We start from the raw sequence: 66,170 nt of genomic DNA on the forward strand, positions 1-66,170 counted from the left end.
AAGGCCAGTTTGGGTAATTTAGTGACCTACTGAAAGTCAAGTCTATCTAAAAAAAAGAAAAAAGGCATATAACTTAGTACATGGCCCTGAGTTTATTTTCTAATAATGCAAAAACAAAATCAAGAAAAGGCATAATATTTGCACTTATCCTATACATATTTTCCTTTATACTTTATTGATTTAGTTTTGATGCTTTATTTTGGTAGCATGCTAAGTGCTTGCTTTCCTACTGAATGCACCCCCAGCCTTTAAATAAGCTCTAGATTATTTAATAGCTGATGCATTGTAGTGTTTTAGGGAATAATAATAATAATAATAAGAAAAAGGTTTGTGCATGTTTAATACAGATTTTTTCCCAAATATTTTTAATCTATTGCTGGTTGAACCCATGGATATGGAACTCACAGATGTGGAGGCCCATCAGTACATCTGTATCCTTTCTGCTGATTTTATATACTTATCACCAAACACCATGGTTTTGCTTAACATGCTTTAGAGTATTGCTTTGATAGGGAGCAGCTGGCTATGAAAGGCCAGCATGGAACGTGGCACTGTATGTTTCATAGTTTTCTAGGCATTTCTGTGAATTTTCATTTTTGGTAAGCTTTGAAATCAACTCGTCAAATTCTATAAAAATTCTGTTGAATGCAATTACACTGAATAACTGGGTTATCTAATGGGGAACTTTAGAAAGTGCAGTCTTGTCAACCATGAATGTGATTCTCTCTATTCTTTTATGCCCTTTATCAAAACCCAACAATTAAAAAAAAGCTTTTTGCCAGGCATGTGGCACACACCTGTAATCCCAGCATTTGGGAGGCTGTCACATGGCAGTTTCAATACACTGTAGTCCTTGGCTTCCTGTTCCTGCACTCAATGGCTGCTGTTGTTTTTTATCACTGAAAACCAGATTCAAAATTAGCTATCGCTCAACACATTGATGATGCTACAAGTTAAACATATGATTTAAATCTGAAAACTTAAGGTAAGCATAACTGCTCTTAGTTATGATCAACAGTACTCTACTGTACATAGTCGTGCACATTTAACAGTTAATTACCACATATTTATGTTATTAGCAACACAAATTTTATGCTCCAGAAGAAATACAATAATCCAGAAAAATGTTTATATTTGATTTTCTCTTAAAGATAGGTGAATTAAGAACTGGCTTTTCTTGGTATTTTATTTTGAAACTACTGATACGAATTTACCTGAGAAGCTGGGCATGGTGGTGCATGCCTGTAATCCCAGCATGCGTGAGGCTGAGCGGGGCAAAGATCGCTGAGTTGGAGCCCAGCCTGAGGTACATAGTGAGTTCAAGGCCAGCCTGAACTACATAGTAAGATCCTGTCTTGAAAAATCAAAACCAAAAGAACAAAAAAATAAAAAAAACCCAAAATACAAATTCACCAAAGAAATAATACATTTTCCCAACAGCAAATAGTTTCTGAAAAAAGCTCTTAAGAGAGTAGCATTTTACTACAATTTCCAAAAATAACTGCTTGCTTTTTAACTGAAAGCATTTATGTTCCTAGCTCTCTAAAGTAAACATTAAAAAGAAAATACAGAAAATGATCTCTTGGATTCTGAAGAGCCCACTTAACTAAGAATTTCCTGTCCCAATACTTTTTCAGGGCCAAAACATATTTACTTCCTATCAATAGGACAAAAAGAATCTACATTTCAGACCAGCAGCCTGTTGCCATGCAGTATTGTGGAACTCCTTGACTACCATAAGTGGTCTCAGCTCTGACTGTGAAATTTCTGTTTTCTTATGTGAGTGTGGTCTGTTTATACACCAGGCAAGCTAAATCATGCATTACTCTAGTACACAAATTCCTGTCAGAATGCCTGTGTCTGAGAACCACGCATGCCTTTCCAGTGTCCAGTTAGAGCTTCTCAGCTGCGTGGCTTAACGTCTCTCAGGTCTGGTACCGCGGCATCGGGATCGACATTACCATCGCAGCTGAGATGTGGACGTGAGAATCACCCCATCCCCTGCCCACCTGCAGCACTTGCCTCATTTCTTTTCCTTATTGCTGTGGCTGGGACACGTTGAACAGATGCGGCAGAAGATCTATGTTCCCAGTCTTAGAGAACTTTTCAGTCTTTCATTTTTAATGACGATGGTATTATTCATGTATCTATCTAATCATAATTTATATGTATAGCTTTTCTTATGTGGAAGTAGTTCTCTATTTTACTAGTTTGTTGATTATTTGGGTATCTTTTTATTTTTATCATAAAAAGCATTGAATTCTGTCAAGATTTTTCTGTGTCAGTTGAGACAATCGTGTTTTCCTCTTTTATTTTATTAATATGCTGCATTATATTGATCCTATCTTGCATGACCTACACTTTTACTCCAGGAATAAATTTCCCTTGGTCATAATGTATGATCCTTCTCATATGTTTCTTTTTTTGGGTTTTTATTTTTTTTGGTACCAGGGATCAAACTCACCACCTTGTACTTGGGGAGGTGTTTTGCCCCGCAATATATCCCTGGCCCTCATATGCTTCTGAATTTTGTTTGTAAATATTCTAGTGAGGATTTTTACATCAATGTTCATAAAGGATATTGGTCAGTATTTTCTTGTTATGTTTTTTCTGGCTTTGGTATTGGGTTATTTTTGGCCTCATAGAATGAATTAGGGATTTTCCTTTCTCTTCAGTTGTTGGAAAAATTCTAAAATATTTGATGTTAATTCTTCTCTAAATGTTTGATAGAAATTATTGAGAAGATAACAGCAGCTATGGAGGCTCTCTGAGATATCCAGCTTAGATTCCAGGAATGGTACGGTGTGGGGAGTCCTAAGCAGGGGGAGATATACCCTGCCGACCCAGGAATGAACTAAGCTGAGAGAAACCAAGTGGAAATGCAATCCTGGTGCTACAACTGGAACAGCTAAAGTCTCAGTGCCGAAGCTGGAACCCATGCCTCTGGAAATCACAGCTTGAAGTTCCTACCGCTGCTGCTGCATCTGAATTGGCACAGCAGGGATAGTGACGCGAAAGCTCTGAGAGTGGGAATCAGCGAACTGAATTGAGAGCAGAGCTGGCGGGGAGCCCTGTTTTGACCCGCAGTGAGTGAGAGGAATGGGGACCCTTTCATAGATCGGGCAGACTAGCTGGAACAGGACGCTGCAGTGACTTCAGTCACATATTCCCCTCTCAAGCGGGATTGGTGGGGAGCACTTGACTTGGGTGATGCTGCAGACTAAGACCCAGTATGCTAGCCCAAACCAGGTCCCTGCACCTGGCAGTGCACCCTAATGCAGTGAAGTCTTCAGCAGGTTGGCTGACCTGGAGAGTCAGGCCCCCCATAGGCTGTCCAGGTCTGTGTCTCCCTAGTACACTGCAGTGGGTGGGAACACCTAGCCGGCACAATTCAAACAAACTGTAACTGACAAAGAAAGAAACTGGGCCTCCTATATACGCTTGTATGGAAGAAACAAAAAGTATGGGAAGAGGGAGCAACAAGAAAGGGTCCTTGGTCCCCAGTCCTGAGAACACTGATCCAGGAAAGGTAAATGCAAAGGAGAATGAGGACAGAAAACATGCAGTATCAGGCATGGCACCAATAGACATAAAGCAATATCTCTGGGACCTCATAGATGAGTTCAAAAGTGAAGTATTTAACCAAGTAAAGCAAGATATAAGTAGAATAGTTAAAGAAATGCTAAGCACCTCCCAAGAAAAAACAGATGGTGGAATGGAAGAAGAGAAAAAAAAGGAAGAATTGTTTGATGGAGAAAATAGAGAAAACATAGAATACATGAAGCAGGTTCAAAGAGATTACCAGAAAGCTAAAAACTCTATTGAAAGCTGGCATAACAGCTTGAAAGAAACTAAGGATAGATTATCTGAACTGGAGGGCAGATTTGTAATATGGGAGCATGAAAGGAAAAACTTCTTAAAAATAACAAGGAAACAAGCAGTAACAATACAAAGGCTAGAAGATGATAACCGGATCTATAACTTAAGAATTAAGAATGTAAAGGAAGAAGCAGGGTTACAAACAAATGAACTGTAAAGGCTATTCACAGAAATAATCAAGGAGAACTTCCCTAATATGGGAAAAGGTAAAGATACTCATATCTATGAGGCATACAGGACTCCAGCCAACTACAACCCAAACAGAGCTACACCCATGCATATAATAATCAAAATTCTAGAAATCCAATATAAGAACAGAATATTAAAAGCTGTCAGAGACAAGAAACAGATCACTTACAAGGGAACACCCATCAAAATTACAGCAGACTTCTTGGCACAAGCCATCAAGTCACGAAGAACATGGGGTGAAATAATTCAAGCTTTGAAAGACAATAATCTCCAGCCAAGATTGATATATCCTGCACAACTGTCCCTAGAAATTAATGGAGAAACAAGGTGCTTCCAGGATAAAGAGGAACTAAGGGAATTTGCAACCACCAATTCAACTCTACAGAGAATACTTCAGGACATTCTAAAAGAGAAAAATACCAAGATTCCAGAAACAGTGGCAGAGAGGCTACAATGAATGGAGCAGAAAGTGAAATGAAGAAGACAAACTGACAACTAATGACAGAAAAAGAGCTCAACAGAAATAAGGCAGAGAAGGTTGGATGGTAGGAACAGCTATTTTGGAGAAAACAAGACATCATAATAGCTAGTGCTGATTTAATATCATCTTGTTTTGAAGTCCCATAAAGCTTTTGTTCTTCTGTCTCCATCAGTCTTAACATGTTGTATTTTATTATATGTGATAATATAAACAAAAACTTTTATAGACAAGGAGATAATACAGAAACCATTGTTCATTTTCTGTTAGTTGGTTCTAAATACTCTGTAATACTGTCATTCTCTTGAATGGTTTTACATTGTCTTGATATGTTTGATGCTACAGTATACTAAGTTATACTCGAAGATTTCAAGGAAAGAGACACTATGGTAACTACTTTTTTTTTTATGGTAACTACTTTTATGTCAGGATATCTTTTGGTGAAACACTATTTTGCTTAAATTGTTATGTTTTGACCTGTGCTGTTGTGTTATGTCCTCTTTTATCTCAATCTCCTTTTTTATTATTTATTATTTATTTTTATCTTTTTAATGAAGGGAAATAATAAATAAAATAGCAGGATACATTATAGTAACCCACTTTGATTTCCTATTAACTTGATTTGAAACCCTGTATTGCTCTCACCATCTTGTCTTGACTGATTTTCCTCTATTCTGTTTTGCTTGATAGTACCAAGTTTGAGAGTATAGGCAACAACTGTGAAGACAATAAGATTTACTATGATGCCCATTCTGGTTTGACTATTATCTTCTTTTGAAGTCCTGTAATGTCTTCAATGTTTTGGTTTTGTTCTTTACTGTTTTGTTCAATTTTATTATAACTGATGATATAGGTAATTCTTTTTAAGATAGCAAGAGTAGGGTAACCATTGTTGATCACCTTGTATTCTGTTTTTACATTATGTACTATGCCATACTTTTGATTTGACTGACTCTGTTTTGTTCTGTAACATTTGGTTTTATTCTCTTAAAAAAAAGTAATAAGAACTGTGGGAATAATAAAACCCAAAATGTGTAATTCTCATTGTAAAAAAGAGAGGAAAAGAAAGTGCTCTAAAGGATATAACTGCATGTATATTTAAGCATATAAGATAGATAATCATATTACCGAGTTTTTGTTGGATCATTGAACAGAACTGTTTGCAGTCTCACTGAATGTCTATTTTATATGCTTTAATTTTGTAACTTGAGCAACCATTTCTAAGATGATAATATGTAATCTATTAACTAGTGATTTCCTACTGTTTATTTTTTTGAAATTCTATATAAATTGTACCCTTTTTCTGTTTTTTTCCTTTTTCTTCTTAAATAAAATTTAAAAAAAAGAAAAAAAGAGAAATTATCAGACATAGGATTTTTCTTTGCTGGGAGACTTTTAATGACTGCTTCAATCTCTTTACTAGTTATAGGTATATCCAGATTTTCTATTTCTTCATAGTTTAGTCCTTGGCAGAATTCCTAGGTTCTTAGGAATCTATCCGTTTTATGTAGGTTATCCAATTCATTGGTGTACAACCTTTCATAGTATTTTCTTTCTTTCTTTCTTTCTTCCTTCCTTTCTTTCTTTCTTTCTTTCTTTCTTTCTTTCTTTCTTTCTTTCTTTCTTTCTTTCTTTCTTTCTTTCTTCCTTCCTTCCTTCCTTCCTTCCTTCCTTCCTTCCTTCCTTCCTTCCCCTTTCCTTTGTCCAAGTCTAACCCTAACCCACTTCTTTAGACCAGGCCCCACCTTCTGGCAGTACATTTAGCTATGAACTCTCAATGGATCGAACCCCTGATGAATGTATTGTAAATCTTTGATTTACAAACAAGTTCCACTCTGGGAGAACATTCCTAAATCAGATGCATTTATAAGTCCAACAGAGTGACTCATACACTTTTGACAGTAAGGTACAATGTAAAGTGTAAAAAAGCCAAACACAACAATATTGTGAATAAACTATGTTTTCTTTTACAGTTACTTTAAAATACATTAATGCCTCGGTTTACTAACACTTCTGTTTTCAAATAATTTGATTCATGAACACTACAGTGCAACTGGCACGTAAGGGTCTGCATGAAGTGAGTGAACCAACAAGCAGAGAGTTATTCACTGGGGGAGGGAGGCTGGGGGAGGTAGTGGAGCCGAAGGGTCATCACCACAGAGATGGCGGGCCAGATGGAATCTGGCCCACACCTGATGCTGATGATATAGATCTTTTGATGGACTCAATTCTGTCTTCCCTCTTGAAAAATGATCCGATGATGTCTGAGTAGTAGCTCTTTTTTCTCATCATGGATGACTAACATGGCATTGCATTCTGAATGGCTGCTGCAACCTTTGTGTGTCATTCTTTGTTGGGGTTGTGTTCCTCAAAAACTAAGCGTCCTTTTTTATATCCCCTCCTTGAAGGACTGGTCTCAGAAAAGAATTGCAGGATGCATCAGTGAGAGGCATAGAAATATTTTATTAGGCAGAATTAAAGAAGTACAGACTCACAACTAAGAGAGAGAGGGTTCCTATGGTCTAGAGTTGAAGATTTTGAGTGTCTTTTAAGATGGGAACACTAAAATGTCTTGCCTAAAAACAGTCTTTGAATCTTTCAAATTTTTTTTTTATTTTAAAGCCAGGCTCCCGTCCTTTACTCTGCCAACTAAGATAATATATGCATTTACAGTATCTTTAAGGTACTTTGGGTATGATGGGCTGGAAAACAAGAAAACAAGGTCTAGAAGCATCTGCAGACCAGGAGTAAAGCCACGGAGTACAGACATGAAGAACCTGTGATGACCGAATGTAGCAGTTTTCTTAAAAGTATAATTATGAAATTATACTTTTCCTTCTCACCCATCCTTTTCCTTCTATTCTATCTCATTTTGGTGTTTTATATATATTGTGAAAATATTTTCTGAGCCTTTGAACGCAGAATTAGTTACTGAGCCAAATGAAATGTAAAGACTTATTATGGAGTAAGACATTTAACCATTCTGCTTAGATATTCAGATCTGTCTGGTCATCATTGAAAACAATGTTGCAATAAACATCTTGTATGTACATCTTTGACTGGCTCTCTTAATTATTTATTCTATTATTTTTGTTACTCTTATTCATTTTTGACCTGGGGCCTTTGCATGGAGCTATATACCCAGTCATTTTTACTTTTTATTTTGAGGCAAGGTCTTAGTACCTGGCTAAATTGCTTAGGTAGGGATTCAATTTGTGATCCTTCTGCTTCCTCTCTGGGACTGCTGGAATTACAGATATAGCCCACCATGCCCAGCTAGTTCACTTTTTGAAAAGAAGAGATGGGGTTTTCTCAGGTTGGTTGTGAAATCTGGGGGTCAGGTGATTCTCCTGTGCTAGCCTCCAGGGTAGTTGGGACTGTAAGAGTTACATTTCTTAAAATATGTCTTGGAGCTGAAAAATTCTTGGATAGTATGTTTGAGGCTTATGGAGGTTAGTGTGGAGTGTCAGCTTGTTTGGTGTCTTTGTTACTTTTCTTGTTGCTGAGACAAAATATCTGACACTCAAAGTTAAAGGAGGAAGGTTTATTTTGGCTCACAGCTTGTAGCAGTTTCAGCCCTAACTGGCTGGCTCCAGGGCAGGGTGGACGGCAGAGGGGCATCACAGAAGAGAAATAGCTTGTGGCAGGCGGAAGGCAGCAAAAGCAGCAAGCAGCAAATTGCAGTGGCAGCCCTCTTTCTTTCTCTTACTGTCTATCCAGGCTACACACCCTTAGAGTGGGTAGCACTCACCCAGGGGGCCGTCAATGGCCGGCATGCCCAGAATTATGCTAAACCAATCAGTAGACCAATTTATAATGAAACACCATAGATCCTAGCATCACACATTTGATTCCAGCATCATACATTCTAGACCCAGCTACCTCTAAAAACCCCACCTATGACTGCATGAGGTTTTAAGGGACGTCTAGACACAAGGTATAACAATTGGCTTGGGGAGCCATCCAGGGCATTGGTGGAGCACAATTCTCAGTGTATCTGGGTAGATCATGAAGGTCTTGGCTTTGGAGTCTATGTGGTCCCCAGTCTCTTGCTCCATCCTCACTGGAACTGTCCCTCTTCTCTGCTTCTTGTGGCTATAAACCAGGCAGGTTGGCTCTGCCATTCCCTTCTGCCATGATGTTTCTGCCTCGGAGCCAACCAACAATGGACTGAGTACTCTGCAATCATAAGCCAAATTAAACCTCTCCTGTTTTAAGTTATGGGTGTAGAGAATTGTGTCTCAGAGAGAGGAAAGCTGACTATTACAAGCCTTTTATTAAAAAGCAGAAAATTTAAGAAGTATTAGGTTCCTCTGTACTGAATTGTCTTTGCTGAGAACAACTCTGGCTGAAAGGTTCCCCAATCCTTACGGGCTGCAGGGGGAACATTTTGCAAAGCCTGCTTTTGGAGAGACATAAAGTTTGTTCTGCACTTGTGTTGTCTAGATTAATTTTCAGAACACAGATTCCAGAAGGCAGAACAAATGCTATTTAGCATGGTTTTCATATGTTTTGGCCAACTCCACAAGCAAATGGGTGACCAGCGGCACCTTTTGGATAGTGGCCTTGGTGATTTGATCCAGGAAAGCAGGGAAGGAGGAGAAGCAGGGTGTGGGGGCTCTGCAGGACAGTGCAGTAGGGCCGGGTGCTCGCAGAGTCTCCACCCTCTTCCTTTGAGTTGTAATAGCCCTCAGTCTCCTACTTCTCTTTTTTACCTTGCCTGGTTTTGGCAACTTCCTTGAAGTGGCTCATTGGTGTCTGTCACTCCACGGCTTATGCTTCTCCCAAGTTCCTGTTCTTCTCGGCCATGACCTGTAGAGCTCTTCTTGTGACAGGTACGCTGGGGACTTGGGCTCCTCTAAGTGGGGCAGAGGGGAACTTTTTGGTCTGTGAGCAAAGAGAAGGGACACAGACGGTGTAAGAGTTAGACTGGACAAGAACGAAGAGGGTACGGGAAAGGATAAATAATTGAAGAAGAGGCAGAGAGTAGAGCTAGACCAAGATGGGATGGGCAGGGTGGCTTGGATGCAGGACTGTTTGGCATTCCCTCACCTCATAGTTGGGGAAACTATGAGGCCTAGAGAAGTGACTGACATGGCCAAAGTATACAACAGTCGGACTGTCCTCTTAGATGGTTTCCTCTTGGAGTCTAGTTTACCTCCTTCACTTTGCTTCTAGTTCTGTTTAACAAAAATTAAGTGTAAATGTTTGTTGAGTGACTGATGAATCAATATGATATGAGTTAGGACTGGGGAGATAGCTCAGCAGCACAGCACCTGCCTGTCAAGCACAAAGTCCTTAGTTTGACTCCTGGTACCCAGAAAAAAAAAGATATAAGTTAGTTTGTTTTTGTGCTCATGTTTTGTGGAAAATGAACCAGAAAGGGAAGGAAATGCTTGAGAATTACGTAGGGAGGAAGTCTATGGAAACTTCATTGTTGGATAAATCATTGTGTGGCAACATTGAGTAAAAGACCAGTTTGTTTCTTCAGATGGAGGTTGGAGCTTAGACTGAGCCGGCTCAGCTGGTGACCACCGCCCTCGGGCTGAGTCAGCAGACTTGACCCACAGTCAGTGTGGCTTAGTGAGTCCTGGCTGTTCCGAAGTCATAGTTAAATATGAATATTTATAATCACTTTGGTGACTGGGAACTCTCACTTTGAATCCCAGTTAAGTGAAAAACCATCCCCCTAAAGAACTTTGGTTGTGTTTCATTAGTAATCTTGTATTACAAAAAATTATGTGCAATAATTGTATTGCGAATTATCACAATTGTATGGTGTATTTGATAAACGTCTTGTGGAAATGTATCTTCTCTCATTTAGGCACTCATGTAACACGCTTTGCCCTTTGGCCTGCAAAGCTGGAAATTTACTCCCTGGCCCTCGGTAGAGACAGTGTGGGGAGCTCCGCCCAGGCCATCGGAGTTGGGCTGGGAGGCAGACGTTCTGGTCTTGATGCTGGGCTGGGCATCTGGGCAGGCAGGCGTCTGGGCGGGAAGGCAGGCAGCTCCGTTCCCTGGCCTGACCCTCACCCTTTTGCTCTCCCTCTAGCCTTGGCCTTATGTCATGGCTTCAACCTGGACACTGAGAATCCAATCACCTTCCAAGAGAATGCACGGGGCTTCGGGCAGACCGTGGTCCAGCTGGAGGGATCCCGGTAAGAGCCTCAGAAGCCACTTATCTCAGTTCTTCCTTAAAACCTCTTCTTAAGGGCCATTTAAATTGTTTCCAAACTTTTACGTGAACAGTGCTATGATTTTATACATGTGCAAGTATGTTTGAAAGTAAATTCTGAGCACAGGGATTGCTAGGTCCTTCCTAAGAGTACACAGGTAGGTCTGACTTTCAGAGAGTTTTCTAGATTGCCCTCTGTAAGGGTAGTAACAATTTACTCTTGCCCCAGAAATTTGTAGAAACATCTGCTTTCCCATTCATTTGCCAATTCATTGTGTTATCAAATTTAACTAATTGTTATAAATCCAGTATCACAATTTAATTTTTCTTTTTTTATTTTATTCTTTTCTATCTATCTGTCTATCTATCTATCTATCTATCTATCTATCTATCTATCTATTTATTTGCTTAGGTTTTTCAAGACAGAGTCTCACTATGTAGGCCCGGCTGGCCTTGAACTCTCAGTGACCCTCCTGTCTCACCCTCTTGGGTGCTGCGATTACCAGCATGGGCCACTGTGCCTGGCTCACAATTTAATTTCAAATTGTTCTTCCTTTTATGAGGGATGTATTTCCTTTTCTGTAAACACTTCTCTTTTTTCTGGTGTTGCTCACCTTTTCTCCGCCCCTTAATGGTTTGTAGGAACTGGTGATGCTGCGGGAGGCAGCCTGAGGTGGGAGCTAAGTCTCCCTTTGGCCCCATTTCTCATGTTTCTTGACTTTGTTTACAATAGTTTATAATATACAGAAATCTATTTTATTTAATTTTCTTTTTAAATCAGATTTTGTTACATGTTAGATATACGTAATGATCGCATTCATCATAGAGAATTTGTACTTTGATAGGACGTGATTGTTTTCGCGCTCCTCTCCCCTCCCTTCAGCTCTTCCTCCCCTCCCCATTTACAAAAGCCTTGTTTCCATGTTTTCCTTCTTTTCTCACTTTTGTTTTACTTTTCCCTTCTTTCCTTTCTCCCTCCCCACTCCCTGGTTCCCCTCTCCATTTGAACATTTTCTTCCTATTTCACAGTACCCATTATACATTTTGGTCCATCTTTTTGCTTTTGGTTTCTCACACCAGAGAAACAATGTGGTATTTACACACATGTGCCTGGTTTATTTCACTTAAGATGTGGACTCAAAGCGCATCCGTTTTCCTAGAAATGTCTTGAGCTGATCTTTCTTCATGGCAGAGTAGTACTCCATTGAATAAAACAGCCCCATCTTTATCCATTCACCAGTTGATGGGCACGTGTGTTATTTCCAACATTTGGCTATTACTAGAAATTTATTTAAAATGACTATATGGTAGAATATTTACTCATTTATAATATGCGGAGTTAAACTGAGGGCCTTCACCCAGATGCCTCCCTATCCCTTTTTAATTTTTTAGGATTTTATTTTGAGGCGGGGTGTCATTTTCTTAATTGCCCAACTTAGGATCTTCCTGCCTTACTCTTCCAGAGTGTTGAGACTGTGAGCCTGTACCACCACGCCAGGCTCAATTTATCCATCTTAAACTGTCCTCCGAGTTCTGTGTCTTCCCTTCCCGTTTGGTAAAACATTTCCCACTTTTTTCTTTGTTGATTTGTTCTTCTCCTTACTGAAATCCAGGAGCTTTGTGAGAATCCCTCGTGTCTTCCGCCTGTGTCAGTGTTGTCTGGATTTCTACCTCTCCCTGCAGGATGGTGGTTGGAGCCCCCCAGGAGATCAGGACTGCCAACCAGACAGGTGGCCTCTACCAGTGCGACTACAGCACAAGCCGCTGTGAGCCTGTCCCCCTGCAGGGTGAGTCACTGCCCTGCTTGGAGCCAGAGCAAGGGATCCATCCCCATGCTTCTCTTCTGGGGCTCTGTGGTGGGGGTTCCCCAGTCTCTGCTCTCTCTGTAGGCTTTAGGTAACTTCTTGGCTTTTCCACGATCTCACGTTGCTAGGCCAAAGGTTCTCCGCCTGGCTCTTACACCTCCTCTTTAAGTCCCCTGAGGGTAACCATATGTGTCATATCTGTCTCCTCAGTGCCCGCAGAGGCTGTGAACATGTCCCTGGGCCTGTCCCTGTCAGCTGCCACCAAACCCACCCAGCTGCTGGTGAGTGGCCCTGGGATCCCAGGAGGGTCCAGAGGGGAGGAATGGGGCCTCGGGGCTGCCACTCTCTGAGGCAGGGGTGCTGGCCCAAGAGTTGGGCCAGCTCCTTGCACCGGAACCCTGCTCCTCAGGCCTGTGGCCCTACCGTGCATCAGATCTGCAAGGAGAACATCTATGTCAACGGCCTGTGCTTCCTGTTTGGCTCCAACCTGCGGCAGCAGCCTCAGCGTGTCCCACAGTCCCTCAGAGGTAGGACCCCTTGCCAAGACTAGATGGGCACAGCAGGACTGGGCTAGGCCCTACTCATGGTCTAGGCGGTGACTTAAAGGTCCTGGTGCAGACGTGTGAGAAAACTGGCTTCAATCTCTTTCTCTCCCACACACTCACTGACACAGGCTGAGGTCCTCTGAAATGCTCTGATGTAGCTACTTTCCTCTGTGAAGGGCCTCCCGACTGCACAGACATCACTCCGTGGTCCACAGAGTGGGTATCGGCCTCTCCTTCCCACAGCTTTCAATTTGGTGGATGGTGCGGTCCCCCACCCTGTTCCCCCTGCCATGGGGCTCCCGCCACCCTGCGCCTCTTTTCCCCAGGGATCATACGGTGGCGCCTTTGTGTCAAGGGGTTACACTGATTGCTTTTATCCTGAAGCATTCTTCCTCAAAGCCAGTCTACAACTCTGTGTTGTCCTCTCAGCTCAGATGTCACCTCCCGGCAGAAGCCTTTCCTCTAATCAGCCCCATCACTGCCCCGCACTGCCGCACTTCACTGTCTTCAGATCTGTGCATTCATATACTGATTGTTTCTTGTCGCTGTTCTCGGTAGTACAGGCTCCATGAGAGCAGGGATATTGGCTCACTATTCATTGCTTTGTGTTCTGTGTCTGTTGTTTGACAAATTTCCCCTGAATTTAGCTGCTTAAAACCACAAACATAGTTAGATGTTGTGGACCCTGCCTGTAATCTCAGAATGCTGGGAGGCTAAGGCAAGAGGATAGAAAGTTTGAGCCCAGGTTGGGCAACTTAGCAAGATCCTGTCTGAAAACAAAGAAACTAAAAACAAAAGGCCTGGGCGTGTAGCTCAGTGTGAAGGCCCTGGGTGCAATCTTCAGCACTGAACCAAACCAAACCAAATTACTGTATCAAGATTTCTTTAAGTCAGGAAGTCAGGAATCTGGGGATTCCTTAACCTCTCGCTCTGCCTCAGAATTTCTCAAGAGATTGAAGTCAAATTGTCCAACCAGTGATTTTGTCTCAGCCGAAGGCCTGGGTGAGTGAAGGGCACTGCTGGTTTCACTCAGGTGCTCCTTGAAGCAGGAGCTACCGTTTGCCACTAGAGGCCTCCTTGAGTTTCTTACCACAGAGGCCACTCCATAGAGCAGCTCACAGAATACCAGCTAGATCTCCATGAGGGGAGAGAGACAGAGAGACAGGGAGAGTCAGAGAGAGACAGAGACAGAGATAGACAGACAGACAGAGGACAGAAATGATAGTATTTTTTTTTTTTTTTTTTTTTTGGTACCAGGGCTGGAATTCACGACCTCATGTTTGCCAAGCAGGTACTTACACCGCTGAGCTAAATCCCCAACCCAGAAATTCTTTTGGGTAACAGAATTGTTTGGGTTTTTTTGTTTTGTTTTTTCTTTTTGGTGTCAGAGATTGAACTCACAACCTCACACTTGCCAGGCAGGATCTTATACGGCTGAGCTAGACCCCTGGCCCCAATAATACTATTTTTTATCACTTAATCTCAAAATTAGCGTCTCATTACTTCTGTCATGTTCTGTTTTTTGAGGTGAGTCAAAGGGCCCAGCGCATTCTCAAAGGGAAGGGATTATACAAGGGTTTAGTGTCAGAAGGAGGGAGTTTTAGAGCCCTTTTCATGGTTATTACCACAGCCCTGGTCCCCAAACATTTTTGATTGAAAAAGAGTGAGTGAATTAATATTTAAAACTGTTTTCTCTAATTCTTTGTTCAACTGAATGGCCAGTTTTGCATTTGTTTCTAAGGTGATTCTTGAACGAATGGCAGAGATTTCTCCCTTTTGTAGTCTTTCTTTCAAGTTTTTTCTCTTTTTTCTTAAGCCCTGTTTCTATGTATGTCACTCTTTTTTTCCCTTTCTGTACTGGAGATTGAACCCAGGACTTCACACTGAGACCTCTTTCCCATTATTTTGGAAAAGGATCTTCTTGAGTGGCTATTTGCCTAAACTGGATTTGAACTTGTGATCCTTTTGCCTCTGGCTCCCAGAGTGCTGGAATTACAGGTGTGCGCCACCAAGCCTGGCTGTACTTCATTCTTTTTCTGTTTTTTGGGTACTGGGAATCTAACCCAGGACCCTGCGCTTGCCAGGCAGGCGCTTATGCTGCTGAGCTACACCCTCAGCCCTTGTAATTCACCTTAAGAGATAAACGTCCTTTCTTCGGATAAAACCTTTTCCCTGTCCTTGTCCGCATTTTTTTAATGGCACCGTGCTGGCTTTAGATCTGTCTCTTCTCCTTTCCATCTGGGCTTCTGAGAGTCTCTCAAGCACCAGCCAAGGAGCCCACATCTCACTCATTCTCTGCAGGATCTTTAAGTTTTCTTTCTCTTCTCAGTGTAAACATATGTGTGCTGCCTGTATTTTAAAAACAGCCACCAAAACTGATTGCACAAAAACAGTTTTCCCTCCTGCTGGTCTCTGCCTTCTCTTCTCTGTCTCCTCTCTTCTCCCCCAAACATCTTGAAAGGGCTCCCTTGCTTTTCTTCTTCTTTTCCTCCTCCTCCTTCTTTCCTTTTTATCCTTGAAATAAAATGGATTTTGAGGAGGAGGAGGAGGAGGAGGGGGAGGGGGAGAGGGGAGGGGGAGGGGGAGGGGGAGGAGGAGGAGGAGGAGGAGGAGGAGGAAGAAGAAGAAGAAGAAGAAGAAAAGAAAGTACAACAACCTTTTAAAACATGTCCACGGGGGTAACAATGATGAACACATTGCTCTCTGTGACACCCAGCTTCTGTCTGTCCATTTGCACAGATCTTGTCATGGCAGTGGTACGCATGCCTGCTAAATGCCAAGTGTCTTTTCTGACGTTAGTTTATTATCCTTCTAACGTGGCTGCCCTTCGCTCCTCCTGTTCAGGGCCTCCCCGCTTCATCCTCAGGCGCCTTTGTCCACTTTGTCCACCAGGTGACACCTCTCTTCCTGCCCAGCACCATCCAGTTCTGTGGCTTCTTCTTCCGTCTCACTCACTTTAGTTCTCATTCTGAGGTGTTCAAGACTACTTTAAAAAAAAAAAACCCAACTTTTTTTCCTATTCAAAAAAACTATTTCACTCACCCTACAGCCATAAATCATAGTTAAGTAAATTGTTTGCCCAGTGATTCAAAGGAAAAAACCTAAAATGATTAATAAAAAATAGGGGTTAATAGGTTCTTTTAATTTGTTTTAAATCATTTGCAAAACCTCCAACATTTTAACTTATTTAAAAATACATAGTAACAGCCAGGAGTGATGGTGCATGTCTTTAACCCCAGCACTGGGGAGGCTGAGGCGGGAGTTTGAGACCCGCCTGGGCTACACAGTGAATTCAAGCCCAGCTGGTATTATATAGCTGTCTCAAACAAGCAAACAAAAACCCAGTAAAAGTATATAATAGCATACTTGGTTCAAAATTCAAAAGTCACTAAAAGCTCTACTCTAAAAAATCCCCCTATTTAGACATTTAGCTCTTCTCTCTCCCTCTCTTTCTTTTTTTTGCTAAAAAAGTTTTATTAAAGGCATGAAAAGAAACAGGCTCTGCAGAGCTAGTCTGAGCTGATTAAAAGTAGCAAAGGAGGCTCACTCTATGGTGCGAGGATGAGCAGCCAAGCAGCCCAGCTCTTGTTTCCTTTACAATACCAGGGTCCTGCCTCTTCATCTAGTGGTACTCCATTTGTTTTATAGACCTTATCTATGTTTGGTCACTTTTGTGTCACAAACCATAGAATGTTCTATACACTTTTTTTTTTTTTCAGTTTACAACGTATCTTTGAGATTTTAAAGATATTTCCAGACAAGCTTCTTTGTACATTTCCCACATAAATAGTAAAATCTACTTATCAGGGTAGATATAGGCAGAAAGAGGATTAGGGGGTGGAAGGAAGGAGCCACCCAGTATACGTGCCTTTCATTTTCTATCATTTCTCTCTCTTTCTGTATTTCTGGAAAATCATTTCTCACTCTTAATTTTCTAGTCAAATATCACTATACTTCCTGAATCCTTTGGACAGAAGTAATGAAAAAATTTCCTTAAAAATAACAGAAGTTTTATTTTTCACGTAATATAATTATACACATTTACAGGGTGCAGTGTGATGTGTTCATGTATGTATAAACTATGTAATGATCAAATCAGGGTAGCTAGCCTATTTATTACCTTGAACAGGTATTTATTTGTGGTGAGAACATTAAAAATTCTCTATTATAGTTATTTTGATAATTATGTTTTGATGTTAACTACAGTCACTCTTCTGTGCAGTAGAAGAATTTATTCCAACCGTCTAATTGTGACTTTGTACTCCTTGGCCAATCTCACCCTTCCTGTCTTCCCTTCTCCTCCTTGAGACTCTGGCAACAGCTTTCTATTCTGTACTTCTGTGAGATCAGCCTTTTTAGATTCCACACATGAGAGGTATTATGCAGTGTCTGTCTATGTCTGGCTTATGTCATTTATGTCATAGTGTCCTCCAAAGACAGTGTCTTTAATAAATGGTGCCAGAAAACTGGCTACCCACATGCAAAAGACTGACCTGAGACCCAAATATCTCACCACATACTGTACTAAAATCAAAATAGGTCAAAGATCTCAGCGTTAAAACAGAAACAATCTACTGGAAGATAAAATAAGTAAAACACTTGAAGACATAGGTAGGCAAGGACTTTCTGAACAGAACTCTGATTGCACAAGAAATAATATTAATAATCAGCAAGTGGAATTATATCAGGTTAAAAATCTTCATCACAAATGAAACAACCAATAAAGGAAACAACCTGAAGAATGGAAAAAAATTTTCTACTATTCTTTGGTCAGGAGACTAAAATCTAGAATACATGCAGAACTCTCAAAATTAGACCTTCCTCAAATAAAAGACCCAATCATAAAACAGGCAAGTGAAACGTATAGACACTTCTCAGAAGAAGTATAAATGGCTAATAAATACATAAAAAGAAGTTCAACCTCTGTGGTCATTAGAGAAACTCAGTTGAAAACAACACTGTGATTCACTGTTACTCCAGAAAGAATGGCCATCATCGATAAGTCAAATACAGTAATAATTTTTGGTGAGGCTGTAAGGCCATTGCTAGTGGAAAGATAATCTAGTACAACCACTATGGAAGTCAGTGTAGAGATTCCTCAAAAAGTAAAATTGAAAATTCCATTGACCCAGCTATTCCCCCTCTAGGCATCTTCCTGAGTTAAAGACATTGTATTCTAGTGATACAGGCATGCCCATGTTTATAGTGGCACAATTCATGATAGCTCAGTCATCAGCAGATGTCCCTTCCACAGATCTACTTCTTTTTCTTTCGGTATGTTTCTAGCAGGACTGTGTCATATGGTATTCTATGTTTAGTTTCTGAAGAACTTTCGTATTGTTTCCCATGATGATTATGCTAATTTACACTTCAGTCAACAGTGGATAAGAGTTTCTCCCTCTCAACATTTTGCCTAGTGTTAGCTATTTTTTTTATCTTCTTGATAACAACAATTTTAACTGGGGAGAGGCAGTGTCCTATTGTGGCTTTAGTTTGAATTTCCCTGATGATTAATGATACTGTGTATTTTTCATGTATTTGTTGACTATTTGTATATCTTCTTTGGGTAAATGTGATTTGTAGGTCTTTTGCTCACTTAAAAAATATAAACAGTGTCTGCATAGTTTATTTCTCACAGTTCTCCTGACTTTTGGCCACTTGTAAATCAAATTACTTTTTTGGCCATTGAATTATTTGAGTTCCTTTTATAATCTGGATTTTAACTTCTTGTCAGGGTTATAGTCTGCAAATATTTTCTCTCACTTTGTAGGTTATTTTTAACTCTGCTGATTCTTCATTGTAAGAAGCTTCTTAGTTTAAAGTAATTTCATTTATCTACTTTTGCACTTGTTTCCTGTGCTTTTGATATCTTAGCACAAAAAATTCTAACCCAGATCAAGACCATAATGTATTTCTTCTATGTGGTTTTTTTAAATTACTAGTTTGATAATTTTGAGTCAGCCATTTTTTTACTAGCAGTTTTTTAGTTTTGGGTCATGCATGTAAGTCTTGAGCCTATTTGGAGTCAGTTTTTGTATATACTGTAAGACATGGGTCTGTTTTCCTTCTGTATGTGGATATTTAATTTTCTCAAAGACTTATTGAAGAGGGTGATGATTCTCATTGTATGCTTTTGGCACTTTTGTCAAAAATCAATTTGCTTTGAATACATACATTTATTTTGAGACTCCGTTTTGTTTCATCAGTTTTTTTGTCCTTTTTTTTTTCTCTTTTTATCGGTACCAGGGATCGAACTCACGACCGCCTGCTTGCAAGGCAGGTGCTTATGCCGCTGAGCTAAATCCCCAGCCCTTGTTTCATCAGTTAATGAGTCTGTTTTTCAATAAGCAATAATCAGGCCTTGGATAAGCCTTATTGCCTATGATACTGCCACTGCATAAAACCTAGTGTTTTTATGTTTGTGTCAATTACAATTTTATAGTATATACTGAAGTCAGAGAGTCTGATGCCTCCAGCTTTGTCCTTTTTTTTTCCCCCTCAAGATTGCCTCAGCTCTTTGGGATCTTTAGAGGTTCCACATAATTTTACATGATGATGTTTGTTATTTTGTTTCTTTGGAGGAACTCACTTTGGCTCAGGCTACCCTTGAACTTGTGATCTCTCCTTCTGAGTAGTTGGGATTAGAAGCAAGTGCCACTAGGCTTGCTTAGAATTGTATTTTTCTATTTTGAAGGGAACAGAATAAAACAATAAAACAGAACAAAAGAAACAGAACCATATTGAATTTCAAAAACAAGATGGAAGGAAACCCCCCACTGTTTCTATGTTACCTATTGTTATCCACTAAACAAGTGCTCAGACTACCAGCCCCAGGCCTGCAAGCCAATACAAGAATTAAGTTGTTTTTGTACCTCAGTTGCTATCATCCCGGCCGGTGTTCCTCTGAATCAGCCAGTGCCTATGGGGTGGTTCTTCTTGTCTCCTGGTCCACATGCTGGCTAGCTCACAGGAAGGGCAGGCTGACTTTGTGGTTCTTTTCCCTCTCCTTCGTTTCCACTGCCTCACGGGAAAGGCAGTCTCATTTCTTGATTCTCTTCCTATCCCATGGCCATTGCTGGCTCCATATTTTTTTATTTGTATGAAGAATGTCACTGGTATTTTGATAGGCATTGTGATGAATCTTAGATCATAGTGTTAACAGGTAGCTTGTTTCTAAAAAAAGGTGGCTTGTCATCTAACCATTACAGGATTTGGGTTGCTCGCCTCTCCTTCTGGAGTTAGATTCCAGGTTCTTCTTATCTCAAACAAAGAATTGGATGAAATGAACAAAAAGCAGTGGCAAAGTTTATTTGAGAAAGTAAAGGTGAAGAATGGGAGAGACACTGGCTCTTCAGAGTGAGCTTGGGTTAAGTAAATACAAAAAGAGGGTAAGAGCAAAGATAAAAGTACACACTACATCTGGGAAACACAGCGTAGGCTGTTGTGGAAAGCTACTAAGCAAAGTCTTCATGGCCTTGATGTGTCTTTTTTATGACAGTTTTAAGCTCAAAGTCTATTTTATCTGATGTAAAGTATAGCTACACTTGCTGTCTTTAAATACATGGAATATCTTCTTTCAAGTACTTACTGAAAGTTGATAGCAAGTAAGTACTTGAAAGTACCTACATCTGGCTAAACCTGGTCCCTTGTAGACAGTGTGCAGTGGGGTACTGTTTTTTAATTCCTTCAGTACTTCATTTTTTGACTGGAGTTTACTATTTACATTCAGAATAATTATTGAGAGATAAGGAGTTATTATTGTCATTTGTTTACTTGTTTTCTGGGTGTTTTGTAGAGTTTTTATTTCTTTCTTCCTTTGTTCATATTTGTGATTTGGTTATTTTATTTACTGTTGTGTTTTGATTCTTTTCTCTTTATTGTTTATGCACTACTACAGTTTTTTGCTTTGTCATTACCACATACTTTGCATACAATATCTTATAATAATAACACCTTAACTTCAGTTGTACTTTTTTCTTTGCAGTGTTGGGACTGATGCATGCTAGCTAGTGATCTACCACTGAGCTACATCTCTAGTCTGTGATTTTAGACTTTAAAACTCTGCCCTGATTTGTATTTTGGTGTCACAATTTACATATTTTATGTTATTTCTTAAAGCATATTGAAGTTACTGGCATTTTTCACTGTTTGACTGCTAACCTTCATATCAGAGATATATGTGATGTATAGAGAGCTGTAACAATATGGGTTTTCTGGATTTGACTAAACAGCTACCTTTACTAGTGAATTCTCATGATAGCAATTAGTATCTTTTTATTTAGAATAACTCCCTTAAACATTTCTGGTAAGGCAGGTATAGATATATATGATTTTGCTGGCCTGAGAAAGATTTCACTTCTCTTTCATTTCTGAAGTACAGCTTTACCAGGTGTAGTACTGTTGGCTGCCAGGTTTCCCCTCTCAGAATTTTGAATACCTCATTCTATTCTCTTCTGTCCTGTAGAGTTTCTTCTGAGAAATCAATTGATTGTCTATTGAGCCCTCTCTTATTTGGGACTTGCATACACCTATAACCAGCACCATGTTGATGATAGCCTGGGTGAAATGGTTTGAACTCACACAGGTAAACATTATGTTGGCTCCCCAGTATAAAAAAACTGAAGGAATTAGTGGAATCCAAAATGTGCAATAGACATTGTGAAAGTGGAAGGAGAGGAAACATCTAAAAAGGGAAGCCATTGTTAATTTCCTGTTAACTTGTTTTGAAGTACTGTGTTGTTTTCATTGTTTTGTTTTGTTTAATTCTATTGTGTATGATAGCATGGGCAATTATTTTGAAGATAATTAGATATATTATAGTAGCCATTATTGATTTCCTATTATCTTGCTTTGAAGTCCTGTATCACTTTCATTGTTTTGCTTTTGATTGGTTTTATTCTGTTCTGTTTTGTTTGATTTTATTATGTTTGATGGTATGGTAAGCTATTTTGAAGATAACATGAGGCATTATGGTGCCAATATTGATTTCTTATTATCTTGTTTTGAAGTCCTGTATCACTTTCATTGTTTAGTTTTGATAGACTTTATTCTGTTTCCTTTGTTTTGTTTTATTCTCTTTAAAATAAAATTAAAAAGATGTGAAGGGGGATGAGGATTTAGCTTAGCAGTACAAACACCCACCTGGCAAGTGCAAGGTCATTAGTTTGATGCCTGGTCCAAAAAATTGTGGAGGTGTGATAAAAAACATGGTGAATGTTGCTTCCAAATGTCTTCCAATAGAAAAGTAGGCACGTAAAAATATAATGGTGTGTTCTCATCCACCTTATTCACTAGATGTGGCACCACATGACTTCTGATTCTACCCTAAAGTCAAAATGACCACAGAAGACAAACATTTTGCATCAATTCAAGGATATTGATGCAATTATAGCAGTGCAGTTATAGATACTCATGAAGGAGAACTTCCAGACTTGCTTCAGAAAGTGGCAAGAATGATGGGATGAATATGTTTGAGGCAAGAGGGAATATTTTGAGGGGGATTAATGGCAATGTGTCTTTATTTTTTTTTGTGTGTCTTTTTCTTTTTTATCGGTACCGGGGATTGAACTCATGACTGCCTGCTTGCAAGGCAGGTGCTTATGCCGCTAAGTTAAATCCCCAGTCCCCAATGTGTCTTTATTGTAATATATTATAAATTAGGCATTCACCATAATTCTTTGTCACACCTCATATTTGGTGGTTGTCTTGGTTACTTTCTGCCATTGCTGAGACAAAATGTCTGATGCCTGAAGTGAAGCAAGGGAAGGTTTATTTATCTTACAGTTTTAGAGGTTTCAGTCCATATTCAACTGGTTCCAATTCAACTGGTTCCAATTAGAGGGGCAATTGTTCATGGCAGCCACAAACAGCAAAAGCAAAAGGGCAAAAAAGGGGAAAGCACGGCCCTCTTTGCCTCCCTTACAATGTATGTCATCTCTGTATCTGGGCAGGTGCAGCACTCACACCACCAATCCCAGCACTAGACAATGAATTAGTCACAAATGCTAGATTCAGCTGTGTCCATGGTTGCATGAGGTTTGGTGGGGGCCATCTGAACACAAACCATAACAGTAGCTTGTTTGTTAGGCTGCATTTGGGGTGGGTGAACTCTAAGGGCTTCTGGTCAAGTCATCTTGCTGATGTCCAAGAAATCTGTGCTTTTATTTAGCTTGACACATGGTGGACTCTTGTCCACCTTCTAGTCTCATTGTGAAGTCAAGAGCTGACATGCAACAAATGTATAACAAGTCTTCAGTGACTGTATACTCTTCCCCTCTCTTCTCTAGGGTGTCCTCATCAGGAAAGTGACATTGCCTTCTTGATTGATGGCTCCGGGAGCATCAACATAAATGACTTTCAGACGATGAAGGAGTTTGTCTCAACTGTGATGGAGCAATTTCAAAAGTCTAAAACCTTGGTGAGGGCCAATGGGGAAATTGAGGAGTGGCCCTGTGAGCTGGGAAATGCATGGCAACTGGACCTCCACTTTCTCTCCTACCACAAGTACAGACACTGCACCTTGATTGTGCTGTTTCACAGTTCTTTGCTGTTTGGATGCAGCCTCCGGCTCCTCTCAGCCCTGGTAAAGCAGGCTGTGCTGACTAATTGGTAGGGGTTGGCATGCGAGATGAGCACATGCCTTCTGTTGCTGAGTTCTAGAATTGAGAAGAAGTGGAAGCTATAGAGAAGGATTCTGGAAATTGGTGTGTTTCATGATTTCTGGAGGGCTTGCTGGGGAGGAGGGGCACCTTCTCCACTGTGATGTCAGGTCCCCTGTTCCCAGTTCTCTTTGATGCAGTACTCGAATCAGTTCCGGACTCATTTCACTTTCAATGGATTTAAGGAGAATCCTGACCCAAGATTTCTGGTAAACCAAATAAGACAGCTTACTGGGCAGACGTACACTGCCACAGGCATCCGCAAAGTAATGTAAGTTCTTTCCCCTATGCTGAGGGTGGAAAGGGGAGGAGACGTTTTAGGTAGGCTTTGAAGGATAATGGGAGTTGTTCAGAAAGGGCTGGGGTGAAGCATATTTCCAGGAGAGGGAACAGCACGAGCAAAGTGTTGAAGGAGGGACAATGCATGAAAAACCAAGTTGGGAGTAAAAGGAGAAATAAAGGGGGGATGTGAGGGAAGGGGCCAGGAAATCAGTTGAGTCTAGACCACCAAAGGCAGCACTGTAGCAGTGCGAATTGATGGATGACTCTAAGTTGTGGGGAGACATCACATCTTGTTTTGGAAATTTCACCCTGATTTCATTGTGTGTTTACAAGGTGAAGTCGGGCTGGGATACAGTGCAGAAAGATGAGGAGAGAGGTACTGTGGTACATTCCAGGAGAGAGTCAATGAAAGCCCAATTAAGTCTATTTCTTGAAGATGTAAACTATGCAAAGGTGCATAAAGTCCATGAAAGCTTTTCTTTTTCTCCCTTCTCCCCTCCTCTACTGCCTTTCCATTTCTTGGGAGCAGTCATATCTCAGCACTAAGTCTTGGGGGAAACAGACCTGGCTATGTCTATACCTGTGATGTTGCTGACATTTCCTCCCTAGCTTTCATGGCATCTCTGCCTACTTGCGTTTACAGAAGAGAACTGTTTCAGAGTGACAGCGGAGCCCGGGAGAATGCTATCAAGATCCTAGTTGTCATCACAGATGGAGAGAAGTATGGTGACCCTTTGAGTTATGAGGATGTCATCCCTGAGGCAAACAGACGAGGAGTCATTCGCTATGTTATTGGGGTAGGAAATGTGACTTTTGGGCCTGACGCTTCTGTGGAGAGTTTCTAGTTGGATACACCCATCCTCTTTTTGCAAATAGTGGTAAAATCCAAGTGAGGTCAGGGTTACTGCTGGTTCCCACACACCCATATCACTCAGCTGACATCACAGTGATCCTGTATAGTGAATCATCCCAAATTTAGTGGCTTAAAACAGTAAGGAAAGCCAGGCCTGGTGGGTGCAAGCCTGTAATCTCAGCACTCTGGGCGGCTGAGGCAGGAGGATCATGAGTTTGAACGCAGCCTGAGCAACTTACTACTTAGTGTGATCCTGTTTCAAAAAAATAAAAAATAGAACAGGCTGGGAATGTAGCTCAGTGTGAAGGCCCTTGGTTCATTTCCCAGCATTGCATGAAAAAAGTAAGTTTATCGGTTCATTGGATAGTTTTCCTGTCTCAGCTGGGGTCACATTTGTAATCAGCAGTAGACTTTTGGGGACAGCTTCTCATCTTCCCCAAGATCCCCCCACTTTTGAGGGTTGCCATGTATGTTTGTCTGCTGGACAGATGGCCTTGGTTAAAACAGCTGGGGTGATTTGGCTTTTCTGCTTCTTGGGCTTCATTGTCGAATGGGCTGGCCTTGGCACACTCTTATGATGAAGGCAGAGGAATAAGAGAGCAAATGGAAACACTGTAGGTGCCTTTTCAAGCCTGTCACATTTGATAACATCCATGGGCTAAATCAAGATTCATGGTTGAGCCCAAGAGAATGAGTGGGGCAGGTGACTTCATCCAGTATAGGAGGGCACAGCAAAGTTCTGGGGCAAGGGTGTGGATTGGATATAGGAAGAGGTGAAGGGTTAGGATCATCAGTATAAACAAACTACTATAGCCACTTGCGTGATACAGAACAAAGCAGCCTCATGACTCATAGCTCGGCATGTAAGAAATGCCATCATAGGTTGGGGATATAGCTCAATAGCATAAGTGCCTGCCTGGCAAGGGCAAGGTCCTGAGTTCGAATTTTGGTACACTCACACACAAAACCCAACACCTTAATATACGTAGAAGATGCTCCCTTTCCTGTGGAGGGAGGTCAGCCCCTTCCAGGAGGCAGAACAGAGCAAAGGGGTCAAAAGTGAATTTTAAGTCCCTGGCGCTCCCTGCCCAACTTGTCAGCCTTGTCTCAGGGGTTGTCTGATATATTTTCTCATTTGTCAAATGAGATTATTTTCCTAAGGAATTTTTTTTCTAGATGCTATTGTTACTCCCAGGTAATATCTGATTTGTCCTTTATTCTTTGGTAATAGGTGGGAGATGCCTTCACCAGCAACACAAACCGCCAAGAACTGAATACCATTGCATCCGCACCAGCTCGTGACCATGTGTTCCAGGTGAATAACTTTGAAGCTCTGAAGACCATCCAGAATCAGCTTCAGGAAAAGATCTTTGCAATTGAGGGTGAGTGGGGGCATAGGTGTTTCCCGAGGAGCTTCAGACACTGACTAGGCCCTTCTAAGCCTTGGTATTCTGAACTGCAACATTGGCTCTCTTCTAGTCACCTAATGGCTTCACTTAGCCATTCCTTTGAAATCAGAGAATCTAGGCTGAAAATTTGAAGTGTGGGGGAGTCAAATCCCACACAGTGTGGGATGTGTGTCCAAAATGTAGATGTGTTGTCAGCATTGGTTTGTTCAGAATAGTGGTACACAGAAAGTGATCAATAAATTTTTAAAAAAATTTATTCTACCAAGAAATATATATAGCCAGCTGTGGTAGCATGCCCATAATCACAGCACTCAGTAGGCTGAGGCAGGAAGATCACCATGAATAAAAGGCCAGCCTGAACTATAGAATGAGACACACACACTCTCTCTCTCTCTCTCTCTCTCTCTCTCTCTCGCATATATATATATATATATATATATATATACTTCAGGAAAAGAAAAATTTGTACCTATCTTAATACTAAACTTATTGAGACAGCTCAGTTGGTGACCATTAGCTCCCAGACATTTACTAGTATGATGAATTGTAGGTTGGTCTCTAAGATTGCTGCATGTACATTTTGAATTTCTTCTCTAAGGCTGGCAGTGTAATAATGAGTTTTCTGTGGCATATGCATTCTTTAGGGTTCTCCATAAAAGTATTAAAATAATTATGCAAGTCCCCCCCCGCAAATGTGTATACATTTTTTTGGCAGAAACTATCTATACGTAATCTTGGGGACCTGGAGCTTGAACTCAGGGCCTTGGTGCTGAACTAAAACCCCATCCCTTTTTATTTTTTTGAGAACTGGGTTTTATTAAGTTTCAAAATTCCCCAGACTAGCCTCAAATTTGCAGTTTGCGTGTCTCAGTCTCCCACATAGCTGGCATTACAGATGTCTGCCACCATACCTGGCTTGGATAAATGGTTACTCAATGAAAGAATTTAGAAATTGGGGAATTTCATGTTCAGTTGGTATTTATGTCTTCTGTTGAAAAGCTGGAAGATTAGACATCTTAAGGTCCACTCATTTGACATCAAGATGCCACAGTAGCATGGCTGCAGTTCTGGAACACCACAGCGCCCACCTGAGCCTCCTTTCTGAGCACTGCTTTCTTTAATGTTAGCAATTTCTCCTCCTCCCAGGTACTCAGACAGGAAGTACCAGCTCCTTTGAGCATGAAATGTCTCAGGAAGGTTTCAGTGCAGCTCTTACGTCTGTAAGTAGCCCTTCATTGGCTTAGGGTGAATGTGGGACAAAAAGAAGCCAAAGAGGAGGTGCAATGGTTAGGGGACTCTTTGTGACAGCTTCTGGGGTTGGGGAGGAGGTTCCTCTTTGGTGGGTAGCTGTGGTCTCTTTTTCTTCATAATTCTGTTCAATTCCTTTTCCCAGAAAGGCCCCTTGCTGGGCTCTGTGGGCAGCTTTGACTGGGCTGGGGGAGCCTTTCTGTATATGTCAAATGGAAAAGCCACCTTCATCAACAAAACCAGAGTGAATTCAGATATGAACGATGCTTACTTGGGTAAGTTGAGAAAGTTATGTTCTCCTCTAAGGAGTAAGTGTGTAGTATACTTGATTAGTACGGATCCTGCTGACTCTTTCTGCGGGACAGCTTAAAGACAGAAATTTCAAAATTGAATTTAATAAGTCAGGTGTGGTACAAATACCTGTAATCCCAGCATTTTGGAAGGCTGAGACAGGAAGACAGGCTGGGGCAACTTAGCTACTTAGCAAAACTTGGTCTCGGGCTGGGGATTTAGCTCAGTGGCTTTAGGTGCATGCTTGGCAAGTGTGAGGTCATGAGTTCAATCTCTGGTTCAAAACAACAATAACAACAACATTGGTCTCAAAGTGAAAAACAAAAAAGAGGACTAGGTTCAATTCCAAACATTGAGGAAAATAAATGTTCACAAAGAGAAATATACTGCAAGTTTCAGTTACCATAGCAATGGGTGCCCCATTGCCCCTACTGAAGGCTGAATGGTAGAAAGGGAGATGGGGTCCATGAGGGAAGCCCTTGGCACTCAGATCTCATTTTTAGGTTATGCTGCTGCAGTCATCATGAAGAACTGGGGGCAAAACCTGGTTCTGGGGGCACCTCGGTATCAGCACACTGGCCTGGTGGTGATGTTCAAAGAGAATTTTGGTGCCTGGGAGAGCAGTGCCAATATCCAGGGCAGCCAGGTAAGAGCAGAGAATGTGCGGCATGCGTGAGCTGGGCACTGGGGGCCGAGAGACTCCAGGACAGACTCCCGATGCCATGTGTGTTGCAGCGGCCTCGAGGAGCCTTCACAGGATTTAAGCAGCAGGCTCAGGGGGTCAGATTTGGATTTGAGGATGCTGTGTCGTCAACCTTTTAAACAACAATAAATAGCTATGTTTGATCTGTATTGAGTTCTCTAAAATTCTACCTGTATCCAGAATTAGTATTCAACCAGTGTATAACTAATATAGCCACATGAATTTTTTTTTTTTGTCTTTTTCATTTTTACCGGTACCAGGGATCGAACTCGACTGCCTGCTTGCAAGGCAGGTGCTTACACCACTGAGCTAAATCCCCAGCCCCAGCCACGTGAATTTTTTAAATGTTGAAATAATTCCAGGTCTTTTTGTGATGGCTCTGTTTCTAACAACAAACAACCCAGATTACCTCCAAATAGGGAGTGCATAAACAGACAATGGTTCGTTTGTATAACGGAATACTCACATTGGACACCAGTCCGTGCAACAGCATGGATGAATCTTGAATGCATTACTTAAGTGGAAGAAGCCAGTTCCAAAAGGATACATGCTATAAAATTCCATTCATATAGCATTCTGGAAAAAGCAAAGTTGTTGGGACAGCAGGTAGATTAGTGATTACTAGGGACTAGTGATTCTGGGACAGGCTGGCTCTGATGAGCGTGAGGGAACATTTTGGAAATAAATGAAGCTGTTCTACAACTTGACTGTGGTGACGACTGGATAACTTTCTGTGTCGTGACAACTCTAAAACCATGTGCTAAAAAGGCTGAATTTATATGTAAAATTCAACTTAATAAACATGACCTGAAAACAATAGAAATTCTATTGACTTTAGTATGAAACCTAAGTGCTATTAGGTGGGTTTAAACAGTTAGTCTCCCCTCAGTGATGTACGGGGCAGAGGCTGTGAACAGTGGCATGATGTCCTCTCTAGCTTTCCTTCCGAGAGCTTCCCCAGGTTGAAAACTGCTATCTATCTATCTATCTATACACACACATTTCTCTCTCTGCTCTCTCCCCTGCCTTGTGCTTGGCAAATAACAAACCCTTGTTTGTTGAATGAATTAATGGATAATTAAATAGAAGAATCCAATGGAAGAATTCTACATATTGACACTAATTATATTTTAAAAAGTGTTTCATACTGATGGATATTATTTCTCAATATCACACAAAAAATTTCTAGGTTGTTATTTTTAATCCAACTGGTCAATGCTCTCTTAGACTGCCAGCTTTGACCACCCTCCCCTTGAGACTTTCATTATCTTGAAAGGTATCCTGTCTGCTCTTGTAGGTTTTTCTGTTGGGGTGAGTCCCAGCCCACTGCCACCTGACTCCATTATAATGATCCTCTAGCTTGTAGCACATTCAAAGAAGAATTTATAATGAATCATCTAAAAAATACATCTTGCCCCAAAAGTTTCCTTCAACAGCCATAAGTTTTTCTTCACAGAAAGAAAACCCCTCCATCCTGCTTTGGATAGGAAGGCATATGAGATCCTGGTCCATCTCTTTCAGATTGGCTCCTACTTTGGGGCCTCCCTCTGCTCTGTGGATATGAACAGAGATGGCAGCACTGACCTGGTCCTCATTGGGGCCCCCCATTACTACCAGTCAAATAGAGGGGGCCAGGTGTCCGTGTGTCCCCTGCCCAAAGGGGTGAGTGCTGATGGGACCTGGGGTGGAGGGCTCTGGATGTGAGTGGAACGTTTGCCTGTGTGGGGGCCTGACACTGTTTTGTTTGACAGAGGGCTCGGTGGCAATGTGACGCTCTTCTCCAAGGTGAGCAGGGCCATCCCTGGGGCCGCTTTGGGGCAGCCCTGACAATGCTGGGGGACGTGAATGGGGACAAGCTGACAGACGTGGCCATCGGGGCCCCTGGAGAGGAGGACAACCGAGGTGCCGTCTATCTTTTCCATGGAATGTCCATAGTCAGCATCAGCTCCTCACATAGCCAGGTAAGGTCACCGTCCTTGTTACGGCAGTAACCTCTTTGCTGACCTATCCCTTCCAAATTCAACATTCCTACAGCTGCCACATTTGTTCTCCCAGTATCCTGGTCAGAACCTTCACAAATAATACTCTCTTCACAGAAATCTTAAGAATTGCAATTGTAGATTAACTAATTCTTTCTGTAGCGATGGAATGTGGTTGACTTTTCTGTCTTCCCAACCTGTGCCACATTCTCTTCCATTACAGCTCACTGAGGCCAGCCAGCCTTCTTGCCTCTGATCTATGGCTGTTTTTTGGCCTCACTTTTCTTTCTCTTTAAGTTCTCTGCTATGATTTCTGTAACAGATGTTTCTATTCTACGTGTGCTATATTCTGATTTCTCTCTAATTCCGGTTAGCGGTAGGTTGGTGGCTTAGTGTCTTCTAGGAGCTGTTAGATGCATTTTCCTGCTCTTATCATTTTAAGGCTTCTCTAAGTAATGATTCAGGTATTTCCATTTTCTCAATTTTTGAAACCCTATTCAGAGTGGTCATTTCTTCTATTTATGAATTCTATAGAATTCTTCATCTCTGGAATATCTGTTTAACAACATTTCATGGAGTCTATACCTTTGGTAAATTTGTCCTTCATGTTTTAAACTGTTTTGGTCATGTCTTTGAATTCTTTGTTTGTCCCATAGTCATATTAGGTCACTCTGTATGATTGTTCCACTATCCTTGATTTGGGTTATGTCTTTTTTGAACTCACTGAATTTCTTTTCTTTCTCTATGACATGTTCACAGTATGGCTGTAATTTGTATGTCTTCCTGCTGGGTGGCTTTGATTTGAATTTGATTTTCTTGGCTTGAATGGGCTGGTGTACGTACTGGTAGGATGTGCCTGACTGCCTGAAGAAATGGGCACCTCTGTGGCTGCAAAAAAAGCCAGTGTTGGGACATTTTGCACATTGCACAAATCAGCAACCTGTATGTACAAAATGCTTTAAAGAAATTTATTAATATAAGTTTTTTAGTTTAATGAAATAAACTTGTTTATTATAATTTTTAATTGGCATAAATAATAATACTTATATTTGGGTGGTAATTATTCACATTCACATGACTAACTAGATTTGGCCTATTTATAGAGTTTTTATTAATTTTATTAGTAAAGCCAAGTGTGGTGGCACATGCCTGTAATCTCAGCACTTGGGAGACTGAGGCAAGATGATCATTGCGAGTTCAAGACAAGACTGGCCTACAAAGTGAATTCAAAGCCAGCCTGAACTGCATGGCAAGACCTTGCCTCAAAAAGACAAAAAATTTATTAGTAAAAAGACTGATAAAAATGATTAGATCTGTTTGTGCCACTGGTGGGACAGTCATGCATGTAGTGGTTCAAGTTGGCGGGAATGTATTAATCATTTCATGCAGCTTGGCCATCTGGTGTTTGGTTTCCTGTTGGTGTCCCTTGGGTCTGCTTTGGGAGAGTTGGGAGTCTCTGAAGACATTTTGTTGCCTTCGTTTTCTTCACATTCCTTTTTTTTTTGTACTGAGAGTAGTCAAATAGACTAAAGAGAGTTCGTAGTTGGTATGAGGATCTATTTAACTACGTTTTGTTTTCCAGAGATGTACCTCTGGCTTTATTTTTCCAAAGACATCGTTCAGCACTTCAACTTACTCAGTTTAATTGTGTGGGAATGTGTCACTCTGTGGCTCCCCTCAGAGGAACAGAGTCAGGTGCCCCGATGCCGACCTAAGTCCAGGGAGGTCCTGCCTTAGGGTGGTGCCTGAGGGAACGGTACTGTGATGTTTTGATACACATACATACACGAGAGGCAATTAACACACCTGTCACCTCAAACACTTAACATTTTTAAGAGTGAGTACATTTAAAATTTATTAATTCAACAATTTCAACTATACGATACATTAACTGTGGTTACTATAATATGTAATGTAGCCTCTCAAATTATTTCTTCTAACTAAAACTGTGTATCTATCCTTTGAACAACTTCTTCCCATTCTTCAAACCTCCTTCCTCAGGCATCTAATAATCACTCTGCTATGCTTCACGTCTGTAAGCTCAACTCTTAAGATTTCACATGTAAGATAGTGCAGTATTTTTCTTCTGTGAATGGCTTGCTTAGTTTAACACAATGGTCTCCAGGTTCATTCATGTTGTCATAAGTGACAGAATTGCCTTCATTTTAGAATGAACAATGTTTGATTGTATATATACATACTCAACACCTTTATCCATTTATCTGTTGATGAACCTTTAGGTTGATTCCATATCTTGGCTATTGAAAATAATTCTGCAATGAATATTTGGAATGCAGATATCTTTGACATATTGATTCCATTTCCTGAATCACACACTGATTCATCATAAACAGAGTTCGAAGACTTTGTTTTTATTTAATTTTTGTTATAAAAGAGTCACCTGCTTTTCACAGATTTGTAAGTCTGAAATGAATAGTGAAAGCCCTAGTTCCCTTCGTCCACCCCATCGGACCTCACCTCCAAAGGAAAGGAGGGCTGAGGGAAGGGTATTTCATATGCACACGGACTTCAGGATCTGAAACCAATACAAAGAGGGTCTTGGCATCTTGGGGTTGTGCTGCTTACATTTTCATTTCCTTTTTCCCCTCTGTGTGAAACTGGAAGTCTCAGTGTTTAGATAAACAAACTTACTGTGGTTCTCCAAATCCTCACAGTACAACTAGGCATGCCTAGCTGTGCCTAGCTGTACTGTGCATGCCTGTAATCCTAGCACTCTGAGAGGCTGCGACAGGTAGATCCCAAGCCACATTATACACAATTTCAAAACAAAATTCTTGGCTGAGTAGCAGTGAAGGGTTGTAATCTGGTAATCTTGAAGCAGGAGGATCACTGTGAGTTCAAGGGCAGTCTGGGTTACATAGGTAGTTCAAGATCAGCTTAGTCTATATAGCAAAAAACCAAACCAAACTCCCTCCCCACAGAGTAATATACATTTATTCATTTCTTTTATAAGTCTTTTTCAAGTTAATCACCATAGATGCAGATTAACTGCCAGACTGGCCAAAAAAACATGTAAAACACATAAAAAAATTATACCTAATTGAGGTACACTTTCAGATGTATTGACCATGCTGAATTACAGTAACTTTTTTCTCTTTTTTTCCTTGTCTGTCTTTTATTTTGCGCTTTATATATTGGGTTTCGTGTATAAGAGAAACCATGTGATATTCAAACTTGTGAATCTGATTCACTTCATTTAACATTATGGTCTTTAATGTGGAGCCATTATCCTACAAATGACTCAATCTTATCCCGCTTTATGGCAGAGTAGTACTTTTTGTATATGGATATCACCTTTTCTTTATTCATTCATGTGCTGATTAACATATAGGTTGCTTCCAAGATTTAGTACTTGTAAATTGTGCTGCTATAAACATGGGTATGCGTGTACCATTATCATATGATGTCGTTAGAAGGGAATAGCTGGGTCAAATGGAATGTCTATTTTTAGCTTTTTGAGGACCCCATATTGATTTCCATAGTGGTTGTACCAGTTTACACTCCCACAAACATTGAACAAATGGACCCTCCTCCTTACTAGCCTCTTTAGCTTTGTTACTGTTTGATTTCTTGAAGATAGCTATTCTTTCTGGAATGAGATGGAAATTTGCATTTCTCAAATGGTCAATGTCTTAGTTATGTTTCTTATCACTGAGACATCCAAAGTTAAAGGATGAAAGGTTTCTTTTGGCTCATGGTTTGTAGAGGTTTCAGTCCATAACTGGCTTGCTTCCAAGCAGGGTGGCGTGGCAGAGGGACATCGCAGAGGAGACACAGCTCATCGCAGGCAGAAGGCAGCAAAGCAGTAAAGTAGCAAAGTAATGAAGCTGCATCAGCAGCTGGCCTGTCCCTTTTGTCCCTTCCAAGTTTCTTGCCCTTTGGATGGGGCCACTCAAACCCAGGATGAGCCTTCTAGTTATCCACACCCAGAACTATGCTGTACCAATCAGTGAACTGATTTAGTAACCAGATACCCTGAACCCCGGCATCACACGCTCTAGATTCAGCCACTTCTCAAGCCCCCCCCCCACTTAGGACCACATGAGGCTTTGGGGGGACATCGAGACACAAGCCATAACAGTCAATGATATTGAACATTTTTCAGGTATTTATTGGCCATTTATATTTCTTCATCTGAGAAATACTTATTCTTTTCAGATGTCAATTTGTTTGACTGGGTCTTTAAATTTGAAGTCTAATTTGTTTTTAGTTCTTTATGTATTCTGGATATTAGTGCTTTGTCTAAAGCGTAAGTGGCAATAATTTTTTCCCATTCTGTAGGTTACTCCTTCACTCTCTTGGGCTGCCACCTAGATTAATATATCAAACATTTCAACCTTCTCATGCCTCTCTAACATTCCTTTTAGTAGAAAAACATATTATTTTCTCTTTTGTGGCATTGGGGCTAAACTCAGTGCCTCCACATGGCAAGCACATGCTGTACCACTGAGCTATACACCCTGACCCAATGATCATTTTAGTAAAGAAAGGTTTATTAAAATACACATGACATAAAATTTACTGTCTTAACCATTTTGTAAAGTATACAATTAACTGGTGTTACATTTGCAGCAAAATCACTTAACAAAATCACGTAGACAGTCTTGCTATGTAGTTCAGGTTGGTCTTGGACTCACTGTGAGAGCTCATAATGATCCTCCTTCCTCAGCCTCCCAAGTGCTAGGATTACAGGCAGGTGCCACTATGCCTGGCCTTCATAAAACATTGTTTTACAAATATATTACTTACTGTTATTTTTTCAGTGTTATTCTTGCACATAATTTGAAAAGTTAAAGTTATCCAGTAAAACAACTTCCTCTGACACTATGATTTCTGCTTTATTTTCCCCTTGAAGGGTACTTTCAGGCTCCTTCAATTATTCTATGTCCAAATAACATGATTATTTCCACAATTTCTTTAAAAACTATTTTAAATTGTTATATAATTAACATGAGGTAGGATAATTGGATACATACAGCATGTAATTATTAAGGTAATTAATACTTCAATCTCCCCAAACATTTATCATTATCATTAATTGTTGTAGGCTGTAGTTACTATATGATGCTAAAGAACACTAGAACTGATTTTGCTTACCTAATTTAATCTCAGCATCCACTATCTAACTCCTCTGTTTCCCTTCCCCATTTCTTTCTCAGTTTCTAGTGACCACTATTCAACTCTTTTCTTCTGTCACCATTTTTTAAAAGTCAAAACATGTGGTATTTTTGTTTCTGTGTTTATTTACTTAATGTGATGTCTCCAGCTTCATTTACATTGCCACAAGTGATAGGATTTAATTATTTTTTTGGCCAAGTGATAGTTCATCACATGTGTATATCTATCAGTTAAAATGAACATATGTCGGCCTTACATGGTGGTACACGCCTGTAATTTTAGCACACGGGAGGCTGAGGCAAGAGGATTACTTAGTTTGAGGCCAGCCTAGGCTACACAGTGAGTTCAAAGACAGTTGGGACTACATAGTAAGACCCTGTCTCCAAAAACAGAACAAAACAAAACAAAACAAAACAAAACAAAACAAAACAAAACAAAACAAAACAAAACACAAACTCCCAAATAGTCTATGTAGGTATCTCTCATAAAAATGACCAACAAATAATGAAAAAATGCTAAATATTATTGACCATCCAGTGAATGTGAATCAAAACCACAAAGAGATGTCATCTTACCCCGGTTGCAATAGATGTTATCAAAAAGGTAAAATATGACAGGTGTTGGTGAGGATACAGAGAAAGGGGTACTCAGGCACTGTCGTAAGATTATAAGTCAAGAGAGTCAGTATGGAGTTCCTCAAATTGCGAACTGTAGGACTACTTTATAATCCAGAAATCTCACTCCTGGGCTTATACCCAAATGAAATTAAATCATTATAGCAGAGAGACTTTCCTGTCTCTATTAATTACAGTACTATTGTCAAGAACCAAGATGTAGGGTCATTGATGGGTGGGTGGACAAAGAAAATTTTGCTCCTTTTTGATCTTTGTTTTAGCATCATTTTCTCATGGTTGAAGATTAGGACTGTGCTGTCTTACAGTCTCTCTCTTGCTGCACAGACACTCTCTGTCTTCCCTCTCACATACTTCATATTTGTATGATAAGTTTAGTTGGATTCGTATTCAGGGTCTACATTATTATGACCATGTAAGTAGGATACAGCTGAGCCAAATCATTTCCTTTCCTGTAAAACTTGTTTCTCTAGGAAACCTAGGTAATTAATGGAAATTTGGGTTACTGTCTTGAGGTTATGGTTTACAGGTAAATCACCCCTTTGTAAGAGTTGCCCTAATTTCTTGAAGAGTTGTAGGCAATGAGAATTGAATTGAGCCCAGAGAACCTCTACTTGGGACACCCTGTATGACTTAATAACACAATTCTCTATTTTTTTCTCCTCCCTTTCTCTCCTCTGTACTGTCCTCAGAGGATCACAGGCTCCCAGCTCTCCCCCAGGCTCCAGTACTTTGGGCAGTCCCTGAGCGGGGGCCAAGACCTCACAATGGATGGATTGATGGACCTGTCTGTGGGGGCCCAGGGGTATGCACTTCTGCTCAGGTAAGAATTCCTGTAACAGCACACCAACTATTCTCCCTAAAGGAGTTTCTTTGCTGCCTGACGCCTTGGGATGGTCCTCTGCTGTTCCTACAGATCCCAGCCATTGCTGAGGGTAGAAGCAACCATGACTTTCAAACCCAAGGAAGTGGAAAGGGATGTGTTTGAATGTCGGGAGAAGGAAGTGAAAAACAGGATAGCTGGAAAGGTCACAGTTTGCCTCCGTGTCAGCAAGAGCACACGGGATCAGATAAGAGAAGGTGAGACTTGGGAGGTAAGATTCAAAAGGATAAATAAATGATTGTGGACTTTGAGAGGTGGTTCACTCATATCTCAACCTTCTATAAACCTAAAGGAAAATTCTAGGTGCTCCACAGCTTTCTCCAAGTGTGGCTGGAGCGAGCAGGCTGCTAACCTGCTGGATGGGGACACCCAGCAAACCTCACCAGAGACATGAACAAATGGCATTTACTTATTCTCTCAGTTTGCCAAGCAACTAGGGACCCCACCCTTGGGAACAAATCAGGTTCATATTTTTTTTTAAGTGGAGCAGGAACTTATTTGGGGAGATTGAACTGATGAAGCTAAACACAAATTCATAAAGTATTCAGATATGCATTTTATCAAGAGTGACCTAGTAACCTGAGTTCTTCCTTTCTTCTGTTTCTCAAAGAGTAGACTCATGCGTGGGGTGGGAGGATACAGATAGAAAGAGAAGAAAACTTTTAGCAGCAAAGGTAGGAGGATCACTACGAATTTGAGGCCAGCCCGAGTTACAGAGTGAGCTGAAGGCCAGCTTGTACTGTATTCTGTCTAAAAACAAAACAAACCAAAACAACCCAAAACAAAAAAAGCTTTGGAGAGTAACGACTAGCAGAAAAGGCTACTGGACCCAAATGGACCTTGAAAACCTCAAACTTACTCATAAGCTATGAAGTTTCAGGTCAGTAATTCAGAAAACCCAGTAAAAACCCCTTTAAAGCTAAAACTCTGAGCAGAAGATAAGTGAGGAGGAATCAGAAGTTTAAGAGGGTACTTGGTAAAGACCTTTGTCATTCTGACTAACAACCAAGGAAAACAACAGACAATAGATGATTCTGACATTAGAGTGATCAACTAGGAATTTTAAAAAATGCAACTAATACATTGAAAAGGGAAAAAAGAAGAAAGAATGGAGAACTTGAGTGAAGACCTAGAAATCAAAAAGTCAAGAGGAAATTCTAGCAATGAAAAATATAATGACTGAAATTAAGAATTCAATAAATTTAATGGCAGATTAGAACAGAGAATTATTGAACTGGAAGATAAATTCATTGGAACTATCCAGAATAATACACACAGAGAAAGAAGGATAAAGAGCACAGACAAATCATAAAAGAGGTGTGGGATATGGTGAAAGGTGAAATAAACGTAACTGGAACTTCAGAGGGAGAGTGACAGAGAATGAAGCAGCAAATAGTGGTTAAGAGTTTTCTAAAACTGAAGAAAGACATCAAAATTCTTTATCAAATCAAAGCAGGATAAATAAAGAGGAAATCGTACAGAAGTACATTATAGTCAAAAATACAATTAATTTTTAGTATGTCACAGAATAACTACCATTTTAAGCACTTTATGGGTGCTATTTAGTTTTCACTGCTGGAAAGGCATATTTATTATCCTCACCTTGAAAATAAAGAAACGAGGCTCCAAGAGCTCAGGTCAGATGCCCTGAATCTGACAGTTGGGGTGCAGAAGACCCAGGCCTCAAAGTCCTCGTGCCTGACTACACAGCCCAGGCTCCTCACCTCCCTGTTGTCCCTTCAGGAGATGTGCGGGCTGACATCTCTTATGTCCTGTCTCTGGACTCTGGCCGCTCAAGTATCCGTGCCGTCTTTGATAAGACCAAGAATAATACATACAGAGAGAAGCAGAACTTGGGACTGACACAGAAATGTGAGACTCTGACCCTGCTGTTACTGGTGAGCAGGCGAATGGCCAGATCCTGGCTCAAGAGTGAGGTGGGCTCGGGAGGTGGAGACGAGCAGATCCCCTAACACATGGTCTGTCGCAGAAATGTGTGGATGACTCAGTGACCCCCATTGCCCTGCGCCTCAACTACACTCTGGTGGGGACACCTATGTTTTCCTTTGGGAACCTTCGGCCAGTTCTGGCTGAAGATGCCCAGAAATTTTTCACAGCCTCGGTGAGTCCTGGAGTTGTGCCCTTGCTGGGGGATGGAAAAGACAGGAGACTAACAGCTAAAGCTTGTATTTCAATATTTTATTTTATTGTTTCATTTTGTTATCTCTTTTCCTTTCTTCTGCCGTATTCCTAATGCTCAGTTTCCCTTTGAGAAGAATTGTGGCAATGACAGCATTTGCCAGGATGACCTCAGCATCAGCTTCAATGTTAGCAAGTGAGTTGCTTTTCCTCATCACGACTTCACGTCGCTCCATGATGTGGTGGCTGGTTCTTCTGGCCGAGGGAACCTGTACAGAGCAATTTCTTCAGAGGCACTGTGCACTGCATCCATCTGTTGTCTTTCTTTGCAGTGCCTGTGTCCCCTTTCCACCAGGACACACTTGCGCCAGGGCAGCCCTGGGAGCCTCACTGTTGCTGTCTCATTGTTCCCACAGCCTGCATACCCTGGTAGTGGGCGACTCCCAGGAATTCAACGTTCTGCTGACTGTGAGGAACCAGGGTGAGGACTCCTATGGGACTAAGGCCGCCCTCTACTTCCCAGCAGGCTTGTCCTATCGGAAAGCGTCAGCAATCCAGGTAGGCAAATCCTTTTCTGGCCTCTCTGCCCCTTAGTTCCCATTTCTCCATGGCTGGGCTTGATAACATCACATTTGCCTCCCAGAGTCAGCACTCATGGCGAAGTTGGTCCGTGTACTGTTTGTCTGATTCCTCCACTGAGCGACTTGGAACTTTGAGGAGCATCAGCTGCAGCATAAACCACCCCATCTTTCCAGACAACTCTGAGGTCACAGCCACTGGTTTCCCCCTCTCTTCTTTTTTGTCTTCGTTAGCAATCCTCCCCTTTTTCCTCTCCTCCTCTTTTGCTTTTTCCCTTCTTGCTCTTTTCTTAAAAGTGGGGGCACCCTGTTTTTTCTTATAAAGCAGCTTTATTGCAATATGCCTCATATAAACCATAGACTCATCCATTTAAAATGCACGATTCAGTGGCTTTCAGTGTACTCAGAGTGATACATTTTCGAGGTCTTATTATTGGCCCCCAATTACCACTTCCCCAGATTCTGATCAGTACTAATTTACTTTGCCTCTAGAGATTTTCCATATTCTATAGGCATTTCATATTTTAGGCATTTCTAGGTAAATGAAAACATACAGTATGCAGTCCTTTGTGACTAGCTTCTTCCAGTTAGCATATTTTCAAGGATCATTCACTGATGAGTATCTCATTCCCTTTTATTGCTGAATAATATCCTGCGGTGTGTATTGATGGGATTTTATCGTCCATTCTCAGTTGATGAACATTTGTATTGTTTCTTCTCTCCTGTTTTTATTACCTTAACGCATGTCTCCAATTCCAGGTCACTTCTATTATCACATTTGATGTGGACTTTAAGGCTTCCCTCGGAAACAAACTACTCCTCAAGGCTAATGTGACCAGGTACACTGATTCCTCATTTCTGAGGTCTTTTTCCAGGGCAAACTTTCTCCCTACTAATTTTCTGTTCAGATCATTCATTCATTCATTCATTCATTCATTCATTCACCGAATAGATATGAGACATACCAGGTGCCAGGCACTGTACTGAGCAAGGGTGGGACAGCAGTGGTTAAGGCAGCTGTGGTTGCTTTCCTCACAGAGTGTATAATTTGGTGGCACAGGCAGACCAGAAAAGGTGATTATAATACAGTACAAAATGAAGGATTAAATGGGGAGGGTGTGCGGTGTTCTTAGGAACATTTGTGAAGAAAATACATGAAGACAGAAAGAAGGAAAGATGGACCAGGTAAGGTCTGGAGCCTCGAAAGATCAGGGTGTGTTTAAGAGTGGCCAAGCACATGGGGCAGCATCCGGGTTGGTGGTCAGATAGGGGCCACGTCACAAAGTGACTAATGAGCAGTGTTAGGAGATTTGCATTTAACTCATAGGAGTGATACGATTATATTTGTGTGTTAGCTCATTCTCCACGAAGGCTGGAGTCAGTCACTTGCTTATTTCTGGGACAAAATACCTGTTACCTGCAACTTAAAGAAGGAGAAGTTTATTTTGGCTTAGTTTCAGTCCATGGCTGGAAGACTCAAATGCAGAGACAGCTTGGTGGAAGGGCCTGCCATAGAGAAAGCTTCAGGCAGGAGGCAGACAGAAAAGAGAGGCACTGACACGGGGTGGTGATGGTGGTGGTGGTACACCCTTCTAGGCCACGCCCCAGTCCACCTCCAACCAGGCTCCACCTCCTAACGGTGGATTGAGCTCTGAACTCAACAGTGGATGAGTCCAGCCATGAGCACAGCACCCCCATGATCCAATCACCTCCCACAGCTCCCACCTCTGAACACTGAAGGCTTTGAGGGGGATATTCCCATCTAAACCATGACGGCTGGAAGTTGAGGTGCAGCAGTGTTGAAGTCAGAAGGCCAGCTGGGAAATTGCTGTAGCCATCAGTGTGAGCAGAGCTGGATCTGGGCCATGTAGGGATGAGGAGTTAGAGAACAGGACTTGGTGACTGACTGGAAGTAGTGGGTGACGGAGGGAGAAGGAGGAAAAGCTGATTCCCAGTTCCCAAGGGCTGGCTAGGATCTCTTTCCTTTCAGTGAGAACAATATGCCCAGGACTAAGAAAACTGAATTCCAGCTGGAGCTGCCTGTGAAATATGCTGTCTACTTAATAGTCACAAGGTACTGGCCCCAGGCCTGTAGCTGGGCCAACAGCTGCTACACTCCTATATTTGTGAGTCTGTGCCTGTACTTGTGTGTGTGCATGTGTACGTGAGGATCTACATGCATATGTATGTGTTGTGTATGTGTGTAAGTGGCCCAAACTGGCACATACTGTGTCCAACCTGCCTTACCCGCTGCATGCCTCCTCGCCCTAAGGCCGCAGTACTAGGAGCCTGTGTGCTCTTCACACACAGCCTGAGATGTCTCCTATCACCTCCTGTCTTCTCTTTAGTGGTGAGGCCTCTACCACATATCTGAACTTCACAACTTCAGAGAAAACCATTCAGACCATGAAGCACCAATATAAGGTAGGGAGCAAAGGGAAACTGGTGTGAGGACACAGAAAATCAGTGAATGGTGCCTGCTGTGTGAGGGAAGGAGAGGAGGAGGGGGCTGTTATCTCACTCAAACACAGAGTGCTCATCTTGTTTTTGTCACCCTCCTGGAAGGCACTGTCGCTCTCCTTGGTTTACAGATGGATACAGTGAGGCTTAGAGAGGTTAACAGAGCATGTCCAAGTACTCACAGCTAGTAAGTGCAAAAGCTAGGATACAAGGCCAGCCTGGCTGGCTCTCGTGTGTGTTGAATGGTTACACTCTCCTGCCTTTCAGCAAGGGTTGGGGGACTTGGCTCTTCTCCAGGTGTCCTGGGCTTTAGGGATTGGGCAAGCCAAGTCCTGCAGCTCACGGGGCAGTGCCACTGAAGCCCTGACCCTACCCTTTCCTGGTCTAGTTCACCAACCTGGGCAAGAGGAGCCTCCCCATCAGCGTGGTCTTCTGGGTTCCTGTGCGTCTGAACAATGAGATTGTATGGGACCGCCCTCAGGTCACCTTCTCCCCTGTGAGTTCAGCTGGGTCTGAGGGGTGGGCCAAATCCTCCCCAAGAGTCCCAATCTTTCCTGAAATATCAATTTCCTGTACTGAACTTTGGAAACTCTTCTGAGCCTTTCCTAGACTCTGAGAATGGGCCAGGAACCTTTCATTTATTTCCCTCTCCTCACTGACTGTGTCTCTTTCCTCAGAATCTCTCGAGTGCCTGCAACACTGAGGAAAGATCACCTCCTCACTCTGATTTCCTGGCTGAGCTTGAGAAGACCCACGTGTTGGTGAGAAGCAGCCTAATTCCTTACGCAGTGCCGTTGCAGCCCTCTTGTTGAATCCAGTATGACCTCCTGACCCAGAGGGCTGAGAGGCAGATGTGTCTCCACATTCATTTCCTCAGCTCTGTCCCTCCTCTCCTCCCTGCCCCAGAACTGCTCCATTGCTGTCTGCCAGAGAATTGCATGTGACATCCCATACTTCAACATCCAGGAAGAATTCAATGTCACTCTCCATGGCAATCTCTCATTCAACTGGTATATCCAGGTCTGCGAGACCCCAGGGCCTCATGGGGCAGGCACTGTTGTGTTACCCCAGGGCTCCTGGCCTGACCAATACTCTGTTCTCTTCCACAGACATCAAGTAACCACATCTTGGTTGTGAGCACTGCGGAGATCTTGTTTAACGACTCTGTGTTTGCCTTGCTCCCAGGACAGGGAATGTTTGTGAGGTCCCAGGTAGCTGTCTCAAGCACAGAGGGCCTGCGGGAGGGTGGAGAAGAAGCTGGGCTTGTGAAGATCATCCTTGGAGCTGGGAAGAGGGGGAGAGAAACAGATGGGGAGGAAGAAGTCTGGGTACTGGGGTCATACAGAAGGTGAAGGCTTTGGGGTCAGAGAATGTACAGGCCTGACTGGTGAAAGCTCCAGAACTCTGGAATCTGTCTGATGCATGTTTTTTCTCCTCTTCCTCTCTCAGACGGAGACCAAGGTGGAGTTATATGAAGTTCACAACCCTCTTCCACTCATTGTGGGGAGTTCCATCGGGGGACTGGTGCTCCTGGCCCTCATCACCGTGGGGTTGTACAAGGTGTCCTTGCCTGGCCCTCTTCCTGCCCTTCCCCTTTCTCATGCCTCAGCTCTGTTAGTGCGTTCAGCTCCCGTGTTGCTGCTGGCTTTGTGGCCTTGAGCAGGTCAGAGCCTCTCACTGCCTCGTTTTTTTCAGTAACACCAATGCCCGTTTGGGGAAGGAAATGGGGTTAATATGTGTACAGCAACTAGAAGACCCCTGGATGATGAGCCACAGCACAAGGAGATTTTTTTTTTTGAGACAGGGTCTTGCTGTGCAATTCAGGCTCGTCTTGAACTATGTAGCCCAGGCTGGCCTCAAACTCTTGCAATTCTCCTGCTTCAGCTTCCTGAGCGCTGGAATTACAAGTCATATGCCACCATGCCCAGCGGGAGACATTCTTCTTGTTATATTTTATGTTACCTTCTTGGACCCAGTGTTGGTCTGATTCCCTGCCTATGTCACTTGCCTTGGATCCCTGCCATGCTATCCCCCATTGGTTTCTGCTTTTTGGGGCCCTTCCCCTCCCGTTCTGCAAGACCTTCAGTTGCTCCCCTGGCTCAGTGTCCCGTACACTTTTGTTTCTGTCCCTCAGCTTGGCTTCTTCAAACGGCAGTACAAAGATATGATGACTGAAGCTGGTCCCCAGGAGCCACCACCCCAGTAACAGCCCCTTCTCCACGGAGAGGCCTCTGAGAGCCAACAGAGCTTCATCAGAGCAATGAGCAGGCCCCAGGCTGTTGGACAGACGTGTCTTCTAGGAGGCTGTGGCAGGAAAGGCCTGCAGAAGTTTCCATTTGTGTGTGTTTGTGTGTGTGTGTGTTCGTGTGTGTACTTCTGTGTGTGACTGCTATCTGTTGCATGTGGGAAGAGTGCCTTAGCACAGTCTCTTGGACGCCTGTAAATAGGGGGAAGATGCTTCTGGGTCTTCCTCCGGAAGTAGCGATGGAACATAAAGGGAGAGGAAAGCAGCTCTCTCGTAGGTGGAGGAAGTGAGACAGCCTGTGGGCGAGTGTGCAGGCATGAGGGAACCTGCGTCACCAGGATCCTGGAGGAGTTGAGCTTGTGCAAAACCAGCCCATACCAGATGCCATGGGCCAATAAAAATTCCAAGGAGAAATAATAAATCTCCCTTTTCCTGTTCATCTTTTACTTTTATTTTTGTATGGATAAGCCTGTCCATAGTGTGAAAAGCAAAAGCCAGTCAGGTTGCATAATGGAAACTCTTCCCAGCTCTCACAGCCCCTGTCGCAGGGCAGCCAAGCTGTGTATTCTTGTATCTCTTTCAGAAAGATTCTAGATACATGCAAACACACACACATGCACACACACACACACACACACACACACACACAGACTTTATACAAATAATAGCATATTTATACTGTTCTAATCTTGCTTTTTTCATTAGTACAGCACAGAATATTTCACATCAGGACACAAATTACTTTTCTCTTTTACATATGTGTATAGCATTTTATTGCATGAGTGTGTCATTACATATTTAGCCAGTCTTCTTTGGATGTATTATTTTCAATCTCTCACTATTACAAACGATGCCAAAAAATAAATTTGATATATGTTGTTTTTTGCATATGTGTTAAAGATAATTTATGGGGCACATTTCTAGAAGTTTGAGATTCCCCAGAAGCAGACCCAAGAAAAAGATGTGAGTGAAAGCAGTTTATCTGAGAGATTTCCCCTTGAAAGACTCACTAGGTGGGGGAAATGAGCTGGGGGAGTTACTCAGAGCGTTGTTAGCTGTGTCATCAACAGAGATGGTACTGTGTGTCCTGGAACTTGGCTTCCCTGCGAAGCTCTGGGAGGTGATGGACCTTAGCATTATCTCCCTTAAGGGGAGAAAGAGATGAGGTATTGTCATGACTCATGTCTAAATGTCCCCCCAGAGTCTCGTGTGTTCAGAGGGAGACCTTTTGGAAGATGACCAACTCATGGGGTGTGGAGTGTGCCAGCGGATTTATCCATGATGAGTTCAGTACTGCATGTGCAGTGTAGCTGCAGTGCAGATGGGTCACTTGGTGGAGCTGTGAGGGTTGTGGCCTCATCCTTAGCTTTCCCCTTCTGTCTCTGTTTCCTGATGGACATGGAATGAGAAGCTGCCCTCTTCCACCCCCTTTTACTCTGCAGTTTCTCCCTTTCAGCCACTTGACTTTAGACTGAACCCACTGGGAACCGTGAGCCTCAGTTATAGGAAAGTGCTAATTCAGGTACACAGATATCATTTCCTCATAGTTACTGGCTGAGGGCTGCTTATGGTGGGGAGGTGTTAGTCCTCTGGTCTTTTAGTCTTGACTCACATGAAGGCAGAGGAAATACAGGTGATACCAGTTGGAATCTAACAGAAGATCACAGCCCTTGGTAAGGCCCATTCGGATATAGGTAGGACCAATCAATCAAGGTATGGTATCCATTTCCAGATGGCTCTCCCTCTACCTGCAAATATGCTTCCTCTCCAGTTTTTATACTGGTCCTGCAAAGCGCCTGCCTCTTGATATTTAGTATTATTTGAATTTCATTTTCAAGGAGACCCAGGCTTAGTTAATACCAATTACCTGAGGTCACACTGATAAGAAGGGAATGAAGCTATAATTTAAACCCTGCTCTGTCTGGCTCTCAAAGTTTTGTTTTAGTTTCCTGGAAACCACAGGGCAATAACCCTGAAGCAGGCATTGTAGGAAGAGTGACTTTTTTTTTTCCACTTATGGTATTGGTTTGAACTGTATGAAACTGCTGACATGTTAAAAAAAAAACCTGGTGGAGCCTGTTTATCTACTTCCCTGGATCCAGGCTTTCTTTTTTTTAAAGAAAGAGTGCATTCCCTCTTACTCAGGTTGGCTCCAAAGTTTTCTGCTCAAATGGTCAGCCTCCTAAGTACCTGGGATGCTTGCTTTCTTGTCTAACTTTGTGGGCTTTTTATGGGACTAAAATATTGATTTCATTGTATTTATTGAGATGCAAGAAAATCATGGTTTAGATGAATACCTGTCCCAGATTAACAGGAAAAGGGAGGTGGAAGAAGGTGTTGGGTTATGGCTTGAGTGAGTTCTCCCAGGACTTCTGCGTTAAATTTTAATCCCCATTGGGATTAAATTTTAATCCCCATTAAGAGTATAGAAACTTAATCTGACTTTGGTGTTTAGTGGTAGGGCCTTTGCAATAAAGTCATCAGGCTAGAGCCCTCTGCTGCAGGAGTTTTAGGGTTAGAGATCTTAAGAGATCCTTAATGGTTGCTACATTTTAGTCAGTTTTCCGGTGACTGGACACAACAGCCAACATCCGCAATGTAGAGGAGAGGTTTAATTGGCTCACAGTGTCAGTCGGTGGTCAGCCGCCTGCAATAAAGGAGACTGTGACAGCTGCTGAGTTCATGGCCTGCAGGAAGCACAGCAGGGGAACAGTGCTGGAGAAGAGGAGCCAGGAACCAAATATGGTACCCATGGTCACATGTCTAGGACTCACGCGGATAGTAATCTACCAAGCATCTTTTAATCCAATGAAGTCAGGATTAACTTGTCACACCCAGGAAGGGAGAGAATCTCCCCTGTAGTCACCAATCGTTGTGCAGGGATTTAAAATCCTATAGATTTAGGATCCATATTTACGTCACTGAATTGTTGAATTCAGTCATATAGGCACTTTATAATGAGCTGGAAAAGAAATAATTTCAAGTGACAACCCCAGCATGACCACAAAGTTAGCAAACAGAGTCATAAATCTCTAGTAATAAAAAATCTAACCCAAGAAAACGTATTGTTTCCCCCCACCACTTATTTGAGGGGGAGGCAGTCTCTCACTTCAGAATAAATAAAACCCTTTGGCATCCATCCTTTTTTTTTTTTTTTTTTTTTTTAACTCAGTAATAGAATTCTTTTACTTTTTACTTTTTGAGACTAGGCCTCATTATGTAAGTTCAGGTCAGCCTTGAACTCACTGTGTAGCACTGGCTGGTCTCAAATGCACAGTAATCCTCCTGCCTCAGCCTCCCAAGTGCTGGGATTATGTACCATCTGTTTGTACTAGAATTGTAATAGATTGTTGTAGAATTATCTAGGCTGCTACATAGTAACTGTGATAATTATGACTATTCTGCCTGTGTGTTTGGCCTCCTGGCCTGGCTCCTTTGCAATGTGACATTGCTACTGTTCCCATGGAGTGGTGGAGCCTGTTTATCTACTTCCCTGGATCCAAGCTGGTCTTGCAGCTTGCTTTGACTCAAAGAATGTGGGGAAGTGTGAGTTCTGGAGCCTGGATCCTAAGAAGTGTTGCAGTTCTGCCCTGTCTCGGAACCTTGGAACCTTGAGGCTGCCATGTTGTGATCCACACAGCCCATTGGAGAGTGACTGACAGGAGACAGCAGAGGCCACATGCATATCACAGTGGTCAGATGTACACTTGAGGCCACTGCCCCCTTCTGCCCCAGTCAGCCACCAGGAAACTGCAGTCACAAGTACCACAGGCACAGCTGCCTGAATTGTGATATCACAGAACTGTTAGAAGTAACTAAGTGCTGGCATTTGGCCCTCTGGGCTTTGGTGTTGTCAATGGCGTAATGTTTGGCTAACATGGTCGTCCAAGTTATGTAGCACATTTACTACTCTCTTTGCAGCTGGGGTGCCCACATGGCTAGATTCTTCCTAATGGGAAGTGAGGAGAATGAAGTGAATCAGTTACTTCTTTGTTTCTGGGACCAAACAGCACGCATAAGCAACTTAAAGGAGCAAAGGTTCATTTGAGCTCAAGGTCTCAGAGGTTTCAGCCCACGGCCAGGTAGCTCCCAGGTAGAAATGTCACGGTGGAAGGACGTGGCAGAGGAAGGCTACTCAGTTCATGGCAGCCAGAAGCAGAGAATGCAGGAAAGAAACCCTGAAAGAGGTACACTACATCCACCCTCCAAGGCCTGCCCCTGCTTAACCAACCCAACTCCCTCCCCACAGCACATTCAGCTGTGAACTTACTGGGGGGTTCAGCCACTGAGGAGGTGAGTTCCTCTGTGATTCAGTTACCTTCCGATGTTCCACCTCTGAGTACCTGGGGCTTCTAGAGTATTTCCTATCTAAACTGTAAGGATGAGCAACTTTGGGGTCAGGAGTGCCCTTCCTTCCACTTCAGTTTTCCCACTAGTGAATGATGCCCTAATGTGGAAGTGAAGGGGAAGAAAACACCCCAAATGCTGAGCGACACAGGAGCCTGGATCCTGAATGCAGAATGACCATGTTAGCTGTAGGCCCATATTCTTACATGGTTGCAGTAGACGGAAATGAACAGTGACACTGGACAGATGAGCTAAACTTTTTTGGAAGATGCTTCTGTACTTGGTTGCTTATACAGCTAGCTGTAGCCTGGATTACTACAGGAAGCCCACTGAAACCCACCTTTCTGAGGAGGATACTTTTGTAATTACTGAATCTCAATCCAGGCTCCAGGCTCACTCAGCATTCTTGGGTTGCAGTTAATGGCAAGCAACCAAGTACTTTCAGTCAAACCAGTTAAGCTGTTTTTATATTTCATTTGTTTTCTTTGTATAAATGCTGCCTGACACATGGCTGGCCAAAGATCTTAGAACCTGGTCTAGTCCCAGGGATGCTTGAATCTAGAATTGTGAATAAAAGCCAGTTAAGGTCTTTAGTCTAAATTTGTGGTTAATTTTGTCTTTTGGTAAGGCCTTGTTATTCTACCTCTGACACTTCAGCTGCTCCTGGGTTGTAACTAGTATCTCTGCCTTCCGAAGACTCTGTTTTCCTACTTGGTGCAAGAAACTAAACTGTGATAAAGCTTGAAGACATTTTGGTGGTGCTACTGCTCCATGTCCTGGCATTTCAATCTCTTCCTTCTTATTACTACTTTTGATATAACTGGCACCCATAAAAGAGGGCTGGGAGTGTTCACCTCTTTTCATCCTGGGGGAGATTACAGCCTGTAGTGTTTTCTGCTTGGGCAGGACTTTCTTCTGAGCCCACTGGGATTGGCCTCCAAGATTTATCCCTGACCTCTGAGGACTCCTCAGGGAGGGTCCTGTCCCTTTCTACCTGGTGGCAGGATGACCTGATAGAGAAATTAACTGAGTAGTGTTTCTCCTGTAGATGCAGAAGAAAGGTACTAGAAAAGTGACATGTATCCAGATGGTATGGGTTTCCCTTCTGCAGGGGAAACCACACTGCTTTGTTTTTGGAAATTGCTAACTTTTAACCACTTTCAGCTTGGAAGATTTCAAGGTGGCAGACCTTGGCCCAAATCCAGCCTTCATATTTTATTTAACCCATCTGGTCTTTTTTGGTCTGTTTTTGATTAGCTGCTAACATTTTAAAGTTACAAGATTTATGAAAGATATCCACATTTATGGCTGCTCTTGAAAAACTAGAATATTTGGCCTCAGGGTCTGCACTAGAGACAGTGCCCTGGTGCGGCTTTGTTCACACCAGTTCCTCCACTCCAAATGACACGCTGGCCCCTGAAGTCAGGGTCAGATGTATTTCAGGTGACCTTCTGATTCTGTTCCTCCCTCTCAAGTTTCTGTTTTTCAAAGGCTCCAAAGCTGACAAATCATAATTTTGAAAGAGAAAGGTGTTGTAGTTAATAACCATACTCAGATGCTAAGAGTAAAAATGGGCCGTGGGACAGACTGGATGCATCTCATGCCCGTCACCACACTCCTCCTCACCTCTCAGCTTCTACCTACCCCTTACCTTCCATCTAGAATTTACGGTTCTTTCTCCATCCCTGACTCTCTCGCCTTTGCTTCACTGTTATCTCCTCCAGATCCTGATTCTCCATGTGAGAAAAGTTCTGCCTGACACACACTGCAGCAGTACCCTGTGCCCCTGCAGACAGGGCAGCCCTTTGAGACTGGACTCCCAAAGGTGCCCCCAGACTCTAGGACATGTTACTCCTGGAACCTGTAATAAATCATTGCTTAATACAGAGGCTGAGCAAATGGATGAGTGAGTTCTGTTCTTTTTGAGCCTTCTATCAGGATCAGGTAGAAGTTAAAGTCCAGTGAAGAACTCACTGTCACTTAACTTCTTTCCCTGCTCCACTCGGCTGCTCTCATCCCCTCCTTCTCCCAGGAGCTGCCTTTAGGAAACTGCCAGCCTTCAAATTCCTATCTCTGATTCTGAATCTAGAGAACCAGCCTTATGCTGACTATTATTCCAAGGACCTTGCTGACCCTCTGCCGTCTTCTCCCATCCAGCTAAGTAAACAGGCCTGACCCAACTTCTAAGATCAGATGAGATTAGGCACATTGACAAGGTAGGGTGGCTGTAGAATCACCTGTTTTCGTTATAGTCCTTATCACTATCTGGAAAAGAAGTCCTCGATCATGTTTCCTTTACCTGGCTGCAGTTTCAAGCCCTTGAAAGCCAGATGGTCTGTTTCAGCTTGGACAGTGCCTTATGCACAGTAGAATTCACTTATTAAATAAGTGAATCAGTGAAGACTGTGACCTGGGATTGTATTGAGAGCTGATCAGTCTCCTGATCTTATGGATGCACTATGACAACAGACAGAGATTACGACCTAGAGGAGTCCAGGAAGGTCAGAGCTCTGTGGCTAGGACAGACGTCTCTGAATTGCCCACTATTTATTTGAGTACATAATGTCAGGGGGGTGTGAGGAGAAGTGCATGGAATAGCTGAGGTAAAAGGGTATGAAAGTGAGCTAGGCCTTGTGAAGACAGATCAAAGATATTCTAAACAGTAAATCTTTGCTTAATGAGAAAGCTTTATCTCTAAGGTTGGCAATCGTTGCGTTAAACTCTGAGATTGATTGCTCTCAGCTGCAATGTTATCTTGCCTTCAGAGACATCATGGTGTCATGGGTCACTATAGGCCTTCACCATGACTGCAGGCATCGTGAATTTTATTTCTGCCTGCCAACCGCTGGCTCCTCGAGCCAGTCACTTAGACTTGGGTCAGATTCATAAGTTAATATAAAAAGCCAATTGGCTAGTTCTAAAGCCTGCTCAGCACACCTCTGTGTGGTCTCCAACAGGCTTGAACTAGAGCCAGTAAATCATGGGACCAGGAAGCATATGAAGGTCACTAATGGAAGATAAAAGCTGTACACTGTAGTAATGGTTTCTTTGTATGGATTCATCTCAGTGTTGGCCCCTTATTTCTAGTGACAGAAAGTTCTCCTCTTGCTGGTAGAAGGAGAGCCTCTTTCACCTGGGAAGTTTTGTCTTGCTTTAGGCAGAGAGAACGAGGTCAGAAAATATTTCCTGCGTGTCTTCTTGCTCCATCACCTTTAGCTCACAATAATCAATATGCCAAAATGACATATTTTGGGGTAGGGTGCTCTAAACCCCTTCAAGGCCAATCCAGGCTCATTAAATCTTTAACAACTGCCTAGCGAGGTGGCTATTATGTTTCCCATTTCTAAGAAGAGAATATGGATGAGGAAAAGTTATATTAAATTTTCCAAAATCAGACTGACCTTCTATAGTTTAGGATTCCGTCCTGATGTGCATGCTCACTTCCGTGGGCTGCCACTTAATGAGACCTGGGCAAGGCCCCATGGAGCCTTCAAGTGGGAGGGAAGCCCAGCTGGGAGAAAGACTGCCACCAGCACCCCGAGCTCGCCTGCTTCTCTGACCGCCTCTTTTCCATTATCTTTCCTCGTCTGTGTCTCCTAGTGCCAAGTCTTTACCTTCCCTTTTCTTCTCTGCCTCTTTTCTCTAAGGTTGAGTGCAGAAGAAATATTCTTTTTTTTAATGCGGTAATGGCAATTGAACCCAAGGATTTTTCTCTGAGCTGTATCCCAACCCTTTTTTATTTTTTGTTTTGAAACAGAGCCTCACTAGACAGCTAAGTTGCCTGGACTGGTTTAGGATCCCCAGTTCTGCTTCTGCCTTTCAGACTGCGGGGGTTGTAGGCCTGTGCTACCATGCCTGCCTTATTCCACCAATAACTTCCATCCATGGGGACTTGAACAAAAATGAGCCCTTTTTTTGTCAGTGTGTGTGAGCCAGCTGTGTCCTCCCTCCTTGCTCTTTGTTGCCTCTGTTTTCTTCATCCAGCAGGTACACTTCATTTGTGTTCCTTAGCTTTGCTGTGCTCCTTAGTTCCTTTATTTATTTTTGTGTCTTTTTCCTTTTTATCGGTACCGGGGATCGAACTCACGACTGCCTGCTTGCAAGGCAGGCACTTATGCCGCTGAGCTAAATCTCCAGCCCCCAGTTCCTTTATTTTCTTTAGCCCTCCTTTTTTTGTCCTGAGGATCAAATCCAAGGTTGCTTTACCACTAAATTACATCCCATCTCTCGTTTTTTATTCTGAGACAGAGTTTTGCTGCTTTGCTGAGTAGGACTTGAATTTGGGATCCTTGTGCTCCAGCCTCCCAAGTGCTGGGATTATGGGCTTGTATACCACACCCAGGTTTCTTCAGACCCTTATTAAAGCTAAACAAAACTTTATTTTACTCTATATTTACACCAATCCAAATTGGTGGGTCTCTTTGAAGGCACAGTCTGCCTTGCTCTGAGCAGCATTCTGATTTATGTTATTACTTAGCAGGTGACGGGGATCCAGGCTGAGTGCTTGCTTCATTCACTTTAAATCTGCAGATTTCCCTTTCACCAGCCCGGATCCACCTGTTCACTCACTGCTGTAGTTTGAATGCCTCTTCCAAAACTCACTTTGAAACTTAATTGCTGTTTTGGATTAAGAGGTGTGTCTCTTTAAGAGTAATCTGATCTTGAAAGCTTTTTCCTTACAAATAGATCAGTGGTGTTAAGGCTAGATTAGGTTCCAAGGGTGCGATTAGCCTCCACCTTTTCTCTCTGTCTTGAACATGTTTACGTATCCTTTTGCCATGTTAGCAAAACCTGTGACAATTGTTAGTACCATGCTCTTGGACTTCCCCACCTCCAGAATGAATCACCAAATAAAATTCTGTAGCTTATGTTTGCCCATTCTGTGTTATCCTGTTATCTCAGCAGGAGCAAACTAAGATATCTACACACTCATCTACCTATACCATCTTCCCCCACCGCCTGTCTACACACGAACTCATCTACCCTGTCGCCATCCATCCACTCACACACCTGACAGACCTATGTTGTGTGTTTATTCAGGGTCTAATGCCTAGTGTTGAAGAGACAAGCAGAAATGAGACTCAGGAGTTCCCTCAATGAACTCATCTAGATGGTGTCATCTTTTGTTCTTCATTACGGAAGATGGATTTGAGAGTGACCTGGAAACAAGATGGCAGCAGAGTAGGAGCTGCATCACTGGCAGTGTTGCCATGAGCTGGAGGCTCAGCCCCAAGACTGTGAGAGTGCCTGTGCCTGTGACACTCAGGAGAAGCCAGACTTGGAGTCAGCCTTGGCAGCCCAAGCACTGCCTCCCCAACTTCAGCTAGTGCAGCGTGAAGAAGACTCCATCCATTGTGGGTAGGACAGAGCAGTGAGCACAGGACTTGCCTTGGAGCTCAGTGCTAGATTGGTGAAACCTAACACTGGATCCTACAGCCTCTGTCCCTAAACTAGTGTCCACGGATGATATCTCTGGGCCCATCCCAATCCTTGGTGCAGACCACAGCCCCTGTAACGGGACTTCTCTGGTTTCCATCATGTGTGGTTGGGTGCAGTGGCCTCTGGCTGTGAGCCCACCACACAGGCAGCTGTGCCCCACAGCACCAGTCTTTGTCCTGTTCCGTGGTGAGCCCATCTCAGTGGAGTGTGGGCTCAGAATGAAAAGGAACAAAGAAAGTTCATGGGAACTGTAGAAAGGCTTTAAAAGAGCAAACACTCAGGTTACTGGGGTTGAAGAGGGACTTGAGAATTTCAAATGGGTGAAAATGGTACACAAAGACTTAATAAGCAAAAGTATCCCAAACCTAGAGAAGGATACAGATATCTGATACAGGAAGATCAAAATCACCAGTCAGATTCAACTCAGCTGAGTCTCCTCCCAGATATGTTATAATCTAGTTCTCAAAGGTGAAAGACAAAGAATAAATTCTTAAAGTGCCAAGAAAAAAAAAATCTAACAGTGTTCCCATTTTTCAGACCACGTACTTCTTAGCAGCTTCTCATTGGCCAGGCAGGAGAGGGATGAGCCACCCTGCTTGGGAAAAAGTCTGCCCACCTGAGAATACCATACACAGCAAGACTCTTTTAGAGCACAGATAAAGACATCTCCAGACAAAACAAACTGAATTTATTACCCCAAGATAATAAACTCCATCCTACAAGAAATACTACAGAGAGGCTTTCAACTGAAAGAGAGATGCTAACAAGAAAAAAAAAAAAAAAAGACGTGAGAAGGGATAAAACTCACTGGTAAAAGTAACTACAGAGACAAATTCAGAATGTCCACTATTCTAAGCATTCACATGTTTACCATGAAGACCAAAAAATAAAAAAATGAAAAGGGAAGTATTGTAATCCACCCAAAAAACAAGGCCCCATGATGATAAACGGGGCAAGATGTCTTTTTAAAAGAAGCACTTTTATTTTAGCTGGCCCAACGACATAGTGCAGACGGAATTTGCAAAACTGTGTAACTGAGTTAGAATTTTGACTGATTTTTATAGTTCATTTATGATTAGCTCATTGATCATTAAGTACATAGTAATGAGAAACAGAAACAAGATAGGCCTTTGTTCCCCTTTGCTTGAGGTCAGAGGCATTTCGGGGTGGGGTGGGGTGTTAGCCAATTTATAGCCCTTGGTCTGCCAATTCCAAAAACATTGGTCTCTCATAAAGAGAACAATGGTTGACACAGCATCATTTGTCTCTTACAAGGGGAACAAATGTTGACATAGCACACAGGTTACTCGCGGGGTGGGGGGAGGGGTGATGCGTACAGAACAGCATAACCACAAGGTCAGTTAATCTATAACTATGTGGTTGGTGCTTGGTTACTAGGGTAATGAGCTCAGTACAGAATGACAGTACTGCTAATAACTATTCTCTTAACTATTTTTGCTAATTATCTTTTAATCAATTATTTAATTTTTCAGCATCTTAGTATAACAGGAAGACCATAAATAATCATGAAAAAATCAAGGAGCAGAGGCCCAAAGCGTCAGAGCTGTGATGGTTCCAGCATTAGTGTGGTGCTGGGGTGGGGTGGGGTGAGGTGGGGGGATGGAGCGCACAGTGTGGAGTGAACCCCGACTGGCGGGGTCTACTCAGTGTCTTCCCATCCATACCCTGTGCGCTGGGACACTGGACACTTTGCTTGAACTGTATTTGTTTAAAAAAAAAACCAACAAAACTCAAAAGACTAGTTTTATTTCCTTTCAAATTATATTATAAATGTAACCCAATGGTTGTGTAAGGAATTGTGCAACAGGAAAAGTTGTGCCGGCATTTTCATATAATTAAATTTTTTTTTTTGCAGTAGGAGAATTTACAAAAAAAATACATGGCAGATAATTCTCATTCACCTGAAATATCTTCTTCATTAGAACCTGGTATCTATCTTCACTTTAGAAGATCCACAAATTACTATAGTAAAACTTACAACAAACAAGGTTTAATTTTGTTAATTTAATTCCTGTCATACCCAATAAAATAAAATTAAACTTTTAAGGAACAGCTACAAGAAAAGCTAGTAATATTTAATTGAATGAACTTTACTTGCACATCGTTTCCTTATCTTGGAGACGGTTTTGGTTTTTATTATTATTTTGTATTTTTAAGTGTTCTGATTTGCCCCCTTTCAGGATTTGGATAATTACTGCTTAGTTTGGAAGAGTGCCCTACAATGATGGTTCTCACTCTGTATCCTGGGTAGCGATCTGCTCATGTGTGGATATTCCCTGGCTGCAGAGGAGCAGGCCCCTTTGTCACAGAATAGATTGAGTGAAACGTGTTTTTTTGGATTTCATCCACAATGCTCTACCCTGAGATGTCGCGCAGAGGGCTTCTGGTTCTTCCAGTTTTTTTATCATCTTCTCTCATCTCTGCTCTTCATCTCTGCTCTGAGCAAGTGCTGGTAGGTGGGCATGCCTATCCTTAGGCTGATTGGGCATACCAGTTCTGTATAGAATAAAGGCTTTAATAGTGCAAAACCAATTAAAAGTACACTAAGCAGTTAAGTGCTAGACAATGTAATTTTTTAGAGTGAGCATGGTGGGACCCCCCTGTAATCCCAGTGTTCAGGAGGCAGAGGCAGGAGAACTGCTGTGAGTCTGAGGCCACCCCGGGCTACATAGTGAGTTCAAGGCCAGTCTGAATTACATAGTGAAGCTCTGTCTCAAAAAATGCATATCTATATATCTGTATTTATTTATAAATTTTTTGAAGCATCAAAAATTCAAAATGTGAGGAGGAATGGAATGAAAATATAGTTTCATTTTATTTATTGACATATATTTTTATTACTGCCAAGTAATACTGGATTTTTATGTAGAATTTTCAAATATGTGTATATTTTGAGCATACCTGTCTCCCTCAATCCCCTCACTCTCTCATTTCCTTCCTCTTGTTTTCAACTTCCACATCAGCTTTTTTTGGAATCCATGGTACTAGGGAAAACAAAAAACTCTTTTTTTTTTTTGAGGGATGAGGTGGGGTACTGAGGGTTGAATTTGGGACCTTCCCACTGACCTAAATGCTCAGCTCTTTTAAACTTTTTTAAAACAATGTCTTGCTATGTAGTTGAGGCTGGCCTTGAATTCATGACAATCCTGTCTCAGCCTCCCAAGCACTAGGATTACAGGCATGCACCACCACATCCAGCTCCCTTTTAGACTTTTGAGACAGGGTTTAACTAAATCAACAAATTGTCTAGTATGCGCTTGAATTTGGACTCTTCCTTCTTTAGCTTCCCAGAGTGCTGGGATTACAGGCCTGTGCCACCATGTCTGATTCTTTTGTTGTTGTTTGTGGTTGTTTTTTTAAATCTTTATGAGCAACATTGACATTTTATCATTTCAAAACAGCTTGTTATAATAAAGGATGGTTTTGTAAGCATCATAGTAACACAAAGCAAAATTTTAATAGATCAGCCAAAAATATTAAGCAAGGAATATAAACACACTATGTGATCAAATCATTAACCACCAAGGAAGACTGTAAGGGAGAAAGAGAAATGAGCTACAATAAAACCAGAAAAAAAAGTAATGAAATGGCAGTCAACAGATTAAACAGTTAAAAGACATACAATTCCACTTCATAGTGGATTATCTGAAGAAAGAAACCAAGAAAACAATCCCATTTACTGCACAAACAAACAACAGAATCTAGGAATACATTTAACCAAAGATGTAAAAGATCTCTTCAATGAAAACTATAAAACATTGACCAAAGAAATTGAAAAAGGCTCCAAAAATGGGAAGGCATTCATGTTTATGGATTGGAAGAATAAATATTGTTATAATGTTCATATTAAAAGTGATTTAGTAATACAATGCAATCCCTATTAAAATTCCATTAATATTCTCCATAGAACAAACAACCCTAAAACTCGTTTGAAGCCATAAAAAGTCTAGACTTGCTAAAGTAAACCTGAGCAACAAGAAAAAAAGCAGGAGGCATGGGACTGCCTAGGGGCAAACCAACATGTCTACTGCCAAGTCATCACTAAGAACACCATGACAGAAAGGACAATCTCTGTAAAAGATGGCACCGAAAGAACTGGATATAGAAGAATGCAGATGATCCCTGTCTCTCATCACATTAAAAAGAAAAACCCACCTCAAAACTTATTGTGTATGTAACACCTGAAACTGTGAAACTGATAGAAAGAAACCTAGGTGAAAACCTTCAGGATGTTGGAACAGACAAGGAATTTTTTTTGGTAAGACTCTAAAAATATAGGCAACAAAAGCAGAGATACACACATGGGATTACGTAAAACTAAACTCTTCTACACAGCAAAAGAAAGAGTTAACAGAGTGAAGAGAATCTACTGAAAGTGAGAAATTATTTTCATACTACCATCTTTCCCATAGGGTTAATGTGCAGACTAGATAAATAGCACCCACTAACAAAAACAAATGACATGATTAAAAATGAGTATTAGATCTAAATAGACATTTCTTAAGGGAAGACATACACCTGGCCAACAGGCATATGAAAAATGCTTAACTTCACTAATATCAGGAAAATACAAATCAAAAACACAGTCAGAAGTCACCTTGCTCCAATTTGAGTGGCCATTATAAAATAAACAAGATAACAAATTCTTGTGAGGCCATGGACACAATATAAATTAATACAATCACTTGAAATAGTACCAAGTTTCAATTGACTTCCAGAAGAACATGGCGGATAGCAGCTATGGAGGCTCTCTGAGACCCCGCTTAAAATCCAGGAATGGTGCAGTATGAGAAGTCCTAAGCAAGGGGAGATACACCCTGCTGACTCAGGAATGAACTAAGCTAAGAGAACCCAACTGGAAATCCAATCCTGGTGCTATAACAGGAACAGATAAAATCTCAGTGCGGAAGCTAGAACCTGCACCACTGGAAGCCACGATTAGAACTTCCTGCTGCCGCTGCTTCGTCCAAATCTGCAGGGCAGGGAGAGAGATGCGTGAAAGCTCTGAGAGCAGGAATCTGCGAATGGAGTTGAGAGCAGTACTAGCAGGGAGCCCTACATTGACTTGCGGTGAGTGAGCGGAACGGGGACCCTTTCATACAGTAGGAGGCTCCAGCAAAGGACATACTGGGACCGGGCAGACTCGCCAGAACAGGGCGCTGCAGTGACATTAGTTGCACATTCCCCTCTCAAGCAGATTGGTGGGGAGTGCCTGGCCTGCATGACGCTGCTGATTAAGACCCAGTAGTCTTGCCCAAACCAGATCCCAGCGCCTGGAGGTGCACCCTAGCGGTGAAGCCTTCAGTGGGTTGACCTGAAGGGGCAGGCCCAGCAGAGGATGCCCAGGTCTGTGTCTCCCTAGTACACTGCAGTGGGCGGGAACACCTAGCTGGTGCAATTGAAATAAACTGTAACTGACAAAGAGAAAAAAATTGGGCCTCCTACATTCGCTTGTATGGAAGGAACAAAAAGTATGGGAAGAGAAAGCAACAAGAAGGGGTCCTCAGTCCCCAATCCTGATCCAGGAAAGGGAAATGCAAAGGAAGACAGAGAACAGGCAATATCAGACACGGCACCGATAGACATAAAGCACTATCTCCAAAGCCTCATAGATGAGTTTAAAAATGAAGTATTTAACGAAATAAAGCAAGATATAAGTAGAATAGCCTAGAGAAATGCTAAGCACTACCCAAGAAAAAACAGATGGTGGAATGGAAGAACAGAAAAAAAAGGGAGAATTGTTTGATGGAGAAAACATAGAATACATGAAGCAGGTTCAAAAAGATTACCAGGAAACTAAAAACTCTATTGAAAGCTGGCATAACAGCTTGAAAGAAACTAAGGATAGATTATCTGAATTGGAGGGCAGATTTGTAATATGGGAGTATGAAATGAAAAACTTCTTAAAAATAACAAGAAAACAAACAGCAATAATACAAAGGCTGGAAGATGATAAGAGGATCTATAACTTAAGAACATAAAAGAACATAAACATAAAAGAACATAAAAGAACATTAAGAACATAAAAGAAGAAGTAGGGACACAAACAAATGGCCTACGAAAGCTATTCACAGAAATAATCCAAAGAATTTCCCTAATTTAGCAAAAGGTAAATATACTCAGATGTATGAGGCATACAGGACCGCAGCCAACTACAACCCAAATAGAGCTACACTCAGACATATAATAATCAAAATTCCAGAAATCCAATATCAGAACAGAATACTAAAAGCCGTCAGAGACAAGAAACAGATCACTTACAAGGAAACATCCATCAGAATTACAGCAGACGTCTCGGCACAAACCATCAAATCACGAAGAGCATGGGGGGAAATAATTCAAGCTTTGAAAGATAATAACCTCCAGCCAAGATTGATATATCCTGCACAACTGTCCCTAGAAATTGATGGAAAAACAAGGTGCTTCCAGGATAAAGAGGAACTAGGGGAATTTGCAACCACCAATTCAACTCTACAGAGAATACTGCAGGATATTCTAAAAAAGGAAAATACCAAGACTTCAGAAACAGTGGCAGAGAGGCCACAATGAATGGGGCAGAAAGTGAAATGAAGAAGACAAACTGACAACAAACGACAGAAAAATAGCTCAACAGAAATGAGGCAGAAGATTGGACGGTAGGAACAGCTATTTTGGAGAAAACAAGACATCATAATAGCTAGTGCTGATTTAGTATCATCTTGCTTGAAGTCCCATCAAGCTTTTATTCTTCTGTCTCCATTGGTCTTAACAGGTTGTATCTTGTTGGATTTTATTATATGTGATAATATAAACAAAAACTTTTATAGACAAGGAGGTTATACAGAAACCATTGTTCATTTTCTGATAGTTTCTAAATATCCTGTAATGCTGTCATTCTCTTGAATGGCTTTACATTGTCTTGATATGTTTGATGCTACAGTATACAAAGTTATACTCAAAGATTTCAAGGAAAGAGACACTATGGTAACTACTTTTATGTCAGGATATCTTGTGGTGAAACACTATTTTGCTTAAATGGTTATGCTTTGACTTTTGCTATTTTGTTGTTATGCCCTCTTTTATCTGTCTCCTTTTTAAAAAATTATTTACTTTTTTATTTTTATCTTTTTAATTAAAAGAAAAATAGAAAAATCAGAATACATTATAGTAACCCACTTTGATTTCCTATTAACTTGATTTGAAACCCTTTATAGACCTCACCATCTTGCTTTGACTGATTTTCCTCTATTCTGTTTTGCTTGATAGTACCAAGTTTGAAAGTATAGGCAACAACTGTGAAGATAATAAGATTCATTATGATGCCTATTCCGGTTGACTATTACCTTCTTTTAAAGTCCTCTAATGTCTCCAATGTTTTGGTTTTATTCTTTACTGTTTTGTTCAATTTTATTATAACTGATGATATAGGCAATTCTTTTTAAGATAGCAAGAAGCAGTATGGTAACCATTGTTGATCACCTAGTATTTTGTTTTTACATTATCTATTATGTCCATCCTTTTGATTTGACTGACTCTGTTCTGTTACGTCACATTTGTTTTACTCTCTTCAAAAAAAAGTAATAAGAACTATAGGAGTAATAAAACCCAAAATGTGTAATTGTCATTGTACAAAAGAAAGGAAAAGAAAGTGCTCTAAAGAATATAACTGCATGTATATTTAAGTGTGTAAGATAGATAACCATATTACTGAGTTTTGTTGGATCATTGAACAAAACTGTTTCCAGTCTCACTGTTTGAAAGTCCACTTTATATGCTTTAATTTTGTAACTTGAACAACTATTTCTAAGATAACAATATGTAACCTATTAACTAGTGATTTCCTATTGTTTATTTTTTCTGAGATTCTATATAACTTGTACCCTTTTTCTGTTTTTCTTTCTTTTTCTCCTTAAATAAAAAAAAGATTAAAAAAAAGAAATAGTACCAAGTTTCCTCAAAAAATTAAAACTAGAACTACCATACAATCCAGGAATAACACTATTGGGAATAAATCTGAAAGAAAGGAAATCAGTATATTGAAGAAATACCTGTACTCCCATGCTCACTGGAGCATTATTCAAAATATCCAGAAAACGGAAACAATCTAAGTGTCCATCAACTGATGAATAGATAAATGTGGTGAATAATCGTACACACAACACTGTTCATCCATAAGAGAATGAAATTCTGTCATTTGCCTTAACATGAATAGAACTGGAGGTCATTATGTTAAGTGAAATAAAATATGCACCGAAAGACAAGTACTGCATGATCTCACTTGAATGAGGAATGTAAAGAAGTTGATCTCATAGAAGTTGAGAGCAGAATAGTGGGATTCCAGAGGTGAGGGAGAGTAGGGGGAAGGAGGAAGGAGAAGTTGAGTTACAGGCGTTCAATTTAGTTAGGAGAAATATGAGAGGGCTTCCAGGAAGATGGCAGAGTGGTAAGCAGCAACAAATGGATCTCCCCAAAAGTCAGAATCCAGCTCCTGGGAAGGCAAGATGGAGGGAGGTGAAGGATCTGGGGAAAAATTGGAGCCCACAGATAAAGTGAAGAGACAAACCTCAGTGCAGAAAAAGAAGGGGGTGATCTGCACTTTCTCCCTGGAAAGTAATAAATGTAATATACCATATTAACAAACACAAGGACTAAACCTCATGATCATCTCGATAGAGGCAGAAAAAGCATTTGACAGGGTCCAACACACATGCGTGATAAAAACTTTACAGAAAAATGGACAGAAGGTCTTTAGCTCAATCTGATAAAAGCCATCTATGACAAACCAATAGCCAACATCATACAAAATGGCCAGAAAAAGAAAGCTTTCACTTTAAAATCAAGAACCAGACAAGGATGTCTACTATTACCACTCCTATCAATATATCTCTGAAAACAACCAGAGCAATTAGAGAAGAGAAAGAAAAAGAATAAGGATAGGAAAGGAAGAAGCTAAAATATCACCGTTTGTTGATGACGAGATACTCTACATAAAAGATTCCCCAAAAAACCTCCACCTAAAGACTCCTAGAATTAATAACCAAATTTGGTGGCATAGCAGGATATAAAGTCAACACTCAAAAATTAGTAGCATTTCCTGCACATAAGGAATAAAATCACCCTGGGAGAAGTGAGAGGAATAATACTTTTCATAATACTGTCAGTAAAAATTAAATACTTGGGAATCAATCTAACAGATTAAGTGAAAGACTACACATTGAAAACTACATTACTTTGAAAAAGGAGACAAAAGAGGATATCAGAAAATGGAAAGATATCCACTGTTCTTGGACCGGCAGAACCAATATAGTGAAAATGGCCATACTTCCAAAATTGTTACATACATTTAGTGCAGTTCCAATCAAAATACCAATAGCATGCCTCACAGAACTAGAGAAAACAATCTTGAAATTCATATGGAACCAGAAGAGACCCAGAATATTAAAGGCAATTCTGGACAACAAAGGCAAGGCTGGGGACATCATAATTCCTGATTTGAAGTTATACTACAAAGCTACTGTGATAAAAACAGCACAGTACTGGTAACAAACAAACAACAAAACAAAACAAAACAAAAAAACCAGTCCCTAGGATCAGTGGAACAGAATAGAAGATGCAGAAACAACTCCAAGCATACTTCACTACCTTATCTTTGACTAAAAAATCCCTTCACTTAGAGAAAGGTAATCTCTTCAATAAATGATGTGAGCTTTCCACATGCTGAAAATTGAACCTAGACCCATATCTTTCACAATTCACTAAACTAAAACCAAAATGGATCAAAGATCTAAATATAAAAATAGAAACACTTCATCCTCTGTAATATAGAATAGGTAAAAGTTTAGAAGACATAGATGTAGGTAAAGACTTTATAAACAAAATCTCAACAGCACAAGGAATATTACAAAGAATTAATGACTGGGATCACCTCAAATTAAAAAGTTTCTGCACAGCAGAGAAACCACCAATAGAGTGAAGAGACAACATGGAAGGGAAAAAAACTTACCACCTACTCCTCAGACAGAAAACTAATGTCTCGAATATATAAAAATCAGAGTCTCCCCCATATTTAAAGACCAAATCCAAAAATGGACATTTGAATTGAATATACATTTTTCAGGTGAAGAAATAAATACATGAAGAAATGCTCAACATCATCGGTCATTTGAGAAATGCATATTGAAACAGCACTGAGATTCCATCTCACTCCAGAAAGAATGGCTGCCATCAAGAAATGAATAAGAAATGCTGGCAGTGCTGTGGGTATTAAAGAACCCTTCTGTGTTGTTGCTGAGAGTGTACAAGTTTTCATTCTCACCAACAACAGAGGAATCAGTATGGAGAGTCCTCAAAAAAGTTAAAACTAGAGGTTCCATTTGACCCAGCTGTTCTTATGGAAAGTATTACTCCATTATATATAAATATCACATTCTCTTTATCTGCTCATCTCTTGATGGGCAAATGGGCTCTTTATCTGCTCATCTCTTGATGGGCAAATGGGCAAACTTTCTTCTTACCAGGGCAGAATACTTAATGTTCACAAATTGAAGGGGAAGGGGTTTATTTTGGTCACAGTTTGTAGAGGTTTCAGTTCACAGTTGGCTGAATCCATAGTTGGCATGGCAGATGGGACTAGCAGAGGTGAAGCAGCTCCCAGCATGGTAGGCGGGAAGCAGAGTGAGATCGAAGGAGTGGGAAGGATGTATATCTCCAGGCCGCACTCCCAGTGGCTCACTTCTTCCCACCAGGCTTCCCCTCCTAACATCATGCATGGTACAAAGCCATCATCAGACTACTCCAGTACCATATACCCATGATCCAGTCTCAAAAGCCCTACTTATGAACACATGAGGCTTTGAGGAGACATCTACATAGAAGCCATAGTAGCCATTTATGTTGATCTATATTTGCCCTAATTTCAACAATACTCAGTGTATCTGTGGATTGAAACATCACATGGCACTCCAGAAATGAACTTTTATGTCAGTTAAGAATTACAAAAGAAACTAAAAACTAAAAAACAGAAGACTGATAGGTAACTCTCTTGCCTTGCCCTCAGGTTATACCAACTGCTCCAACAAACAATAGCAAATGCTGTTTCCCAGGCACATAACTGAACCACCACAGTGAATAAGGTTAGAACTATCGGATCCTGTGTGCCAAAACCCTGCCCATTTCCTGGCTAGCACTGTATCATTGATGCACCGAGTAATAGTGATATGCCTCCTCTCTGTTGGGCATTGTACTGAGTGCTGAGGTTAAAAGGATTAGAAGGGCACAGTCCCTGTGATGAAAAAGCTTACAGTCCACAAGTTAACCAACACCAGTACTGTCTTGCAAGCATCTCCCCCTGGTACTCTCTAGTTCAGCACTACTTCCTCCCTTGGGTCAGTCTGCTGCTGTCTAGTAAAATTTCTGGGGTCTGATCTCCTTCAAGAGTATGGTTTTCGTGTCAGTAGAACTCTTGCCCATTTGTCTTGCTCCCTAGAGGGCTGGCCCACATCCTGGGTCCTGTGACATATGGGTCATGTGTGTAGGGGATGAATGTGAAAAAACATTGTGCGGGAGTAGGTAAGGTACAGAGGAGGAAGTGAAATCATTAGTATGACTAAGATCCCAGCACTTTGAGTATGACTAAGATCCCAGCACTTTGAGTTCTCTCTTCTGATTGCCCCAGCCAGGTGACCTGAAGCAAATGTCTCTGTGCCTTAGTCCTGCACAGATATGAGGATAACAGAATTCCTCCACTCAGGCCTGTTGCACAGATTCAGTGAATTAATTGAAACAAATGATATGGTAATAGATGTTATATTATCA

The 66,170-nt window shown here is 41.5% G+C and overlaps 1 protein-coding gene across 2 annotated transcripts; it reads left to right on the top strand.

Moving 5' to 3' along the window:
* The first annotated feature begins 9,236 nt into the window (after positions 1–9,236).
* On the top strand, positions 9,237–45,458 carry Itgam (integrin subunit alpha M). 2 transcript variants are annotated; one of them, XM_063226877.1, is made up of 30 exons: positions 9,238–9,381; positions 10,599–10,704; positions 12,405–12,508; positions 12,737–12,807; positions 12,936–13,053; positions 23,358–23,488; positions 23,855–24,000; positions 24,655–24,808; positions 26,096–26,246; positions 27,420–27,493; positions 27,667–27,796; positions 28,316–28,458; positions 30,037–30,177; positions 30,267–30,476; positions 36,958–37,088; positions 37,182–37,345; positions 38,892–39,046; positions 39,139–39,270; positions 39,410–39,483; positions 39,704–39,845; positions 39,931–40,053; positions 40,625–40,704; positions 41,856–41,939; positions 42,214–42,289; positions 42,714–42,821; positions 43,003–43,086; positions 43,232–43,345; positions 43,435–43,536; positions 43,775–43,885; positions 44,460–45,458. In XM_063226877.1, exons 1-30 carry the CDS (start codon positions 9,354–9,356, stop codon positions 44,529–44,531), a joined length of 3,459 nt encoding a protein of 1,152 aa, XP_063082947.1. In that variant the 5' UTR covers positions 9,238–9,353; the 3' UTR covers positions 44,532–45,458. The 2 variants fall into 2 exon arrangements, with proteins under 2 accessions (XP_063082948.1, XP_063082947.1); XM_063226878.1 differs by lacking the exon at positions 39,931–40,053 and having other exon boundaries at positions 9,237–9,381.
* Positions 45,459–66,170: the final 20,712 nt, after the last annotated feature.

Source organism: Cavia porcellus, unplaced genomic scaffold (assembly GCF_034190915.1).
Source record: "Cavia porcellus strain 051 isolate PalLab524CR breed Dunkin Hartley unplaced genomic scaffold, mCavPor4.1 scaffold_16, whole genome shotgun sequence".
Taxonomy (NCBI): domain Eukaryota; kingdom Metazoa; phylum Chordata; class Mammalia; order Rodentia; family Caviidae; genus Cavia; species Cavia porcellus.

What these genes read in the sequence shown, in the direction of transcription:
- Itgam (XM_063226877.1), top strand. Translation starts at nt 9,354, where the DNA reads ATGACCTGTAGAGCTCTTCTTGTGACAG. An exon ending in AAAGATCTTTGCAATTGAGG is followed by an intron (nt 26,247 to 27,419) that starts GTGAGTGGGGGC and finishes TCCTCCTCCCAG; the next exon opens with GTACTCAGACAGGAAGTACC. An exon ending in TGTGTCCCCTGCCCAAAGGG is followed by an intron (nt 30,178 to 30,266) that starts GTGAGTGCTGAT and finishes TTTGTTTGACAG; the next exon opens with AGGGCTCGGTGGCAATGTGA.